The 52,749-nt window shown below is 47.6% G+C and overlaps 1 protein-coding gene across 2 annotated transcripts; it reads left to right on the forward strand.

Moving 5' to 3' along the window:
- Positions 1-5,348: 5,348 nt before the first annotated feature.
- IMMT (inner membrane mitochondrial protein) lies at positions 5,349-48,064 on the forward strand. 2 transcript variants are annotated; one of them, XM_066572986.1, is made up of 15 exons: positions 5,349-5,529; positions 20,353-20,423; positions 31,046-31,235; positions 32,038-32,152; positions 33,161-33,295; positions 33,778-33,891; positions 35,217-35,353; positions 35,449-35,552; positions 35,798-35,933; positions 37,403-37,532; positions 41,693-41,707; positions 44,159-44,382; positions 45,666-45,797; positions 45,879-46,008; positions 47,140-48,064. In XM_066572986.1, exons 1-15 carry the CDS (start codon positions 5,485-5,487, stop codon positions 47,745-47,747), a joined length of 2,286 nt encoding a protein of 761 aa, XP_066429083.1. In that variant the 5' UTR covers positions 5,349-5,484; the 3' UTR covers positions 47,748-48,064. The 2 variants fall into 2 exon arrangements, with proteins under 2 accessions (XP_066429083.1, XP_066429084.1); XM_066572987.1 differs by lacking the exon at positions 41,693-41,707.
- The last annotated feature ends 4,685 nt before the right edge of the window (positions 48,065-52,749 follow it).

Below are 52,749 nucleotides of genomic sequence, written 5' to 3' on the forward strand. Positions count from 1 at the left end.
TGAGAGAGAGGAGGAGGATCAAATCAAAGAAGAGATTCATTGCGAAATGAGTGTGGATTCAGCTGGTTCATTCTCCTGCTTCGCTTCTGGTGGTGCTCCCCTCTCCCTGGCGAGGGTCTCTGCGGCGGCGTCTGGATCTTTAAGATGACGGTTGTCAGGTGTTCCTGGGGGGCATCACGGGGAGAGCACTCAGCACCGGCCAGTCTGGGAGTCGGACCGGGGGGAGTTCGAGGGTGCCTAGAAAGTTTGGGAGGTCCCTCGAGCCTCTGAAAGTTACCGACTTGCCGTCCTTGGAGGCATGTAGCTGGAAAGGGAAGCCCCAGCGATAGGGCATCTCTCTTTCCTGTAAGAGTGTCAACAAGGGCCTCAGGGCTCTACGCAGCTGTAGGGTTTGGCGCAAGAGGTCTGGCAAGATCTGGATAGGAGCTCCTTTGAAGGAAGGGTCTTTTATAGAGCGTATTCTTTGTAGGATCAAGTCCTTGTCTTTGTAAAAATGTATTCTGCAGACCACATCCCTGGGTCTGCCGGGGTCAGATGATTTCGGGCCTAGAGATCTATGCATTCTGTCAATTTCCAATGTGCATGCCTCAGGTCTTTTTAGCATGTTGTTGAAAAAGGACTGGGCCCAGATTTCTAGCTTTGATGGTTCGACTTCCTCTGAGAGGCCTCTGATTCGCAGGTTATTTCTTCGATGGTGATTTTCCAAGTCATCTATGTGGGTATATAACTCCACGATCTGTTGGCAGTGTAAGTGTAGTTCTTGGTTGTGAGATTCGAGAGTTTCAGTGACCTTCTCTTGGGCCTCCTCTACAGCCTCTACTCTCTGGCCTATTTGTCGGATCTCGTGTTGAAGGGACGCCACGTCTTTCTTGCATGTGGTTTCAAGCTGCTGGAATAGTGCGTCAATGTGGCTCTGGGTCGGCATTGCCTTGAGATGTTTCTTCCAATCCCAGCTATCTTCGTCCTCGTGCGTGGGGAGAGGACTACGGGATGGATACTGGATGGGTCGTCTGGTTTCCAGCGATTGTCTCTCGTTGTTGCTGGTGTTTTCAGGGCTGCTTGCCTGCTGGTTTGGCTCGTTGGGGTGAGGATTAGGGTCCTTGGGTTTTGCTGCAGCCTGGAGGGCGGTCTGTCTTGGCCTCCTCGGGCTGCTTCTTTGCGGCAATTGTGGCCAATGTTGTAGCTGGGGTGCTAGGGAGTCCAGCTTGTTGGAGCGGGGGCTATTTAATGGGCCCTGGGGGGAGCCTCCATTTTTTGGGTGTACTTCTGGAGGGCTGTGTGGTAGTGAGGAGTGGGAGCCGGACTGGAGAGTTTCATTCTGTGAGGGTTCTCCTTCTTTCCCTGTGGGTTGCGGCTGCCCTGGGCTTATGTGATCTCTTGTGCGGGGCTTATTATTGGCGAAGACCGCCTCCGTCTCCCTCTGGGTCGGCGGGGTCCCGTTTGGCAGGAGAGACAGTAGTGGGCCTCCATCTCTATGGGCTGCGCACTCAGTCCCACGTCCCTCTGGGGAGATCTGTGAGGTATTATGTGGGGGAAGGGGGGCTTCTTGGGCTCCCGGGGTCTCAGTCTCGGGTTTGTGCATGTTGCCCCTCTACCCTGGATCCAGCCGTCCAGCTGAACTCACCACTCCCGCTGCCACGGGTGTTGTGTCTCAGCCCCTGCTTGCCTCTCTCCTTTTCCTTCCCTCCATACGGCCGTCGCTGTGTTCCGGTGACTCGCTCCTCGCAGACGCCTCTCCACTGTCTCTGCTGCAGTGTCGGCTGTTGGGACCGGGGTCCAGAGTGTGGCTGCTGTTGTCTCCTGCTCCGCTTTGTGTCCTTACTCTGGGCAGCTGCTCGCGGTCCGAGTCGGAGCTTGTCTGCTGTGCCGGGCACCATCTTGGGTGCGGCCGCGCGGGACTCCGCTCCCACTGATCTTCTCAAGAATGCAGCTATGCTTCTCCTGGAGTCGTCCGGAGAATCCCTCGCTGCTCCTCTCTTCGTCCCCCTCGTCATAGCTGTGAGTAGCAGGGTCTGGGTCATCCACGGGCTGGATAAATTGGGTCGGTCGCGGGAGCCGAGCTGAGGTGCGTATTACTCCTCCATTAGCGGGCCACGCCCCACAAATGTCGTTTGTTTTTTTTCATTTTTCTTCACTTTGAATTTTTTAAAAGTTTTTCAGTACATTATATAGTACTTTAAATAGCACCATTGAAAAATACAACTCGTCCCGCAAAAAACAAGCCCTCATATAGCGACGTTGATGGATAAATAAAGGAGTTACGATTTTTTTGAAGGGGGGAGGAAAAAATGAAAATGGAAAAAGAAAAAGGGGCCGCGTCATTAAGGGGTTAATTAACTAAAGAAATGTAATACAGTCCCAGATAATTGTAGTAACGGACCAACACACCATAGTAAAAAAAAAAAACAATGAGGTAGAAGCCAATTTTCCCCCTTTAACCCCTTTGTGACCAGCCTATAGTTTTTATTTTTTCTTAATGTCCTGGCTGTCTGGTCACTGGGTTTAATCCTCAGTGCTGTAAGAACAAATTCGCCCTGGGAATTAAAGCTACGTGGTCTGTGGACGTTACAGCTCCCTGCTATCGGCTACCGGAAGTAGCTGACAGTCTGGAGCTGTAAGGGAGGAGCCGCGATGTGCAACCCCTGTTAACGCGATCGCCATTATCCAATGGATAACGGCAATCATATAAAAGTAAACAAAAAGTGAAATAAAGTTAAAGTTTCATCTCCCCTCATGGATCTGATCCATGAGGGGAGCTGAAAGTACTCACCTCTGTCCTCCATGATGTCCCACGATGTTCTTGTACTTCCAGGACCCGATGCCATCTTTTGTGCATGCGCGCCAGAAGTAAAATGTGGGGTGCATGTGCAGAAGGCCTGGGAGATTTAAAATATCCCTGCTCCTGGCTAGCATGAGTAGCCGAGAGCAGGGAGATGTCACCAGGGACCGCTGTATGAGGTTCCCGGTCACATTATCGACGTTATTCAATGGATAATGGTGGTCATGTAAAGTAAAAAAAAGTGTAAAAGAAAAAAAATTAAAACATTTAGGTTTCATCTCCCCTCATGACTCATAAACCAAATTTATCCGCGAACCTTATCCCGGCTTCTGTGCACACGCCCATTGCCAAAATGGCGGACTAATGCGCAGAGCTGCGGCTTGCCGAGATAATTTAAAATCTCCCTACTACTGCCTATAAAACATAGCCGAGAGCCTGGAAAATTCACCCTGGGCTGAGGTATGGGTAACGGTGATCATGTAAAAGTAAAAAAAAGTTAAAGGGGTTGTCTCGCGAAAGCAAGTGGGGTTAAGTACTTCTGTATGGCCATATTAATGCACTTTGTAATATACATCATGCATTAAATATGAGCCATACAGAAGTTATTCACTTACCTGCTCCGTTGCTGGCGTCCCCGTCTCCATGGCTCCATCTAATTTCGGTGGCTTTTTTAGACGCGCTTGCGCAGATGGGTCTTCTCCCTTCGGCTTGGCTCGGCAGTACCGGCGTTTTGGCTCCGCCCCTTGTACGCATCATCGTGTAGCTCCGCCCCCGTCACATGTGCCGATTCCAGCCTCCTGAATTTGTATCCTGGTTTTCCTAGGGGGCTTACTCTTATTCATACGTTATACAACAGCACTATATGCTGGCTAAAGCCAGTACTGTATGAGATGACACATTGGATAGGCTCCGACAGCAGAGAGGCTGGCAATCTACAGTAAGAGAACCCCGACGGACGTCTTCCAACATCGGAGCTGTACAGACTTAAATCATAATGTCTTCAGAGGTCAGACAGTGGATTGGAAAGAGTTAAAGCTTGGTTTGGGCCCTGTTGTGCATACGGACATAAGATTAGGGCCACAATGGGTATCCATTTTGGAGTGAAAGTCTTCATTTATATGTGTGCTGTACAAAAAAACAGTTTTTAAAATGACACAATTGTCCAAAAAATGAAAGTTGTAATTTTTTCCCTCTGCTTTGCTTAGATTCATTCAAAAACTGAGGGGTCAAAATACGCAGTACACCACTAGAAATATATATCTGATCAAAGATTTGTGCAGCATGTTTGCACATATTTGACATACTGTAGTTGAAAATGTGAAAAAAATGTTGACACTTTTAATAAATATACACAAATTCTATCGGTCTATTTTTACCACCAAGATGAAGTACAATATGTGGTTTAAAAACACTGTCAGAATTACTTGGATATGCAAAACCTTTACAGAGTTATTTTATGTTAAAGTGACACGTCAGATTTCCAAAATTTGGCCTGGGCGAGGGCACCCGCACGGAAGATACGCAATTTAAGTCCCCCATAGGGAAGCATGGGCGTCTGGACTGAATTAAAGCATGCAGATTTGTTTTGTGGACCTTTTGGTACGGAAAACAGTCGAAGCATGTTCCATTTCAGTGCGGATTCTGTGGCGTTTGAGTCAGGACAGCCATGATCAGACCGGGTCACACCTTCGTATTCCGGACCCAAAACAGCGTCTGAATTATGGCAGGGGTTCATGTTTGAGAAAGATCCACGATTCATCTGAAAGGTCACTTGAGGCTTTCTGATGGATGAAGGGCGGTTTCACCTCTGCGCTGGTGATTCCGCTTTGCTGCTCTCTTCAGGGAGCAGGAAACCGAACAGGGCCAGACGGACCCCATTGACTATAATGGGGTCCGCCTGCTTTATGCCCAGCTCACGGCTTCTTCTTGCGGTATGTTCAGACGCATTCGTGACGGAACCTCCAGCGCAGGTGTGAAACCGGCCTACCACATATATTTCACATTATCAGGCCGTATTAAACATATTGACTTGCGCTGCATGGAACACAGACACCGCATACGAGTTCTGTGTGACGTGCCGAATACCGCACATTGGCAAGTATTATTCTCACGCAAAAATAAGACATACTGCGATTTTTCCATCTTGCAGCACCTGGGAGAAAAATTTTCCCATTACATACAAGTTTTGAGAGTCTCGTAACACACAAAACGAGCGCGAAAATATCGGCCATGTTAATGCGGCCTTGTATAGAGGCATCAGTACTGTGAGGAGACACCAATGACATGGCTTAACATAGAAAGGCTGTGGCTATGTATAGCTTGGCACTAGACGTATTGTATGAATTACTGTGTACACAGTTACCGGCAAATAATTTATTTTCTTTTGCGCAACTTTCAAAAATCTATTTTTTTTTTATTGAAAATTATATATTTTTCAGAAAGCCATCAATGTCATTTTGTTAGTTGTCATACTGTATTGATAAAGTTGTTTAATTTAAAAAAAATAGATCTAAATGTCAAATATATAATAAAGTTGTTGAAAAAAAAAAAGCAGCACGCTGCTGCCTAGAGGGGGTGTGGTCGGAGCAGGAGGCGTGGGCGGTGTCAGTCCGGGCTGCGCGGTCACTGTTCTCATTCATCCCGTACCGGGACATGTTGTGTTGAGTCGGATACCGGATTGATTAATCCCCGTTACAACAGGGAATATGCTTCGGGTGTGCAGGAAGGTCCGTGCGGCGGCGCAAGCTAAGGTAATACCGCAATAAAGCGTGTTTTATTTACTCTGGGTGTCCAACCGCACTGGGTGGTGGGTGTTGTGGTAGCCTCCGCGCATCTACCAACCTGGGCGGTGGTTAAAGAAGTATCTGTTGGAAGTGTGTATAGAGTTTTACACCGGGCGCTCCGGCCTGCCACCGCATATTGCTTTTGCCTCCAGCCAATCGGCTGTCAGAATAATTACCGCATCAACCAATGACATTGCGCCTTTCTTGCTAATCCAGCCAATCACAGGACGTTTTAATGACCTTTCAACTGGTTACGTAGAAGGGCGGGCGTACCCGTGAGTGACAACTTCACTAACCAATAAGACTTAGTATTTTTCATAGCGGACGTGTTGCTCGTCCAATAGGAAAGCTCGGTTTTGCTAGGTCATACATAGAGTAAGTCCTGAGGACAAATGCTGGAATAGCGGCATGTCAGTGTCAGGACGGAGCTCAGTGACGGGGTGGGGGCCGAGTACTGCAGCTGACTCACCACCAACTGCGGGGGGTTTATAGGGTGGCTGCAGGTAGCCCCAGGAGGACGTGACCTTGTGGCTGTCACTCCCAGTCTCAGGGCCTCAGTGAGTCACTGGGCTCCACACCAGTCCCAGACTGTCTGAGGAATGCCCTCTAAGAGGTGTAGGCCTGCTGCCACCAGCAGGTTGTAATTGTACTGAGGGGAACTGGAGGCTGTAAAGAAGTTTGCAAAACTCTTGCAGTAACGGGGTACCTCGCCGGCGTGCATTGTGGGATGTGACCTTATGGGGACAGCGATCGGGAAATTCCTGCACTCTGTGATATCTGTAACCATCAGGGAAGAAGTGGAATAGCTGTCGGCGTGCGTCCACACCTGGAGGGTCTGATGAAGGGCTTCACACGCATTTGGCACAGATTAACAGCAGTTTTTATCCCGTGACTGAAGAAGCAAAAATGGTGTAAATTTGCTGCTTTTTTTTTTTTTAAGTCTGGGAAATCGGCCACAAATCCACCACATGTAGACGCACCTTTAACGGTGAAATAAGTCTTTAATATACCATATATACTCCAGTATAAGCCTAGTTTCTAAGCACATTTTTTTTTTATGCTTAAAAAGCCCCCCTTGGCTTAGGCCTCATGTCCACGGGCAAAAGAAGAATTAAAATCCGCAGCGGATTTTAACTCTTCTTCTGCCCGCGGATCCGCATCCCATAGGGATGCATTGACCTCCTGCGGGTAGATAAATACCCGCGGATGGTCAATAAAAGTGATTTTTTTTTTTTTTTTAAAAATGGAGCATGAAAAAATCTGGACCATGCTCCATTTTCGTGCGGGTCTCCCGCGGGCTTCTATTGAAGCCTATGGAAGCCGCCCGGATCCGCGGGAGACCAAAATCGGAATTTACTCACCCGCTCCGGATCTTCCCTTCGCCGCGGCTTCATCTTCTCTCCGTCGCGGCCGGATCTTTTTTCTTCGAGCCGGCGCATGCGCGGGGCACGTCACCGACGTGCCCTGCGCATCCGCCGGGCCGACGAAAGAAGATCCGGCCGCGACGCAGAGAAGATGAAGCCGCGGCGAAGGGAAGATCCGGAGCGTGCGAGAGGTAAGTTTATTCTTATTTTTATGCCTCATGTCTGCGGGGCAGGAGGGACCCGCTACGGATTCTCCTTGGAGAATCCGTAGCGGGCCTGATTTTCCCCGTGGACATGAGGCCTTCTACTCGAGTGAGGTAAAAAAAAAAACAAAAACAAAAAAAAAACGCAATACTCACCTCCCAGCGTGCATCTGTGTCCCCGGCGTGATGGTCTTCCTGGCGGAGCGGCAAGCTGCTCGAGAATTCTCCCCGCTGTCATCCCCCTGCTCAGCTTTGAATTATACCGCCATCAGCACTGTGTAGGAAAGCGTGTGATTGGATCGAGCGCCAGCCAATCACAGCCGGCGCTTGATCATTCACAGAATGGCTGTGATTAGTTTATCGAGCGCTGGCTGTGATTGGCTGGCGCTCGATCTAATCACAGCGCTTACTTACACAGCACTGACAACGGGAGAATTGAAAACAGAGCAGAGAGATGACAGCGGGGAGAAGTCTGAAGCAGCTTGCTGCACTGCCGGGCGACCATCGCGCCGGGGACACAGGCTGGGAGGTGAGGATTGCATTTTTTTCTTTACCTAATATATACTCGAGTCTAGCTCGGCTTATACTCAAGTCAATAAGTTTTACCAGTTTTATGTGGTAAAACCTATTGACTCGGCTAATACTCGAGTATATACAGTACTTGCATTTAAGTTTTTTTCCCCAAGGAAATACTATTGAGGCCTATCCTGAGGCTATCTCATCAATGGTTGATCAGCTGGGGTCCACCGCTCGGGTGCCTCGCCAATCTACGGACTGGGTGCCCTCTGTCACTATACACGGGTATGTAGTGTAAGCCGCTGTCTGACCTCTAACTGCAGGTCCAGCTCTCATTAAAATCAATGGGAGCTGCAGTTACAAGTGACGACCACTTAACGGGTCGGAGCAGCAGTTTCTGCTCTGACCGAGTGTGCAGCGGTGCTGTTCGCCCAATGAGCTGGGTCCCAAGTGACAGACCCCAGCCGATTAGCTGTTGACCCATCCTGAGGATAGGTCATCAGTAGTATTTCCCTGGAAACTCCCTTTAAAACTACCCTCCGATCCTGGGACTAGAGGAGGGGAAGCAATATTACCAGGCGGTCTCCTATTTCACAGTTCTGGTAGCTCCCAGCCAACAGTTAAGTCTCCAAGAAAACCTTTACTAAAAGGTGAAACTCCAAAATGGTACCAAAATAAAACTACAGGACGTACTGCAATAAAAATAGCCCTCACATTACTATGTAGACAATAATCAATAGTTAGCGCTCCAGACGGTGGGTATCTTAAAGGTTGGTAAATTGATGGAAAAAAGAAAGCCTTACCAGACGTCGCCGGATAGCCCCTGAGGGGTACCGATACGTCAAAATTCAGAATAGCGCGTATCCCTAGTGGAACCCAGGGAAACTCGAGATGGTCAGAATCCAATACAGGAGAGCGTCATGGTGTGGTTCCAGGCATGTACAGATACCGGAGAATGTGAATCAAGTAGTAAAGATTACCAGCGGGTAATATCGCAGACGTGGCAAGAGGGTAAATTTAGCAATGTATTGATCCAAATGCAATACATTTTGGCTCTAAAATAGTCCTTTCTCAAGCCTTAGAGCCGAAACGCGTTGCATTTGGATCAATGAATTGCTTTATTTACCCTCTTGCCACGTCCGCTATATTACCCGCTGTCTGGGATTCAGGGGTGCCAAGGACAAGGCAGTAAGTTCTTCTTACACCCTTTTTTTTTCTCTAAGCATACACCGAGCGCTGGTCATTTTTACTAATATTTATTACTATGTAGACGGAAGAATAGAAAAGATACGGCGCCCAGACCATTGCAGAAAATTTACTCTTTAAAAGTAGTACAGCAAAAGTAAAACTACATAAACTTCAGAATCTCACATTCCCACAGAATCAGTTATCACGTCAATGTTGCTGTAATGTGCAAGTTGTAGAAACAAATCGCAGCATGCTCCATTTTACCGCGGCTCACACCCGGATGCCCTCCATTCATCTCTCTGGCAGCTTACGATCCGCAGTGCAAGCGCAAATACATTTGTGGATTCAGTGCGGATTTGAAGGTTAAAATCAATGAGGGAGGTGGGGAAAAGGTTGGGAGGGGAAGTTGCGGATTTTTGAATCACAGCGCAATCCATGTGAGAAAAGAAACACGATCTGCTACAAGCAATAAAATAAAAAAAATCAATTTAAAGGGGTTGTCTCGCGCCGAAACGGGGTTTTTTTTTTTTCAATAGGCCCCCCGTTCGGCGCGAGACAAGCCCAAAGAATGGGTTAAAAAAAAAAAGATATATTACTTACCCGAATCCCCGCTCTGCGACGACTTCTTTCTTCCTTCTCCAAGATGGCCGCCGGGATCTTCACCCACGATGCACCGCGGGTCTTCTCCCATGGTGCACCGTGGGCTCTGTGCGGTCCATTGTCGATTCCAGCCTCCTGATTGGCTGGAATCGGCACATGGGGCGGAGCTACGATGACGACGCAGGACCAGCTCTCCGGCACGAGCGGCCCCATTCACCAGGCAGAAGACCGGACTGCGCAAGCGTGTCTAAAAACGCCAGAAGACAGCGAATTTAGATGGATCCATGGCGACGGGGATGCTAGCAACGGAGCAGGTAAGTGAATAACTTCTGTATGGCTCATATTTAATGCACAATGTACATTACAAAGTGCATTAATATGGCCATACAGAAGTGTATAACCCCACTTGCTGCCGCGAGACAACCCCTTTAATAATGACTCTCAGTGCATCTGCTGTGGAAATGAGGCCTTGGGCCCGTAACTACAATGGAAATCCCTTAACGCCTGTGGTGCTGTGACATCTAATGAATATAGGTGCGATGGTGCTGTGACATCTAATGAGTATAGGTGCGATGGTGCTGTCAGGAGACATTTGACATATCACAAGTTTTGATTGCTGGAGTTTGGCTGCTGAGACCCACAGCAGTTGCTTAATGGAAGCTGTTTCGTTCTAGCTATTCCTGGGGATCTCGGCACCTGGGCCTCCAAGGATGCAAACTTTAGACATGTCAAAAGCTTTATGAAAGTGCAGTCACAGTTTGAATGGACAGAATCTGTGATCTGGACTTCTGTAGCGCTGTGTGAGCCATACTCTTAAGGCCCATTCAGATGGCTATATATGTGGCCCTATAAAAGCCTATGAAGCTATCCCCATGCACCTTTTTTTTTTTTTTTAACAGACTGAGCTGTGCAGGAAAAAAAATCATTGCATGTCCTAATATCGCCTGCTTTCACGCACGAGAATAGCACATGCAATGTGTGCAGTATGTGAATATTGGCCAGTACACAGGCAGGTGTCTGTGTGCCATCTGATGCAAGTGGCACAATTTGCATACAATGTTCTGCATAAAGCCTTACAAGCATGTGGAGCAATGGGTTAAAGCGCAGTTCACACTGGCACTGATCTCTCTCTCTCAAACCCGCTCCCCTCCGTGCCCACCCCCTCCCCCCCCCCCCCCCCCCCCCCCCGAGTCTTCAGGGACGAGCCAGCAGTTACTCGAAAAAGGCGATGCTCTCTCGAGTAAATCGCCTTAACGAGTATGCTCCCTCGTCTCTAGACACAACGGTGCTGGATATTCTTGAAATCCTGTTTGTGTCTAAGAAGTGCCGGCCCTGTCTAGTTTTCCCAGTACAGCCCTTTTTTCCTAGGTGGATGCATATGAGCTGCACAGATCCCGGGCACGATGCTTCTGCCATGGAACACTTGAGTCACCATGGAAAACCACAGTGTATTTCAGTGAGATTGTGACTATTTCGCCAGCTCCTGCCTGCAGTCCTGTTGTTTAATTGCACACTTCTTTTCATCACATTGCACTTTTTATTTGCATTGATCCCCGTGTCCACATCGTGGTACTGCTGTTCAGACTACGCTGGCAAAGAACAAAGACCCAGACAATAGTTGACAGCTCGCTCTTTCCAGCTGATTGCCTATGTCTGTGGATACAAGAATACAAATACTGCAAAATGTCCTACAACCTGGCAAGATTATTTCTATGTGTTTTATGTTCACCCCTCTCCTATCAAGTTTCAGAATACTTCTTTGAGCAGTAGAGACAATTTCCATCTCTGGCATAGGGGTCTGAACATTTTTTTCGTTACATAGCATCAGGTCTCCCTGCCTGTTTTCACACAGCTGTTGTAGCCACTAATATGGAAGCTCGCTATATACAGATTTAACCCCCCTACAGATTAGGAAGAGCTGATAAATGGCTGTAGCTCTGGTTCTATCAGTGCTACCACATGCTATTTGTAAGCAAAGAGTATTGGCTTTAAACTGATACCAGAAGCTTGTCTGCAGCACTGATGGCATCAGAGCTACAGCTGTTTGAAGTGGGGTTGGGAATACTGAATTTACAGCTGTCGTTTCAGTGTGTGTGGAGGTTGGCAGCGGACAAGTGGACAGTAGAGAAGATCTGTGATTCTCCTGTCCTTTCCCCTGTCTGAGTGGAGGGTAGTTCATGTAATCTCCCCCATTACCAATTGGAGAACATACTTGTTCTGTCACATATGGGGGTCTTTTTTTCTCGACTACAAAAAAGTGAGAAGATGAGCACTTGCTTGTTTAATCAATCCTCTTTGCTGTCTAACCCTGTAAATGTCACTGTTGCTGCTGCCTACAGAATCTAAATATCTTTACCGAAAAATGTAATAGCTTTTTTTCCTCCTTAGGCCTAATGCACACAACCATATTGGCACCGTGGGAACCGGAGCTCCGGATCCCACAGCAAACACAGCCCCATAGCACATGCATTGAAAAATGCATTTCAATGCCCACGAGGGGAAATCAACTGATATTCCGCTCGCAGGGTGGAAATCACGGCATGTCCTATTTCAATGAGCATGTGTAGCTGTGCGCCAGCCGGCACATCCGCAGCGCAGAGTGAAGAGGGCTGGACAGGTAAGCCGGAGGTCCCTGCAGAGGCATAGGGTCGCATCCCGCTGCGAGAATCGCAGTCGGAATCTGACCTGCCCGTCTGCATTCGGCCTTATACAGTGTTAAATACTGAAGAAATAAAAAAAACACAAAATAACTACACATAATTGGTATCGCCATATCTGTAACTTCCTGGCCTATAAAATATTACATTTCTTTATGCAGCATGGTAAATTCAGTAAATAGGAAGAAGCCAAAATAGTAGTTTTGTGCTCATTTCACTTCCCCAAAACAGGAATAAAAAGTAACCAAAAAGATACATAAATGTCAAAATGGTACCAATAATTCCAAGTCATCCTGCGAAAAAGGGCTTGTACATCTGTCAATGACAAAATAAAATAGCTTTGGTCCTGGACTGGGGTGACACACGAGAAGTCTATTTGTGTTAAGACACTTTTTTTCTTTTATATTGTGCAAAAGTAATAAAACCTCTATAAATTTGGTGTTGTCATAATCGTGATGACCCGTAGTATAAAGATAAAATATGTATACCACATGGTGAACGCCCTAATTATAAATCCCAAAAAACAATGGTGGAATTGCTTTTTTTCCATTGCTCTGCAGAAAAAAATACTTCTTGAATACATTATATGTACCTGAAAATGGTTCCTATAGAAACTAGAACTTGTCTTGTACAGCTACAGGGACCAAAAAAAATTAAATGTTGTGAACGCCAGAGCACAAAAAGGAAAACTATTCATTGGTTTTTAGCCACTTAAGGACATTTTTTTTCCTTCCATTTCGGTTTTCCGCCCCCATTGTATAAAAGAAAATCGTAACTCCTTTATTTATCGACATCCCTGTCTGAGGGCCTGTTTTTTGCCATAAATATACTAAAAAACTTCTAAGTAGAGTAAAATAAAAGAAAAAACCCCCCACTAAATTCTGCCATCATCCGGTGCATCTTGTTTCTATGGCGCACAAACTGCAACAAAAATGAAAACCTAAATCTGTGGGTCAGTACAATTATTACAATACCAAACTGATTTTTCTTTTTTACTGTACTGCTATGATGGAATGCCATAGCGTTACATCATACTGCGATCAGGCAGGCATTGTATCAAGCCACGCCATGGGGGGAGCTGTACGGGACTGCCGAACATCATTTGGGGGACTTAAATGCCGCTGTCAGAATTGACCACGGCATTTAAAGGGTTAACGGCTCAGCCACACGGCTTATTGGAGGTGTTGCTGCCAGGTGTTGGCTGTAGCAAACAGCCGGTGCCTGCGTTGTACGGAGGAGGGAGATCGCCCCATAAATGTGTGTTCTATAGCGTTAAGGGGTTAAACCGAAATTGGTGTTCACTGAGGGGTTAAAAATGGACATGTCAGGACTGAGACATAAATTCAAAATCTATAATTAAAAATTAAATTTTTTGTGAGGGTCTTTCCAATTTTCTTGTGTTAAAGGGGTTGTCCCGCGCCGAAACGTTTTTTTGTTTTTTTTTCAATAGGCCCCCCGTTCGGCGCGAGGCAAACCCGATGCAGGGGTAAAAAAAAAAAACGGATAGTACTTACCCGAATCCCCGCGCTGCGGCGACTTCTTACTTACCTTGCTAAGATGGCCGCCGGGATCTTCACCCACGGTGGACCGCAGGTCTTCTCCCATGGTGCACTGTGGGCTCTGTGCGTTCCATTGCCGATTCCAGCCTCCTGATTGGCTGGAATCGGCACACGTGACGGGGCGGAGCTACGAGGAGCAGCTCTCTGGCACGAGCGGCCCCATTCAGAAGGGAGAAGACCGGACTGCGCAAGCGCGTCTAATCGGGTGATTAGACGCTGAAATTAGACGGCACCATGGAGACGAGGACGCTAGCAACGGAACAGGTAAGTGAATAACTTCTGTATGGCTCATAATTAATGCACGATGTATATTACAAAGTGCATTAATATGGCCATACAGAAGTGTATAGACCCACTTGCTTTCGCGGGACAACCCCTTTAAGGCTCCCTCACATGGGCCTATGTTTAGTTATTATGCACGTATTTGTTACATGCATAGAATGCAGTGAATAGACAGTAATGTGTATTTACTGCATATTATATGCACCCATGGGCTATGATGGTGCATATTAAGCACCAATATAGGACCTGCTGCTTTTCTTTCATGTCCGTGAGAAACGCAGTTCTGAGTGGCCTAATGTAAATCAGTGCACATAATACACAGCCAAAATACCCTCATGTGATTGAGCCCCTAGGGGGTATGGGATCTGGCTAAGATGTCCATTCAGTAGTTTTTCTACACCGCGCCCCTCCCGGCCGCCTACAACACAGATCCATTCCCGTGGATGTCTTTGAACATTGAGTCTTCAACAGCTTTTCTGTAGAAGAAAAATCCAGCAATCGAACTCCTACTGATTAGGAAGTGATTCTACGGGCTTATTCAGACCTCCTCTGCAGGAGGGACAGAGCGGGAGCAGTGCAATGAGCTCCTGCCCCCGCTCTGCCCTATCTCCACCTCCTCTCTGACCCTCCCCACTGTTAGCAATGGGAGGGTTGGGACGGGGGTGGAGCTAAGTGCTGCCCGCCGCACCCTCTCCCATTGCAAATAGTGGAGAGGAGTGGGAGCTCAGTGTACTGCTTCTGTCCCGCCTCCTCCCCCTGCAGAGATAGACGCCGTATATCGGCCGGGCGTGAAAACCCAGCCGATACATGAATGTCTGAATAAGCCCTACTACGGTAGCGGGGAAAATGCTTTTATGTTTTTAAGTGGGGCTTGTATAAATCCAGATCGAGCAAATATCCCCAATAATGATCGTCTGATTGCTATGATAATACATTGAATCCAACGGGTAGTAATCAACTTCTGCGCCTGATACAATGATCTCTGAATCCCCAAAAGAGTCTGCCCACCAACAATATCCAAAAGTCATGCAATCCCAGACCGTACGCATTAAATCTGCACCAGCCATGTGTTCCTTTTTTCCTCCTTTCATCCCTCTCTCATACCGTTATAGGGGGGCTACAATGTGACATTTTAGAAACCAATCTACCATTTAACCCCACTAGAGATGAGCGAGCATACCGCTAAGGACAAATACTTGAGCAAGTATCTGCCTGGTCGTCCGCAAAGAATTGGGTGCCGACGGGGGTGAGCGGTGGGTTGCGGGAGTGAGCGGGGGAAGATAGAGAGATATCCCCCCCCCCCCCCCCCCCCCGTCACCCGCTGGCACCCAAATCTTTGCAGATGAGTAGGCAGATGCTCGAAAAGGACGATACTCGCTCGAGTATTTGTCCTTAAGAAGTATGCTCGCTCATCTCTTTACCCCACTACATTGCTTTCTCCCCACCCTTTCAACTGATTCAATTGAGACACCAAAAACATATCCGAACATTTGGATTTGCCAGACTGTTTATCCTTTTTGAAGGATCGCCAGTTTAATTCTAGCAAAGGAAAGGAAAATGGTGGTATAAACACAAAAGATTAAAAAAAAAATTATATATATATATATATATATATATATATATACACAGGTACAAATTGCAATGAACAAAAAATGAACGGTTCTCGCATAAGGAGGAATCTATTATGAGAATATCCACTGGGAGGTGGAGAGCAGCAGACCCCAAAACAAACACACCAGATACACTAAACAGGGATTGGGGAGAAAAAAGACAAAGAACCAATGAAAAAGCAAGTTTATAGCGGGACTGCGCTCCTTACGCAATCATGTGTAAATAAACCGCCTTGCCTCCGACATTAAGGCCCCCTGTCCACAGGTGTTGCGGTATCCCGCGGCGGATCTCAGACGCAGGAGCCGGCAGACAGGCTGACCTATGGAGATCTATCTGACATATGGGGGCGATTCGCAGCATGCTGCGAATTGACGGCCGCGAGCGGAGAATCACAATGCTTCTCTGCTTGTGGACAGGGGGCCGGCGCTTTCCATAGCAACGCTACGGAAAGCTTCAGCCTGCGTGATTCGCCAGCGATTTACCGACGGCGAATTCACGGTCGTGGACAGGGGGCCTAAATAGAGCAGTTTTACCCTCACCACACATTTCTCACTGAAGCCCATCCTATGAAGAACGACCCACAAATAATTCCTCTCAACACTGTCAAAAGCTTTGGCAGCGCCGAGTGAAAAACCAGCCCTGCTCCCGCAAACTCGATGATTCGCCTGACGATTCAGATCCAACCTCCTTAAACTAATAGCCGTTGATTTGTTTTGGCATGAGGCCAGACTGATCCTCATGTATTAAATGCGTCTTTACTGAAAGAAACCTATTCGTAAGTACCTTTGCCAAGATTTTACCATCAGTGGTCAACAGAGATGGGAATCGGGAAGAGACAAATCCTTTCCCGGTATAGGAATGAAGACCATCATAGCATCTCTCATTGATGGTGGAAGGATGCCGCCCTGCAATGATTCACCCAACGCCAGCCGTCATGCAATGATTCACCCAACGCCAGCCGTCATGCAATGATTCACCCAACGCCAGCCGTCATGCAGTGATTCACCCAACGCCAGCCGTCATGCAGTGATTCACCCAACGCCAGCCGTCATGCAGTGATTCACCCAACGCCAGCCGTCATGCAGTGATTCACCCAACGCCAGCCGTCATGCAGTGATTCACCCAACGCCAGCCGTCATGCAGTGATTCACCCAACGCCAGCCGTCATGCAGTGATTCACCCAACGCCAGCCGTCATGCAGTGATTCACCCAACGCCAGCCGTCATGCAGTGATTCACCCAACGCCAGCCGTCATGCAGTGATTCACCCAACGCCAGCCGTCATGCAGTGATTCACCCAACGCCAGCCGTCATGCAGTGATTCACCCAACGCCAGCCGTCATGCAGTGATTCACCCAACGCCAGCCGTCATGCAGTGATTCACCCAACGCCAGCCGTCATGCAGTGATTCACCCAACGCCAGCCGTCATGCAGTGATTCACCCAACGCCAGCCGTCATGCAGTGATTCACCCAACGCCAGCCGTCATGCAGTGATTCACCCAACGCCAGCCGTCATGCAGTGATTCACCCAACGCCAGCCGTCATGCAGTGATTCACCCAACGCCAGCCGTCATGCAGTGATTCACCCAACGCCAGCCGTCATGCAGTGATTCACCCAACGCCAGCCGTCATGCAGTGATTCACCCAACGCCAGCCGTCATGCAGTGATTCACCCAACGCCAGCCGTCATGCAGTGATTCACCCAACGCCAGCCGTCATGCAGTGATTCACCCAACGCCAGCCGTCATGCAGTGATTCACCCAACGCCAGCCGTCATGCAGTGATTCACCCAACGCCAGCCGTCATGCAGTGATTCACCCAACGCCAGCCGTCATGCAGTGATTCACCCAACGCCAGCCGTCATGCAGTGATTCACCCAACGCCAGCCGTCATGCAGTGATTCACCCAACGCCAGCCGTCATGCAGTGATTCACCCAACGCCAGCCGTCATGCAGTGATTCACCCAACGCCAGCCGTCATGCAGTGATTCACCCAACGCCAGCCGTCATGCAGTGATTCACCCAACGCCAGCCGTCATGCAGTGATTCACCCAACGCCAGCCGTCATGCAGTGATTCACCCAACGCCAGCCGTCATGCAGTGATTCACCCAACGCCAGCCGTCATGCAGTGATTCACCCAACGCCAGCCGTCATGCAGTGATTCACCCAACGCCAGCCGTCATGCAGTGATTCACCCAACGCCAGCCGTCATGCAGTGATTCACCCAACGCCAGCCGTCATGCAGTGATTCACCCAACGCCAGCCGTCATGCAGTGATTCACCCAACGCCAGCCGTCATGCAGTGATTCACCCAACGCCAGCCGTCATGCAGTGATTCACCCAACGCCAGCCGTCATGCAGTGATTCACCCAACGCCAGCCGTCATGCAGTGATTCACCCAACGCCAGCCGTCATGCAGTGATTCACCCAACGCCAGCCGTCATGCAGTGATTCACCCAACGCCAGCCGTCATGCAGTGATTCACCCAACGCCAGCCGTCATGCAGTGATTCACCCAACGCCAGCCGTCATGCAGTGATTCACCCAACGCCAGCCGTCATGCAGTGATTCACCCAACGCCAGCCGTCATGCAGTGATTCACCCAACGCCAGCCGTCATGCAGTGATTCACCCAACGCCAGCCGTCATGCAGTGATTCACCCAACGCCAGCCGTCATGCAGTGATTCACCCAACGCCAGCCGTCATGCAGTGATTCACCCAACGCCAGCCGTCGTCCTGCAGTGATTCACCCAACGCCAGCCGTCGTCCTGCAGTGATTCACCCAACGCCAGCCGTCGTCCTGCAGTGATTCACCCAACGCCAGCCGTCGTCCTGCAGTGATTCACCCAACGCCAGCCGCCGTCCTGCAGTGATTCACCCAACGCCAGCCGCCGTCCTGCAGTGATTCACCCAACGCCAGCCGCCGTCCTGCAGTGATTCACCCAACGCCAGCCGCCGTCCTGCAGTGATTCACCCAACGCCAGCCGCCGTCCTGCAGTGATTCACCCAACGCCAGCCGCCGTCCTGCAGTGATTCACCCAACGCCAGCCGCCGTCCTGCAGTGATTCACCCAACGCCAGCCGCCGTCCTGCAGTGATTCACCCAACGCCAGCCGCCGTCCTGCAGTGATTCACCCAACGCCAGCCGCCGTCCTGCAGTGATTCACCCAACGCCAGCCGCCGTCCTGCAGTGATTCACCCAACGCCAGCCGCCGTCCTGCAGTGATTCACCCAACGCCAGCCGCCGTCCTGCAGTGATTCACCCAACGCCAGCCGCCGTCCTGCAGTGATTCACCCAACGCCAGCCGCCGTCCTGCAGTGATTCACCCAACGCCAGCCGCCGTCCTGCAGTGATTCACCCAACGCCAGCCGCCGTCCTGCAGTGATTCACCCAACGCCAGCCGCCGTCCTGCAGTGATTCACCCAACGCCAGCCGCCGTCCTGCAGTGATTCACCCAACGCCAGCATATCCTGGTAGCGCCTAAATTCATCTGGAAGAACATCCAACCCAGGCGACTCTTCATTAGGAAGTGTTCCTACCACATCCCTCAACTCGCTCAATGTCAAAGGAGCCTCTAAGATCACTCTCTGATCATCAAAGTTGGCAACTGCACCCAAACCAAATATAAGGATCTTCACAATCCACACAACTTAGAAGCATACAGGTTTTTAAAATACAGAAAAGTGTCTTCAAAATGTAATCCTTTTTTTATAGCCATGAGACCTTCCCAATGCTGCCACATACGATGATGATTACTGTGCCTTAATAATAGACCCCCTGCGCCCCCTTCATAAAAAGGTGCTTATTTTTTGCAACAATTTTCAGATGATCCGCAAGTTGAGTATTACCAATTGATGTCTGCCTGGTTAGTTATGTATACATTCATATACACACACGCTTGCTCTGCATCCAAAGCTCATCGCTGAAGGACTCTATTGACCTCCCGAGACTCAGACGTATGTGAGCTAATCTTCTGTATATAACGACCCCTTTCAAGTTGGAAAGTATTCGCAGTAGTGTATGCAGATACCTGAGCGCCATCATGAAGCGCACGTGTGCTGCGGCTTCTTTCCTCCTCATCGCAACTTGGTTACACAATAAACCAGCCTCAGCTATCACTGCTCCTCTGCGGTTGTGCTCCCCCACGACAAGAGCCATAGTACAGCACAACCAAAGGCCCAGGAACCAGCAAGGCAGCCAGGACAGCAGAGTTAAAAGCGCTGCCTCAGGGGAAAAAAACCAAGCTAGCATAACAGATGAGAGCTCTCCTGGTGTGTCTCCACTGCTTACATCACTCCTAGGCTGCACCCATCTGTCGCGGCACGCTCCAGGCCGCACGCATCTGTCGCGGCACGCTCCTAGGCGGCGCCCATCTGTCGCGGCACGCTCCTAGGCGGCGCCCATCTGTCGCGGCACGCTCCTAGGCCGCACGCATCTGTCGCGGCACGCTCCTAGGCCGCACGCATCTGTCGCGGCACGCTCCTAGGCCGCACGCATCTGCTACCACAAAATCCACCACAAATCTGCTTCATGTAAACGCACCCTTAGACCCTGAGGAAAGATTTGGCGGTTCTAGTATCTCCTTCCAAAGTGCAGTCTGTCCCTTGGAGGGGGATCTGTGATATTTGTCCCCTTTATTACTATTTACTGGCTTCATTTTGACTGTTGCTTCAGGTTTTAGCGCTGACGTGCAGCAATTTTCACAACTTTCCTCCTGCCAACACTTAATGTATTGCTAAAATAATACGTTGATAATAGCTTTTACGCCATCAGCTTTGGTTGTTTTGACACCTTTTTCTCCTCTTTTGCAGGAATGCCTGTGTGCAAAGACGTCCCTTAATCCCCTTCGTGCAACGAGGGCTTACTCTACAGAATCCTCTGGGTATGGTGTTTGCTATACTGGTTTTTACATTTCTTGCATGCAGCCTGGGCGTTCTGCGGGGGCGGGCTGATCTTTAGGGCTGTGCCAAGGCAGGACTCTTCTAGGGTTCTCCATGGGTAACTTATGGAAGGTATGGAGGTCTGACCTCCGGGACAGAACAGAATGCCCAGTAGCACTACTCTGTGTGGCTGTGTCTGATATATAGTTCAGCCCCAGTGACCGTTAGCACATGCACAGTGTTTTGAGGCACTGCAGGGGAAGGCTTTGCTGCTTAGAGCGTATTGTGAAGTCCTCCAGGATGATCCATGGGCAGTGCCGTGGTTGGTATTGTCTTGCAACGCTGGGGTCCTTCTTTTCAATCTGACTGAGGGCAACACCTGCATGGAGTTTGTATATATGTTCTTCCTGTTATTGCATGAGTTTCCCCCAGGTATTCCAGTCGCCTCCAACAAGCCAAAAATCTACTGTTGGGTTATTTGGCCCTAGTGTGTGAGAGAAACTAGGAAATTAGTTAGTGGGCGTCATTAGGGACGGGCTGATGGAAAGAGGTGCCAATTTTCTTAAGGTGCTATATAAGCAACAGAAATAATCTTTAGCATCCTGTTGTAAGGATAAAAACCTGCAGCGCTTGTAAGTCTATAAACGCTGCTCAGCGCAACAGGTTGACCCAGCTGGTCCTATGGGAACAAATCCAATGTGCTTTATCCCTGCTCCCAAGAAAATTGTCAGCCGACTGCAGGAAATGCGAAAAAATGGCTGCTGCCTTGCAACCTGCGAGCTGCCCAACTTAGAATACAGAAGGATGGGTTGTACAGAGCGTGAGACTGGAGGGAGGGGGTCGGGGCGTGAGACTGGAGGGAGGGGGTCGGGGCGTGAGACTGGAGGGAGGGGGTCGGGGCGTGAGACTGGAGGGAGGGGGTCGGGGCGTGGGGCTGGAGGGAGGGGGGTCGGGGCGTGGGGCTGGAGGGAGGGGGGTCGGGGCGTGGGGCTGGAGGGAGGGGGGTCGGGGCGTGGGGCTGGAGGGAGGGGGGTCGGGGCGTGGGGCTGGAGGGAGGGGGGTCGGGGCGTGGGGCTGGAGGGAGGGGGTCGGGGCGTGGGGCTGGAGGGAGGGGGGTCGGGGCGTGGGGCTGGAGGGAGGGGGGTCGGGGCGTGGGGCTGGAGGGAGGGGGTCGGGGCGTGGGGCTGGAGGGAGGGGGGTCGGGGCGTGAGGCTGGAGGGAGGGGGGTCGGGGCGTGAGGCTGGAGGGAGGGGGGTCGGGGCGTGATACCTAAGGGCTTAGGGCTCATTCACACAGGCGTATTTGTGCTGAGTATTACGCATTGGTTTACATTGGTTCGTTCAGACCTGCGTTTTCTATGCACATATGTTGGGGCAGGCTCACGAGTCTAATTTAACAGCACGTGATGGAGTCCATGAAAGTACATGAATTTTCATTGATCCGCTCACAGTTGCTAGTGATAGAACCCTATTGTTCTCTATGGGCACGTAATAAACGCTGTACATACACAACGTCGCTAAGCAACAGAGCAGGAAATAAAAAAGTAACAAAAAAAAAAAGAGGCAGACTGCGCCTGATGGCACTCGTGAGATATGCTATCATGCGCAAACAAAAATCACTGCGATACGCCGGCACGAACATCGTTTTACCGCCTGCTCGTATGAGCTCGGCCTTACACACGTGTGGGGGGAAAAATGCAGCTTGTCATATTTTGGTGTATATTACGCAACAAAATATCCCATTAATCAATGGGGTCGGTTAAGTGAGCAGCGAGACACTCTTGTGTTTTCTTGGTTTATTTTTATTTTTTTTTGCTGCGTGTAAATGCGTCCGCAAAAAAGCCAGCATTATGCAGGGAATATACATGGTCCGGTCACATAAATATACTGTCCCAGAACAAGATACCAATACGCTCGTATAAGTGGGCCCTAACTGCTGGTTCCTGGCAGCCTGAAGAGGATTCGGATTGCGTTGTTAGACTCCTCCCCTGCCTGAAGCCACACCTTCTCTCGGGTCTCGGGCGGCACAAACCGCACTAACTACCTTCTAGGATGGGTTTTCACAGGCTGCATGGACAGAGGCAATATTTTTCCCTTCCTGAAGAAACTCTTTAAAGAAACGCTCATGTTTTGGTCCCGGTCCGGTTGGGGTATATTACCTGTCGTTGGTCTTCTCTGCCGTTTTTGCCAGTTCAGGGTGCCCAAGATAGCTGCCACCATCTTCTAACTACCTAATACACAGTGTGCACTGCTTGTGATCCGCGCCGGGCAGTCGGAGGGCAGATATTGTGCATTAGTAGTCTAACATTACCAATACACTGTTGGTCATTAGGTAGTCTAAGGCTGGGTTCACACTTGGCGTATTCCCGTCGGAAATCTCGCGGTTTGGCCGCAGCAAAAAATGTGAGATTTCCGCCGGGAGAACCGCCGCGGTTCAAGCCGCGGCGGCTTTGAAGCGGCCCGGCCGCTTGCTTTTCCGTTGCGGCTGGCTCTCCCATAGAGGAGAGCGCGGCCGTGACATAAATAAACAAAAAAGAAAAGATAAACAGACATGCTCAATCTTTGGAAACCGCGGCCTCCGCAGCCGCAGTTTCAACCGGATTTACCGCTGCAGATTAGCCGTCCCGTGTGGACGAGATTTCTGAGAAATCTCATCCACACGGCTGGCTAATCCCGAGATTAGCGGCCGCGGGCGGTTTTGCCGCGGGCGGATCTGCTGTGGCAAAACCGCGGCAAATCCGCCCTGTGTGAACCCGGGCTAAAGGTTGTGTCAGCCATCTTGGGTGGTCAAAAAAGGGGCACCGAATAGACAGTACAGAGAGACAGCAGAGACCATCAACTACTGGTAATATACTGAATTGTCCTGAAACCAGAGGGGCTGTAAGGTGTTCATATGATTGGGGCAGATGTGATGTTAATGAAGGAGCAGTCACATGGGAGTTCACATTGCAGATGAGGTTGGGGGGGGGGGGGGGGCATGGCGTCCACTGTCAAATACATGTGATTTTAATATTTTTTTATTGAAATCTATGGAGTGGCATCATATGTCGAAACAGACAGGAGTCAGTTTGCCAAATTTTTTTAAGGCTTTTTTCTTAGATCTGTATCGCCGTAGGGTCCCATCGGGCTGTGCTGTTGGCGTGTGTTTTAGGAGAGTATAAGTAGTTGCGATGCGTTGTGTAGGTCCCGTATAGATTACCGCATCCTGCAGGTCTGGAGACGCCGCGTCCTTGATGGCCTCTCACCATATAGGTAGCATGAACCCTCGGCACGTAATGTACACGCCAGCGCCAACCACAGAGGTTTCCATTACAGCAGCGAGTACTCCGCTCACTCCCGTCTTCTGAGCAGAGGGATAGTTCCACTGAATGAAGGGTAATGCCACCAGTTCTAGTCTACATAGTGGCTACAGGTCCGCAGTGCAGATACCCCCAGCACTAACTCCATGCAGGATAGGTTAGAGAGGGGAAGACCAGTTAGTAGTCCGTTCCTGTAATCAAGCAGAGAGTGGGTCAGGGCAACAATAAGAGTTTTAATAGGTAAAGACGGAATCTGGAGATGTTTTTTGAGATATGGGTGACCTGAGCGTGCAAGTGACTGACCATAAGGAGCAAAACAGAGGTCTGAGTAAAATTTGACCCCCCCCCCCCCCTCCCCCCCCAAGCCAGCGGATGTGCTGCTGAGGAGTCATAGCAGTGCCGCTCATGGAGATTGAGATATTAGGATTAGGTATGTTAGAGGGCAGGAACACAAGAAGTTTGGTCTGGTGTGATCTGTCAAGGAGAAGTATATAATTGGGTGTCATCCTTGTAGAGATGGCATTCAAAGCCAAATACTGCTAAGTTTGTCCTATCAGGACTGTGTGGATGAGGAAAAAAGGGCAGAGTAGTAAATTCCGAGCGTAATCTTATAATGGACAAAGTTTGCTAACATCTGCGATTTCCTGCACAGGTGTTCAGCGCATCTAGAACATTGCTAAAGGAAACAAGTTTTAAGGGGACATGATGGAAACCTTTATATATGTTACAGGAAGGGAGAGGGGTGACATGATAGAAACCTTTATACATAGAATCATAGAGTTGGAAGGGTCCTCCAGGGTCATCGGGTCCAACCCCCTGCTCACTGCAGGATTCACTAAATCATCCCAGACAGATATTTGTCCTGCATTTGTTTGAACACTTCCTTTGAAGGAGAACTCACCACCTTTTGTGGTAACCGGTTCCACTCATTGATCACCCTCACTGTCAGAAGGTTTTTTTTCTATTATCTAATCTGTGTCTCCTCCCTTTCAGTCTCATCCCATTGCTTCTGGTCTTTCGTTGTACAAATGAGAATAGGGCTGATCCCTCTGCACTGTGACAGCCCTTCAGATATTTGTAGACTGCTATTAAGTCTCCTCTCAGCCTTCTTTTTTGCAAGCTAAACATTCCCAGCTCCTTTAACCGTTCCTCATAGGACATGATTTGCAGACCGCTCACCATCTTGGTAACTCTTCTCTGAACTTGCTGCAGTTTGTCGATGTCTTTTTTTTTTTTTTTTTTTTTTTTTTTTAAAGTGTGGTGCCCAGAACTGGACACAGTATTCCAGATGAGGTCTGACTAAGGAAGAGTAGAGGGGGATAATGACCTCACGTGATCTAGACTCTATGCTTCTCTTAATACATCCCAGAATTGTGTTTGCTTTTTGGCTGCTGCATCACATTGTTGACTTATGTTCAGTCTATGATCTATTAGTATACCCAAGTCTTTTTCACATGTGTTGCTTAGCCAATCTCCTTGTTAAATAACATTCTGCTAGTCGCCGCCCACTGTTCAAGCTTTTCTAGATCTTTTTGAATACTCTCCCTTTCGTCGCTAGTGTTAGCTATCGCTCCTAGCTTTGTGTCGTTGGCAAATTTGATCAGTTTCCCATCAATTCCCTTCTCCAGATCATCTATAAAAATGTTAAACAACACTGGGCCTAGGACAGAGCCTTGTGGTGCCCCACTTGATACATTCTTCCACTAGGATGTAATTCATTTATACTTTGAGACTTGAATTCATTTAAGTTAGGTAAGCGCTGCGGAAGATGTTGGCACTATACAAATAAAGATTATTATATTATTATTATTAGTGTCCCCTCACCCTCTCTCTGCTTATAGATAGCCTGCATTCTTTTATTCCCCCAATAGCATAGAGAAGATCAGTTGATGTTCCGTCTACTTTCTGAGAGAAAACGGATAAAAAATAGGAATTTAAAAGTTCGACCTTCTCAGCATCATTCTTAACCAATTTACTATTTTCATCCTGTAAGCATACAAGAGCATCTTTGACTTTTCTTTTGATATACCCCCAAAATCCATGTTTATTGCTTTTGGCCTCCGTTGCAAATTCAATTCATTATTAGCTTTAGCTTTTCTGACACTTGCCCCTACAGTTTCTGCAGACTGCATTATATTCTTCTTTAGATATTCCACCCTCTTTCCATTTGATGCACACTTTAAAAACAAAGAAAAAATTGTTTACATTCTGGGTTCACCCATCCTGGTCTCTTTAAATGCTTCCCATTCTTCCTTCTTTTAGGCCGCCTGCAGACGAGCGGGTCGGATCCGGCGGCGAGAATTCTCGCCGCGGGACCCGACCTGAGCACCTGCAGAGACGAGCGCGTACTCACCCGCACCCGGCGGCCCTGGCTCTTTCATGTGCCGGCTGCCGGGCAGCCGGCGCATGCGCAGACCGGAGCCGGCGGCCGGGCGAGGGACGTTTCTGTGCGAGGCTCTGCGAGCCCCGCACAAAATTAGGTCATGCCGCGGTTTGTTTGCCGCGCGATATTTCGTGCGGCCAAACCGCGGCCGTCTGCATAGGAGTGCGTATTGTAATGCACTCCTATGCAGGCTTTGAGCGGCGGAAATCCCGCCGCGGGATTTCCACACGGGTGCAGGCGGCCTTAGGGATTGTTAACGATTGTGCTTTGAGAATCTAATTTCTCAATATTTCGCAACCTTCTTGGACATTTCTGTGCTTAAGAACATCCAGCCATTGGATTCTTCCTACCCTTTTGCTGAGTTATATGTTCCAGAAGGAGAGAAGGGAGAGGGGGACGTGATGGAAACCTTTATATATGTTACAGGGGGAGAGAAGGGAGAGGAGGACATGATGGAAACTTTTATATATGTTACAGGGGGAGAGAAGGGAGAGGAGGACATGATGGAGACCTTTATATATGTTACACGAGGAGAGAAGGGAGAGGAGGACATGATGAAAACCTTTATATATGTTACAGGAGGAGAGAATAGAGAGGAGGACATGATGGAAACCTTTATATATGTTACAGGAGAGAAGGGAGAGGAGGACATGATGGAAACCTTTATATATGTTACAGGGGGAGAGAAGGGAGAGGAGGACATGATGGAAACTTTTATATATGTTACAGGGGGAGAGAAGGGAGAGGAGGACATGATGGAAACTTTTATATATGTTACAGGGGGAGAGAAGGGAGAGGAGGACATGATGGAGACCTTTATATATGTTACACGAGGAGAGAAGGGAGAGGAGGACATGATGAAAACCTTTATATATGTTACAGGAGGAGAGAATAGAGAGGAGGACATGATGGAAACCTTTATATATGTTACAGGAGAGAAGGGAGAGGAGGACATGATGGAAACCTTTATATATGTTACAGGGGGAGAGAAGGGAGAGGAGGACATGATGGAAACTTTTATATATGTTACAGGGGGAGAGAAGGGAGAGGAGGACATGATGAAAACCTTTATATATGTTAGAGGAGGAGAGAAGGAAGAGGAGGACATGATGGAAACCTTTATATATATATTACAGGAGGAACGAAGGGAGAGGGGGATATAATGGAAACCTTTATATGTTACTGGAGTAGAGGGGGGACCTGATGGAAACCTTTTATATATGTTACATGAGGGGAGAAGTGAGAGGAGGACATGATGGAAACCTTTATATATGGTACAGGAGGGGAGAAGGGAGAGGGGTACATGATGGAAACCTTTATATATGTTACAGGAGGAGAGAAGGGAGAGAGGGAGGACATGATGGGAACCTTTATATATGTTACAGGATGAGAGAAGGGAGAGAGGGAGGACATGATGGAAACCTTTATATATGTTACATGAGTAGAGAAGAGAGAGTAGGACATGATGGAAACCTTTATATATGTTACAGGAGGAGAGAAGGGAAGAGGGAGGACATGATGGAAACCTTTATATATGTTAAGGAGGAGAGGTGGGAGAGGGGGACATGATGGAAACCTTTTATATATGTTACAGGAGGAGAGAAGGGAGAGGGAGGACATGATTGAAACCTTTATATATGTTACAGGAGGAGAGGGGGACATGATTGAAACCTTTATATGTTACTGGAGTAGAGGGGAAACCTGATGGAAACCTTTTATATATGTTACATGAGGGGAGAAGTGAGAGGAGGACATGATGGAAACCTGTATATATGTTACATGAGGGGAGAAGTGAGAGGAGGACATGATGGAAACCTTTATATATGTTACAGGAGGAGAGGAGGGAGAGGAGGACATGATGGAAACCTTTATATATGTTACAGGAGGAGAGAAGGGAGAGGAGGACATGATGGAAACCTTTATATATGTTACAGGAGGAGAGAAGGGAGAGGGAGGACATGATTGAAACCTTTATATGTTACTGGAGTAGAGGGGAAACCTGATGGAAACCTTTTATATATGTTACATGAGGGGAGAAGGGTACATGATGGAAACCTTTATATATGGTACAGGAGGGGAGAAGGGAGAGGGGTACATGATGGAAACCTTTATATATGGTACAGGAGGGGAGAAGGGAGAGGGGTACATGATGGAAACCTTTATATATGTTACAGGATGAGAGAAGGCAGAGGGGGACATAATTGAAACCTTTATATGTTACTGGAGGAGAGAAGGCAGAGGGGGACATGATGGAAACCTTTATATATGTTACAGGTGGAAAGAAGGGAGAGGAGGACATGTTGGAAACCTTTATATATGTTACAGGAGGGGAGAAGGGAGAGGACATGATGGAAACCTTTATATATGTTACATGAGGGGAGAAGGGAGAGGGGAGGACATGATGGAAACCTTTTATATATGTTACAGGAGGAGAGAAGGGAGAGGTGGACATGATGGAAACCTTTATATATGTTACAGGAGGAAAGAAGGAAGAGGAGGACATGACGGAAACCTTTTATATATGTTACAGGAGGAGAAAAGGGAGAGGGGGACATGATGGAGACCTTTATATACGTTACATGAGGGGAGAAGGGAGAGGGGGACATGATGGAAACCTTTTATATATGTTACAGGATGAGAGAAGGGAGAGGAGGACATGATGGAAACCATTATATATGTTACAGTATGAGGGTTAAAATTCTAAGTACAGCACCAATCCGGCCCACCCCACTTGCCCCGTTGCCGGCCGTAAGAATAGACACCACACAGAGGTCTGGTATAGTTTCTCACACGGGAGAAAAAACTGCGCACTTTATTACAGATTACATGAGATCTTATACCCTCTGCCCTCTCACCACTAGGGGGTGATGGGCTCATAACCATATATGGGCAGTCCGGTTTTGCGGACTGAGACAGTGAAAAACATATAACAGTCATGTACATTTGAACATCTTGATATCTTGTTCCAGCGCTTCTGGGAAATTGGCCAAGTACATGCGGCCTTGTCTGGTTCCGTATCTTCTCTGAATTTCTTAGAACATCTCTCTCAGCCTTGGCATATCTGATGTAAGGCGAAGTATTAAAGTTTTTTCTCATTTGGAATTGAATAAAACTTGCATATAGGTATAAAAGCATAAAAAACACATATGGCAATATATATATATACCCTCACAACAGGAGGAGAGAAGGGAGAGGTGGACATGATGGAAACCTTTATATATGTTACAGGAGGAGAGAAGGGAGAGGTGGACATGATGGAAACCTTTATATATGTTACAGGAGGAGAGAAGGGAGAGGAGGACATGATGGAAACCATTATATATGTTACAGGAGGAGAGAAGGGAGAGGTGGACATGATGGAAACCTTTATATATGTTACAGGAGGAGAGAAGGGAGAGGTGGACATGATGGAAACCTTTATATATGTTACAGGAGGAGAGAAGGGAGAGGAGGACATGATGGAAACCTTTATATATGTTACAGGAGGAGAGAAGGGAGAGGTGGACATGATGGAAACCTTTTATATATGTTACAGGATGAGAGAAGGGAGAGCGGGACATGATGGAAACCATTATATATGTTACAGGAGGAGAGAAGGGAGAGGTGGACATGATGGAAACCTTTATATATGTTACAGGAGGAGAGAAGAGAGAGGAGGGACATGATGGAAACCTGTATATATGTTACAGGAGGAGAGAAGGGAGAGGAGGACATAATGGAAACCTTTATATGTGTTACAGGAGGAGAAAAAGGAGAGGGGGGACATGATGGAAACCTTTATATATGTTACAGGAGGAGAGAAGGGAGAGGTGGACATGATGGAAACCTTTATATGTGTTACAGGAGGAGAGAAGGGAGAGGAGGACATGATGGAAACCTTTATATGTGTTACAGGAGGAGAAAAGGGAGAGGGGGGACATGATGGAAACCTTTATATATGTTACAGGAGGAGAGAAGGGAGAGGTGGACATGATGGAAACCTTTATATGTGTTACTGGAGGAGAGAAGGGAGAGGAGGACATGATGGAAACCTTTATATGTGTTACAGGAGGAGAAAAGGGAGAGGGGGGACATGATGGAAACCTTTATATATGTTACAGGAGGAGAGAAGGGAGAGGTGGACATGATGGAAACCTTTATATGTGTTACTGGAGGAGAGAAGGGAGAGGGGGGACATGATGGAAACCTTTATATATGTTACAGGAGGAGAGAAGGGAGAGGGGGACATGATGGAGACCTTTATATACGTTACATGAGGGGAGAAGGGAGAGGGGACATGATGGAAACCTTTTATATATGTTACAGGATGAGAGAAGGGAGAGCGGGACATGATGGAAACCATTATATATGTTACAGGAGGAGAGAAGGGAGAGGAGGACATGATGGAAACCTTTATATGTGTTACAGGAGGAGAAAAGGGAGAGGGGGGACATGATGGAAACCTTTATATATGTTAAAGGTATTAAGAAGGTTCTGGAGGAAAGAAATTTAAACATCAGTTGGGTGGAGATCAGAAAGACTGGCGGAAAATATTATTTTAAAGAAAGAGAGTAGTAAATGCCAGGAACAAACCTCCAGCAGATGTGATTGGAAAATCACCAATAAATGAATTCAAGCTGCTGGGATATCCTCTGTTTATCCTAAGGGACATGATTAGGTAATAGTGCGGAGTAGATGGACCATGTGGGCTTTTTCTGCCATCGATTTTCTCTGTTTGTGTTTTCTCTGAAGTCTTATGTTGTAATGTTTTTCTAGGGTTTTCTTACTTCATTTATTTATTTTATACAATGTCTGTGTGACATTGGGTGTACTCTTTGCCGCATTTTCTTTTTCTAGATCAACATGTATTTGAATGGTGCGGCACTAGAAGAGGCTAGTATAGACTTTGAAATGACTTGTACCACTGATATTTGCAGTAAGTATGTTTCTTTGTTTTTTTTTAGGCCCTCTGCCGGTAAGATCGTTGCTGCAGGGCTCCTCTTCGCAGGTGGCGGTGTCGGGGGCACTGTACTGTATGCCAGCTGGGACCCAAAGTTCCGTGAAAATGTGGAGAAGTCTGTTCCTTATTCTGACAAACTTTTTGAGCTAGCCTTAGGACCCGCACCATACAGCGCATCACTGCCAAAGAAACCAGTAAGTAGCGTTGTCTCCACATCTTTTCATCTTTTTGGCTCGTTTGCTTGGCTGATCATTCAGTTTCATCAAGCATAGAAATGCTGTCTGATCAGCTGTACATCTTGTATGAGCTAGCTTATGCACATGAACAACTGTAATTATCATCGTTCCTCGTCATTGGTCGATTCTTACCCATTGTAAAAGGGAAATTAAAGTAGTGCTGATCGACATGCGTTTTGATTGGCGTTGGTTAGACTGGACCGAGAACTCAGCCCGCCTAAAAGGACCTTTTTACTTAAAATGAATTGCTCCTTAAAATAGGCCATCATTATGTCATTATTGGGAATCTGATTTCTGGGACCTATATTGGTCAGCAGGAAGGAGTGCTGTTCCACCCATGGCAGCATCCCGGCCCCGCTGCCTGCAGTGCCTGACAAAGTGTCCGCCATGTGCATGCGTTTGTTTGCACAGCTGGGCAACCAAGGGGCCACGGTGCGGAATCAGCGCTGCTGCTCATTCATCCTTAGGATTGATTGGGGCCCCAGAGGTCGGACCCCACACCTATAATAAAATGAGAGCATATGCTATCGATCCGTTTGAGATGGGAATACCCGTTAAAGCTTATGTAAACCACACATTGCAAACCGCTACATGTATCGCTAGTATTACAGTCTCATGAAAATGCTGAATTAGCATACGGTAGAAGCCTATACGTCTCTCCGTTGCTGACCTCAAATAGGCTTGTATTGTGTGATTTCTGCTAGACTTAGTCCAGTGGAACAAGTCAAGTATGGCTTTTTATCTCTGATTTGTGTCCCAGGTGAAGACTTCTGGTCCACTAAAGATTTCTTCAGTATCCGAAGTGATGAAGGATTCCAAACTACCTAAGAAAGAAAGTCTGGAGGCGGCCCCTGCACCTGGTGAAACAGTAATAGGTACATTTTGTGTGTGTTTATAAGTACCATGACGGTCATGTACATTAAAGGACGTCTGTCAGGTTAGTTTAGCACTTATAAGGTGGTTCTCACAAGAATCTAATTGCGTCAGACCCGCAGCCAAACGCAATTAACATTGTATTTACCGCAATAACGCAGGTACCCAAAGAGAAGAAAAAAACCTGTACTGCGCATGACTGTCTGCGAGCCGCCGCAATCATTTGCAATACAGTTACAGGAGATCACAGCCGGAATACACTGCGGGCCTCCTGCATGCGGAATCAGACCCGTTCGTGTGAGCCCGGACTAAACCCTATAGACTGTAATATGTGGCACTGCAGGATTAAGAAAATGGTACCTTTTTATTTCTCCCTCCTCCCATTTGGAGATACAGCCTTCTAAGCGCTGTATGCTAATTGTCAGTGGACCGTGTTCCGGCCGGTTCATCTCACACTGCAATGTAGGCTCTCTTCCTCCAAAAAAAAGGCCCCGTTATTGCTGATTGACGTCTCCAGCTGCCATTGCGATCCATCCACAGCGCGCCTGACTGCACGGAGGGAGCGGGTGCATGTGCTGTGGCTTCCGCTCGTGTGGAATGACTTCATTCACATGTGCTATCCTCAGTGCTATCCACATTAGGTGGAATGCATGACGTCTCCAGCAGCCCAATGCTAGGGATATCAATCCGCCATGAAGAGGGTGTTTTTTTGGAGAAAGAAAGAGCGTCTGAACTGCAGCTAGAGGTGAACTGCTCACCAGACGGTTCACCGTAAATCTGCATACAGTGCGGGAAGCGCTTAGAGGGCTATATCTCTAGATCGTGCCTTCGAGGGAGGAAATTAAGGCACCGCTTTATTCATTATGCAGTGCCACGTAGTGCCGTCTATAGACTTATAAAACCGCCTGACAGACTTCCTTTTAAACTTGAATTTTTTGAGTGTTTTTCCCTTTTTTATTCCAGTTATGTTTTACGTTAGCTGTAATGATTTTTTTTTGCCCCTTTTCTAGCTCCGTCACATGTAGCGCAGATCATTTCTGCCACCGGTGATGCAGTTTCAGTCCCAGCAGCTGTGGTGCATGAAGAACATGTTCCCACAGTAGCTGAAACAGGAGAGCATAAACCAAAACACCCAGCAAGTACAGGTAAATGCAAAAAAAGTGGACTATTCACAACAGTTTACATAGTCTTAATAAACACTGCAAAATTATAAATTTAGAATGGGCTTCATTATAATGCCTGCAGCAGTCTTGTCACTCAATTGTCCTGTTCGTAGAAAAGCCTAAGGAACAGTAACATGCTCACTAGTGCATCAGTCTAAGGACACTACACTACTCACTGGCTAATCTTATACAATGCACAATGTGTGTCTGGCAGTCGGTGAAGCCTTTGGCCATCTTAGTTTGTCCAGGATCGGATGGTTGTTTCAAGGCTTGTACTATAGAGGAAGCTCATAACCCTTCTATGAGGTCCATGAGGAAAGGAGGACCCGGTTCAGTCTAGTCTTGGCCTCCTGAGTTTTTTTTTTTTTGTGCTCCCACACAGGACTTTTAATATTCAAAATGTGAAGTGTGTATAATGTATAATTGTAGCGTTCTAAATCCATTCTCTCCCTCCACACAAACAGAACACTGTAAGGAGTGTGAGCATGAGGAGTCTCCCCACCTGAAGGAACGTCCCGCGGAGGAGGTGGCTGCACGCCTCGTACAGCAGGAGAAAGAAGAAAAAGAAAAAATTGAATGTAGGTCATGATTGATGCAAGCTGTAAGGGTTGTTTTCGGCTGAGTCTACACTGTCTTTTGTCATTCCACAGAAGAGAACTGTCTGTACGAGAAGTTGCCAACCGTTTTTGTGTGCAGTTGTCAATTTTTTTTTTAACACCTGTGCATCTGAACATCAGTATACGTCTTTTAACCCCTTCTCACACTTCACCATACATGCATGTTATGGTGATCACCCAGGTCACTGAAGCTGCGCCTGCACAATCTTCCAGTGGAAGACTGCTGATCAGCAGGGGTCCAGCCAACAGACCTTTGCTGATTTAACATTGATGGCCCATCTTGAGAATAGGCCATCAATACTTTAACTGGATAACCCCTTTAAGGTCAAAATTGGCTACTACACAAAACTAGGAAGGATATCTAACACTAGAGAAGAGAGAGGATTCAAAACGATCTAGACAAGCTCGAACAGTGGGCGGTGACTAATAGAATAGTATTTAATGGGAAAATGTAAAGTCCTACATCTGGGCAAGAAAAATGAAGAAAGCATATACAGAATGGGAGGAATTGGGCTAAGCAGCAGCACATGGGAAAAAGACTTGGGTATACTGATAGATCATAGACTGAACATGAGTCAACAATATGATGCAGCAGCCAAAAAGGCAAACACAATTCTGGGATGTATTAAGAGAAGCATAGAGTCTAGATCACGTGAAGTAATTATCCGCCTCTACTCTTAGTCAGACCTCATCTGGAATACTGTGTCCAGTTCTGGGCACCCCACTTTAAAAAGACATAGACAAACTGGAGCAAGTTCAGAGAAGAGTTACCAAGATGGTGAGCGGTCTGCAAATCATGTCCTATGAGGAACGGTTAAAGGATATGGGAATGTTTAGCTTGCAAAAAAGAAGGCTGAGAGGAGACTTAATAGCTGTCTACAAATATCTGAAGGGCTGTCACAGTGCAGAGGGAACAGCCCTATTCTCATTTGTACAAGGAAAGACTAGAAGCAATGGGATGAAACTGAAAGGGAGGAGACAGATTAGATATTAGAAAAAACTTTCTGACAGTGAGGGTGATCAATGAGTGGAGCAGGTTACTACGGGAGGTGGTGAGTTCTCCTTCACTGGAAGTCTTCAAACAAAGGCTGGACAAATATCTGTCTGGGATGAGTTAGAGATCCTGCATTGAGCAGGGGGTTGGACCAGATGACCCTGGAGGTCCACATGCCTACTGGCAGCTGTAGCCTTTACCACATGCCTACTAATGCCTTTCCTTGTATTTTTAATGTATTTATCTGTTGGAGGAGTGTGTTATATTTATGCAAGATTTCTTCTTTCCTTAGCTATAGCTGTTTTACTAGAGGAAGCTCTGAGCAATACCGCCCGCATCACCCTCCATTCCATCACGTTACAGGAGTCTGCTGTACAAGCCGTCAACTTCCATGCGCAGAAGCTGCGTGAAGCAATGGATGACACCCAGGTGAGTAGATACCAGTTCCTGTCTGACTTGCATAAATTTAATTGGTTGTAAGTTCCTAGTTTGTTTCTAAGTGGCGATCGCAACCTCCTTCTTAGGTCGCAGCTGATCAGAAGTCCTTGCAGTGGAGGGATTTGGAAGATGCCTTGAAGGTGCGCAGCAAAGCTGTGGATGAGGCAGCTGATGCTCTACTCAAAGCAAAGTTCGTATGAGCCTGTTCTATATAAGCCTATTGCTTCCAGCCACCCTACGCAGTAGTAAATTATAACCATGTTTTCTGCATGACACTTCTTGGACTATGTAGTACCCACGCTACAACGATCTGTTTGCACAATACAAAATATTGGGTGGTGGGATTGTAAATGTGCATCGTCATCTTAAGAACCATTGATTTCTTAAGCATGCCCTCTGCTCGCTTGTCAATGACTTATCGCGATTCTGTTTCAGGGAGGATCTGGAGAGGATGCATGGTGTTATTGATGAAACCAAGAAGAAAGCCATCAATGGCGCCAAACCTCATATTATTTCAGCTGAGGAAAACCTGCATCGTATGATCGTGGACCTGGATAACGTTGTTAAAAAGGTAAAGTGTGTGAGAAGCTAGACTTGAGGACTAATATATAATGTACTGAATCAAAGGGGTTGTCGCGCAATAATTCGGCATATCCTACACATCTGTAGCACTCGTTTATATTGAAGACGTTCTCACTCAGACCAGTTTGCACTTTCTACTCCCTGATGGCTGAAAAGAGAAAAGTTGAGTCTTCAATTGCTGGTGCTTTTTAATGATCAACTGTAAATCTCTTTGGTGGCCGGCCGTTCAAGCTACCCCCGTGTGTCTGCCAAGCAGAGGTGGGCATGGGGCTATGTGGGTCATGGCAGTGCTTTCTCCCTCCACAACATGGCAAGTCAAGTAGTGCAGGCAGCAGTCTTACCAATATATCAGCTGCATGAACATTTCTCATTCTCTGAGCACAGCCCATTGTTTGTGTTATGCATTCTCATCACACCTATCACCTAGGATATCCTAGAATAGAAGATGATGCATACTATAAAAAGTAAGGGCTTTGGTCTATGAATATACATACATTTAGCAGATACTGTGAATGGCTGAGGTACGTAACACAGAAGACATTGTAGGATGAAATGTAGTGCAGGGCAGCATTCTCATGTCTTATTCATGTTGGGTAAGAACACACGGCCGGAGCCATCCTAATGCTGGTCCTGCTCTCTGGCAGCTCATGGCTCAGATCTCGCACAGTGATCAGAGCTGCATATCATCTTGCAGCTCTACACATTGTGCACGTAACCTATGCATTGGCAGTTAGTCACCTGTCTGTTTCAGACATCTCCTTTGAAAATGTCCAACTAGGGTGGTAGATTGGAGTTAATACAGAAGGAACACCCCAGATCACCTGGGAAACCGGTCAGACTGGACCATCAACACGGCCAGCCTCTGCGCCATCAACACGGCCAGCCTCTGCGCCATCAACACGGCCAGCCTCTGCGCCATCAACACGGCCAGCCTCTGCGCCATCAACACGGCCAGCCTCTGCGCCATCAACACGGCCAGCCTCTGGGCCATCAACACGGCCAGCCTCTGGGCCATCAACACGGCCAGCCTCTGGGCCATCAACACGGCCAGCCTCTGGGCCATCAACACGGCCAGCCTCTGGGCCATCAACACGGCCAGCCTCTGGGCCATCAACACGGCCAGCCTCTGGGCCATCAACACGGCCCGCCTCTGGGCCATCAACACGGCCCGCCTCTGGGCCATCAACACGGCCCGCCTCTGGGCCATCAACACGGCCCGCCTCTGGGCCATCAACACGGCCCGCCTCTGGGCCATCAACACGGCCCGCCTCTGGGCCATCAACACGGCCCGCCTCTGCGCCCCAACAATACCTCTCTGACTTTATTTTGTGTATGGGCAACTGTAGACCCAGTTGTGTATAAATCCAGACAATGACAGCATTTTTTCTACACTTTGTATACACACGCTATATTGGTAATGCTTAGGTTGATGATCTGACCCTTGTGCTCTTATTGTAGGTACAATCTGCTCAGTCGGAAGCGAAGATTGTGGCTCAGTACCATGAACTAGTGGCCGTCGCCCGAGAAGATTTCCAAAAAGAGCTGGACAGCATCACACCGGAGGTGCAGCCTGGCTGGAAGGGGTTGAGTAAGTGTCTGCTGTCCTATATACAACCACCCAGCAGAGTACAGCCCAGACCTGTTGTACAATTCATTAGACTTCACCTTTATTTTCTCCTGGTCTTATGGTGAAATGTAATGCTTGCACCAGATTAGTGCCGAATACTTTGCTAAAACTTTTGTTTCTGTAATCGAAAAGACTCCTTTTATCCATCCATTCGTGAATATACTAAATTGTGTGTCTGCATCGTAGAAATGCATGACACGGAGCCAGAAACTGTTCTAGGACGTGATGATACATCGGTGGCTACGGTGGATTGCCACAACTAGGCGAAAGGACTCATTAAAGGAGTTGTCCAAGGTTAGAAAATAATGGCTACTTCTAAACACAGTGCCACCATTGGCCATTGGTTGTGTCTGGTATTGCAACTCAGCACTTATTCACTTCAATGGAGCTGAGCTGCAGTACTACACACAACCTTATGGGAAAGGGTTTGGATAATACAGTATTTAGATTATATTTCAGGGGATATAATCTATGGGTATTATTTGCTTTTGGCAATTAGAATTGTATTTTATATAACCCGAAGTATTCCTATATTTCATAAAATATTCCTGTGTTTGGAAGAAGGCAGCCATTTTTTTTCTAACCCTGGACAATCCCTTTAAAGGAGTTTTCCCTGAATCTGCATTTATCAGCTATCCACAGGATAAGTGACAGGTGTCTGCTCTATGGGGGCCGGGGGATTTAAACAACCTGCATGCGCTGCTATACAGAGTCCGTCATGTGCTTGAAGTTTATACTGCGTGATTCCTCAATAGGTTAAATATTGATTTTTTTCCTTCCCTTCCATATCATACTTCTGAATTTCTGTGATGCCTCCTGTCACATCTGATCATGCTTAGAGTACCTGCACTTTCACCTTCAGAGCGCTTCTGCTCCATCGGCTGTTTTCGACTTTCAGGAGCTGAAGACAACCCCATGTAGCTCCTTTCAGCTCCTCATTGTGGTCAGAAGTACGATAGAAGACATCACTCCCATTGACTTCTGACTACCGATGTGGACCTATTGGTTGTGTTGCACTGACATTGGCCTAGAAGAGCAGCTGATCGATGGGGATTCCATGTGGCGGATGCCTGCCGATCAACTGAGGTCTGGAAGCTGTTGGCGTAGTGGCTTTAAGCCTCAGCTGGCCTGCGGCACCGTTGTAAATATCTGCAAGGGTCCGCTGATAACCTAATTTTTGTGAGTTGTTTGCCAGATAATTTCACGATGCCTGCTGCTGGGAGACCACCCGGATCAAGCAGGGGAAGCCCACTGATCCTAAAGCCATTGCTTTATAAGATGGGGATACCCTCTTAATCAAGGAGTTGGGGATGAATGGAGCCGATCCTCTGACACTGATCTGATCACATTTCTCTTCTCCACCTGCCGGGGCTCCTTGCTATTTAACTTGCTATATATTGATCACTCCATTACAGCCTCTGGTTATGTGAGGTGTCTGTGGATGAGGCTTGGACAGCTTTCTTCCCTGACTTGCAGCCTTGTCTTGTTCCCTCGGATGTGACACAATTTGCTGGATTATAATCGTATCCAGTGTAGAGGAAAGGGCCGATCACACCCAGGGCGATGGGAATGGAGCCTTCCATACCTAGTAGATTAGTAGAAGTGCTCTGAAAAGGAGGCAGTTATAGCAAGGACTTGTCTTTAAGATGTCCCATCTGTATCCAGCAGTATCTAGTCTGCCTGTACACAGAGCTGGGGCTGCAAAACTTAGCATGAGTGCAGTTCTCTGTTCCACCATGTGGTGGCACCACATTCCCAGTAATCTGATGTGTCAACCAGTACAGTACAAGTGAAAATGAGAGGTATATCATGTGGCTTGGAACACATCAAAGACTTGTTCTAATCTCTGGGTTTTTTACTGTTTTTCTCTTTTCTGCATGGCCTGTGTTACTAGATCCCATAACTGCATGCTGCATGTCTTGTACAATCTCTCTTTGCATTCACTGCTGTGCAACTTGTGACCACGATGGGTGCAAATAGATGTTAGTACATCCTGCGAAGGGAGTAGTGGTGGGGCTTGGGGTTGTTTGGGGGTAGTCAGGGATTTTGTTGACTTTTCGTAATCTCGTAATAGTAACTTCTCATTTATGTGTCCTGTATGTGGTGATCACCTCAGTACTAAGGCATCACGCTGCAGTACTAAGGTGTCAGTGGTAAGAGTTACCGCAAATGGCCTTAAGGCTCATTCACACAGGCATATGCGTACAAAGCTGCAAGTACCACACAGAGTTGTACACATCACAGCCTATTCGCTCTGCCGACAGACTACAGAGGGCTGCGATAGGCACTGACGTCACGGACATGTGCAATGTTTTTTTTTTTCAAATTCCTTACTCTATGCCGTTTTAAAGCGCTGCCCCTTTGCAATGCGCGCGAAGAAACAGCATTTCATACGCAGCCCTTCAGTGGGTAATAGGTGAATAGGAAATAGGCATTCGTAATACGCAGTGAGAATACGCCCGTGTGAATGAGCCCTAACTGTCGCAAATAAGCTGCAACTGTTGGAGAAATTTGACTTTGTTCGTCTTGCACTGGCCGCTTGCAACTTTTTTTTTTTTTTTACACCCCCATGGTGAAACCTTGAAAAGATTTTACTGAGACTCCTCATGAGCGTTGCTGTGAAGCCGTGGCCCTAAAGATGATCTGTTGCCTCTCCTGACGTGTCTGTTTTAGTACATACTTGTGTTCCCCATAAAATAACAATTTTGCAGCCAAATTCGTCCGTTGTCCTGGAAGTGTACGAAGAAACGGTCGTTACCCTTTCCTTGTTAAAGGGGTTGTCCAGGTGCGGACAAATTTTTAAAAATGGATCCAAATCTATTTGAACCGTAGAAGTTGTCGTACTCGCAGTTCGTTCCTGTGTCGCTGTGGCTCCCACTGTCTTCCCAGTCTTTGGCTGCAACGGTAAGGTGGTAGCCATTTGTAAACAATCAGTGGCTGCAGCGGTCACATGCCGTTCTCTTGGCTTCAGGGCTCCGAGCATCTGAGCTGTCATACCAGGCACATGACTGCTGCGGCTCTGATTGGCTGCAGTGGCCAGGTGGTAGCCATTCATGTACAAACACGGGGGGCTGCCGTGCTGGATAGATGGGTGAGCATGGCTACCTTCATTGTTTTGGAGCCCTCTTTTTATTTTTTTTATTTTTGGTTGTTGTCCACAGCCCCCTTTAATAAGCCCTGTCCATACACACTGTGTCACTGCCCTGTCCATACCAGGCTTTGTAGGGTTACACCCCATTGACAAGGAGAATGGTAATGCCACTTGGTTATACATTTCCAGGAGGAGCAACAGAGGAATGGTTTTAAGAAAAGATGCTCCAAAATGTTTTATGTAGCATACAAATGTTTATTAAAATGGACATTTCAGGAGGGCCAACAGATCCTGCTCACATTTACTGTATATGTTTCGTGTGACTGTATTATACGCTTAGACTGGGTTCACACGAGGCGGAAAACTCCCGGAATGACTGCAGTGGATCCACACGGAAATTCCGCAGGATTTCTGCAGCTGAGTTGCAGCTTTTGAAGCTGCTTGTCCGCCTGTATTCTGCTGCGGCCATCTCGCCCCATAGAGAGGAGAGAGCCGGCAGCGGAAACAGCGATACAATTGACATGTCACAGCTTTGAATTCCGCACCGCATGTCAGTTTCAGCGCTGCATGGCCGCAACGGATCGGCAGCAGCGTGTGGGCATGATTTTTGCAAATCTCGTCCACTTTGCTGCTTAATCCTGGGGTTAAAATTGCAGGTGGAACTTCCGTGCAGAAAGCCTTTGTGTGAACCCAGCCTTAGTGTTACATTTGTTTCCACCATCTTTTCTGGGGTTTTACACTTCCTGCTTGTGTCAGTGACTCTTACTATTGCGCTGCCCCTGCTCCGCTCCAGCATACCTCCCACTCTGCTCTCAGTCTTACATGAGGAGGCCAATATAATTTTAGGAGCCTGATGACCCTCTTGGATTGGGCGGGATCAGGGACAATCCTCCCTCTAAAGGGGATGAATGGGACGTATGCTGGGGTGTTATCTGCTGGGGTGGGGGCATGTCAGCTCTCCATGTAGAGTCTTGTAAGTTGCTTTGCACATTGGCAATAACTTCTCTAAACCTTCCTTTTTCTGTTTCAGAGATTTCCGATCTAGGTGAGTTCTGCTCCTGTCGCTCCTCTAACACTGACTCCTCCTGTACTCTGCATGTTGTCTGTCACCTGTATCTATGTACTAAAGTGCTGCTCGGATGAGTAAGTAATGGGGTATTGTGCAGATGCTCATGGGCCTGACCTGAGGCTGGTTTGTACTCATTTGTCTTAAAGGCCTTTTACACGGGACGATTATTGCGCAATAATTACATATTAATGCATCGTCTGCTATTAGTTTACAGTTCGTTGGTCGATCACTTTCAACCAGCATGAAAATCCTTGTTTGCTTCTCGCTGAGTGTAAATGTTCCCTGCTGAGTGAGTACCAGCTGTGATCTGCTTGTCTATAATCTATGCACTAACGCTAACAACCTAGCGGTGACGCCACCCGCTCGTGCAGTCATTTAGCCGACTGTCATCCCATCTAAATGAGACCTTATTCGCCCTGAAGGTGTCAGATCATCACCGAGCAAGTATATGACTAAACTGCTGACCAGTTTAGAAAACCCATTTTCCCCTAGTTGTCTCCACGACCGCATCACCTGGGATTGCCGCTCCTGATAGGACACGAAAAACGGGTTTAAAAGCTCCCCGCCCCCCTTCCCATCCCCCTCAGTGTTTTCCTGTCCTATCGGTAGGTAGGTAACCAGACAGTTGTTGGTTGCTGTAGGAGCTCCTGGCCAAGAAAAACTTTTTTCCCCCCTACTTTTAACTTTCCTGCGGATTGGAGGCAGCGTGGCCCGTTCTTGCTCCTAAGGCTCTGAAACATGGCAGACACTGCAAAGGCAGCTTTTCCCAATGGATTCCCTTCATGGCGGCCGAGGGTGGTCTACAGTGTGGGCCGGGGGTCCCCTGTTCAGGATCCTCATCTCTTGGCCAGAGTACAAGGTGGTTACATAGAGCGTCTTTCTCTCGGGAGGACCTGCCCTGTCCTGCATTACACAGACAACCCATTGATATAATTGGGCTCCGTGTAATACTTTGATTCTCCTGTGGTGTCGCTGGGGATTATTCCTTTTGGAGTCGGGAAGGAAGTTTTTTCCTAAAATGAGAAAAATTGGCTTCTACCTCATCTGGGTTTTTTTTGCCTTCGGCCTTATGTCCACTTGTACGCACAGATACCACTGCTGAATCCCGCAGTGGTATCTATGTGTGCCAGCGGCCATGGAGAGGAAAAGAATGTTTCTTACCTCTCTGGGTCTAGCGCGGGTCTTCTCGGAGCCGGACGGATCTTCTTTCTTCAGCACGGCGGGAGCGTCGGGTGACTTTTCTGTTTTTGAATCCCCTGCTTTCCTGCGGCTCCTTGGCACCTCCACAGTGACAGCTGCAGGTGTGCCACGGCAGGGACAACTTGCATTGACTTCAATGGTAACCATCGCTGCGGGACCCGCAGGATAATTGTGCATGCTGTGATTTCTTCCCATGCGTGCGATCTGCACGCTAGGAAAAAAAATATTGCATCCGCATGCTTTTACTTGCCGCGCAAATGCTAATGCATCCCTATGGGTGGCAAGAGGTGCGGATCTCCTGTGCAGGGGCCACACGCGGATTTTACTGACCCAGGAATCAGTTGATCGGTGGATCCCTGACAATTATCTGTTGATGACCTGTTGGTTGTCAATAGAGATGAGCGAGCATTGCCCTCAGCGAGTACCTGCCCGCTCGGAAGAAAAGGTTTGGCTGCCGGTGGAGAGCGGGGAGGAACGGAGGGCAGATCTCTCTCTTCCTCTCACCCCCGCTCCCACCTGCTCACTGCCGCAACTCACCTCTCACCTGCGCCGGCAGCCGAACCTTTTCTTCCGAGCGGCAGGTACTCCCTAAGGAGAATGCTCGATTGAGTAATTGTCCTTACCGAGTATGCTCACTCATCTCTAGTTGTCAATACAAAAAAGTTAACAAAGTCCCAGAATGCCTCTTTAACTTTATCTGGTACTTAGTGGCCTCTTATGTGGCTGCGCTTCCTTCTTGTTTCTGCACCCGACACTTATTTCTAAATATAAAATATAATGGCTCTAGTATAAATTCATGTAGAAAGGTTGAGGACGTTTTGTTAACTGCTTGGCTTGCATCAAATCCTATTCTCTGTGCACATCCAGAGCTGCATTCACACTTACTAGTTTTCCATTCACGTACAAGCTGGGTAATCTCCTATCTCCCTGTGTTTGTACTGGCGGTGTTAGCAGGCACCCCAGCATACAATAATGTGCTGTAGGAATAAACATGTCCTGCAGTGCATGAGTGAAAACGTGAAAATTCTGAATGCGGCTCTAGATGTTATTTAAAAGAAAAGTAAAGTATCTATAAAGTTCTTTGTGAAACCACGGAGGCAGTGGGGTGGTACGCTGGCCCACATGTAACCCATTGCCTATGGAAGAGTTTTGGAGTTTTTGTTCTCAGTGGAAAAACCCAACAGTAATTCAGTCTGTATATATTCTAACTGGCTTTCTCCTGTGCAGCTGGCAAGCTGAGCACTGAAGACCTGAACTCTCTGATTGCCCATGCCCACCGCCGCATCGACCAGTTACACAAGCAGCTTGCAGATTACCGAGTACGGGAACAGCAGCACATTGAAATTGCACTAGAAAAACAGAAACTGGAGGATAGCAAAGCTCTGGAAACGGCCGTGTCCAAAGCATTGGAGCATTACCGTGCCGAGATCCAACTGGAGCAGGACAAGAAGGTACTGGAAGTTGTCTTATAACACATACAAGGGAGTACGTAGGGTTAGAAAGGAGGGCAGTCGCTTGTATTCACAACCCAGAACCTACAGAGAATCATTCAGTAAGGAAGTCCCAGTTGTTGTGGTAGGAGGCTTTGTCTGCGGTTCCCAAATTTCATAATTTTATACTGGTATTTGCTGAACCAAATTTAGATGGTTCCTGTAGTTGGCACCTGCGTTTATGTATCCGCTATTAATAACGTAGCATGCAGTGCCGTACTGCAACCGAATACATGTTCAACATCACACTGCACTATGTACACTATCCTACCAAAAGTAATTGGACATCTGAACAAGAATCAATAGCAGTGTTTATTTCCATATGTTAGTACTTAGTGGGGCTTCTTTGGCCCTAATGGCATCAGATACTCTCTGTGGCATACTTTCTACTAATTGGTACTTTATTTGGTATTTCCCTGCATTCATCCTGCAAACATCTGGCAAGTTCTCTCATACTTCCTGACCTGACAATCCAGTTCATCCAAAAGATGTTCAGGTTGGGGCTCTGTGCAGCCCAGTCCAATCGTGAGACATCCATATTGTATAACCAATGTAAAACCTTGTTGGATTTGTAACGAGGCGCATTGTCTTGTTGGAAGTATAGCCGACCATTCCCAGAATATTGTCACATTGTTAGCAGCACATTATCTAGAATGTCAAGGTGAACCTCCGTGTTCATGGTTCTTACTACTACAACCAACGGACCGAGACAATAACAAAACCTCCATCATACGTAACTGTTGGCACAATACACTCAGGCAGAAGGCATTCCCCAGGCTCCTCCATACCCAGGTATGCTCATCGGAAGAAAGTTCTATAAAGTCATGAATCACACTACTCCATCTTGAAATCAATCGCTCAACTAGGAGACGTCTATGAGCTAATGCATCTTCTTTGAGATAACTCATCAGATGTTTGCAGGATGAATGGAGGGAAATACCAGCTGAAGTGTATCAGACTTAAGTAGAATGTATGCCACAGACAGTATCCATATGGAAATTACTACTACTTTTGATTCTTGCTCAGTCGTCCAATTACTTCTGATAAGCTGGTGTATACACAGATCAGCCATAACATTAGGAAGGACAGTTTGTAACCTGGAGTCAGGGTAATAGGTGCCCTGAGAAGTGAAGACCACCTCTCTGGTCTGATCCCACATAACAGCTACGACAAACTGGTGAAAAAGCTATTGCTGGCCATGATAGAAAGGAGAAATATTAAAGCCTAAACTTCATCTATTGCAGGTGGAAGAAGTGCGGGAGGTGATGGAGGCGGAGATGAGGACTCAGCTGCGCAGACAAGCCGCCGCACACACTGATCACCTGAGGGACGTCCTCGGTGTCCAGGAGCAGGAGCTGAAGGCTGAGTTCCAGCAGGTGAGCTCTGTGCTGGGTACTGGTCGGTGACTGGCCTGGGCTTTAGCAGGAGCTGGTTGACAATGTGCTTCTTATCCACAGAACCTGTCAGAGAAACTCTCAGACCAAGAGATGCAGTTCAGACGTCTCTCTCAGGAGCAGCTCGATGGCTTCACGCTGGATATCAACACTGCCTATGCCAGGCTGAAGGGTATTGAAGAGGCTGTGGAAGGTAAGATTTTGGAAGGTTTTTATCTGTAGAATTTAACTGAACTTTTTTTTTTTGAGGATTCACTGGAGGGCATAATGTTATCGCAATGAATTATAGACTTCCCTATATTATCTTCAATCCCCTATAGTGCCATAGAGTTCCTAATTTAGTGCATAAACAAAGTTAAAGAAGCAGTTTTGTCTGAAGCTGCCACTACGGAGAGATAGAAACTAAATGCATATTAGTCAGTTCAATGTGAGCTGTATACATTAAGCTCCCCCTAGTGGTGGCTGCAGTTAGCTAAAATTGTATTATTTAAAAGGATTCTCTGGAGAGTTACTTGGCCCAATCCAGTGCGGATTAAGTGGCTGCAGCACCTACCCTAGGTCTTGTGGTATGGACCCCCCCCGTCAGTAATGTCATTGCAGAGGGCTGGCTGACTGGTTCATTTTGAAGGTGGTGTTGGGGACCTTTTTAAATTCTATTATTGAACTCAATGGGAGTTGTGTCTGCAACACCAAACTGGGCTGCTGTGCTGCAATCAGCTCACTATGCTTCCTGCAGTTTCCTTCGTGGTAGTGGCACCAGTAATCAGATGATCAGCGGGAATATGATTGGCGTAGCCCTGCCAATTATCTAATGATGACCTGATCTGAGGACAGGGCATCAATAGAAGAAAAAAATCTAAGTCCCAGACAACCCCTTTAATGACTAAGCCACCTTCTCTGCCCCAGTTGATGCAGTAACAGAGAAGTGGACTGGTATAGCTAATAAAATGGGGCAGTCAGCCAGTCTTCTAGAACGTCAATGACAAATAGAGCTCCACATCACTTACCTTGATGTGTGAACCAGGCCAGACGTAGGTGGCGTTACCACTGGACCTGACTAGAATGGGGCAAGTATATCTCTATAGATAATTCCCGTAAAAAGGTTATCTAACAAGTGGTGATCCACAGATCACTTGATTGAAGGGGCTGCAGCATTTGTAGAAGGGCCACAGCCTCTTGCTTGTGTACTTCTGAGCAAGAACCCGTTCACACTCAGAACACCATATTTATAGCGGTCGTTCCGAGTACTACAAGCTTGTCCCATTCGCTTTAGTAGTACTCAGAATGGCTACAGCATTGACTCATTTTGAATGTCTTGGTGCAGGACACGCCGTTGCTGAAGAGGAGGCCAGAAAAGCCCATCACTTGTGGCTCTCCATTGAAGCTTTAAAATTTACCTTGAGATCCGCTTCAGGAGAGCAACCCACCGAAGCCCTGGAGAGCGCAGTCCAGGGAATAAGAGCAAGCTGTTCCAACAACGAATTCACAGAAGCTCTGAGCGCTGCCCTGCCCCAAGAGTCCCTGCAGCGCGGTGTATACAGCGAGGAGGCACTGAGAGCTCGATTTTATACCGTCCGTAATCTTGCCCGCCGGGTGGCACTGATTGATGAAACCAGAAACAGTCTCTACCAATATTTTCTCTCCTACATACAGTCCATGCTTATGTTTGAACCTAAACAACTCCGACCTCCCAGCGAGCTGACCTCCGAGGACCTGGACACGTTTAAACTGCTTTCTTATGCCTCCTATTGCATCGAACATGGAGACCTCGAGCTGGCGGCAAAATTTGTGAACCAGTTGAGAGGAGAGTCAAGACGGGTGGCTCATGACTGGTTAACTGAGGCCCGTCTCACCCTAGAAACGAAGCAAGTCATCGACATCTTATCCGCCTATGCTAGCGCTGTTGGTTTGGGTACAACACAAGTACAGTAACTTTAAAGGGAAGCGTGACATCCTTCTCCAATTGTTACAGAATTTGTTTCCCCGTCACACACTTTACCTAACTTCAGTTCTGGTTATTTGGCGTTATGTAAAATATACAGCTCACAGTAGAGTTTTGTTGCACTCTGACCTCCCTGAAGTGACGGCACTTTCCTTTTATCATGTCTGCAAGCTCCGGGAATGTCGCATCCTGTACCCTGTATCACCTTTTTAAGTATTCAGGTTTTACTGATTCAACCAAATTGAGAATAATTCTGATAATTTACTGTTTTTGCCTCCCAAACCATCTGAATAAATCAGAAATCGGATTCAGCGCAGTTTGTGTTCTTTATGTCAAGCATCAGTCCTATATCTTTCAGCACTTACTACCCACAATGCACCATGAAACGCATATATTACACCGCAGTGCACAAGTGGAGGGTGGCTACAAAGAGATTCCCTCCCTCTGGAGGACTCTGCCTGTCTGATCATTGATTTCAGTAGGCACTCCGTAATGCAACATTTCCCCTGTGCTGCGGCTGCAGAGGAACTAAACACTTGCTGTAGGATTTCTTAACTAATCCCAGCTCATTAGTTGGGATCAGAGCAGCAGGTAAGCTTATTGGTCAAATTGTCAGTGGATCCTACTAACAAGTAGTATCCAACGTGGACAGTGCATAAAAAAAAAAAAATGCCCCGGAAATAGACAGACAGCTTAAATACAGTGATCATATAAGCAGGTTCCCTTACGTCCTGCCAGCAGTACAATCGGGGGGGTATTTCTGCCCCTGTGTATTGGGAATGGAATTTTTTAATGAAACTTTATTAAACCAGCTTTGCCCCCCTACCTTACATAGGGCTGACTACCACTACCTATTTCTTTTCTATTCTGTGTGACTGATGGACAAGACACCTGTGTTTTTATCGTTTTCCTTCGTCTTTATTTTCTGCAGCATTTGTGAGGCAGCTTCTTGGAGCACCCACAATATATTCATCTACTACAATAGGTTAGATTTCTGGTTGTCAATCCTCTGGATGCTCTGTCCTGAACACTGGTCAGCAGGAATGCCCTCCCCATTAGGGAGCTTCTTGCTAATTCCCCATGGTTATGCTGCTGGTAGCATGTAAGGAAGTGTTGACTTCTAACCTCAAAAAGGGCCACTCTGACTTCTATTCATTCATTATGTAGCTAGCGCCCCAGTATATAGGTCAGCTAGTGTTACCTTAGTTAGTTATTTCTTTCTTACGTCTGTTTAGGAGTCAGGAATGACTTTACTTGTCCGTTTCTCAGTGTCTGATGCTGTTACATGGGTCTACCACAGAAACTGCCTACAGGGGGGCACAAACACTCCTGTCTTAGTTACTGATAACACAGCTCATGTCACACAGCCATTATGGAGGAGAGGAAGCTCGTCCTCCTGACTGTATACTTACAGCTTATTTAAGTGAATATGGGAGGTGCTCATAATTAATCTATCCTCCCTGCAAGCAAAAATGGTATCTCAGCTAATGCATCACGGGATTGATTAAAAGTTAAAGTAGCAAACCTCCCTCTTTTAGGCTGCCTGCACATGGCAGAGCCGGATTCCTGCAGCGGTTTTCGGCTCTAACCCCGGCCGGCAACCCTGCGTACTTGTACAGTTGGTGACCGCAGAAGCTCGCCGTTGGTCATGCGCAGTACAGATTTAAACGAGGGAAAAAAGTTTTTCCCATTGCCAGACAATGACGAGGGTGGCTGCAGCCTAGCCGCAATGTCAATTGCAGATGCTGTGCTGCAGGTTGGACGACTTCCATTGACTTCAATAGAAGCAATCCGCACCAAAATAGAGCAATTTTGTTTCAGCAAGTGTGAAGGAAAAAGTGAGTTTTACATAGCATGCTTTGAATGGTATTTGCCGCAGTTTCTCCGTGCGGATCCTGCAGCAGAAATCTGTTTGTGCGCAGCCGGCCTTAGATAATACCTGATAAGTATTAGACAGGTGGCTGCACTGCATCGAAGTGGCTGGAATATACAGAGACCACCTCCAGAATGTGATGAGCAGGGGGGACAGGGATAGAAAAATGTTTTCACGGAGTGGCCCTATAACTTCTTACTCCTAACAGCAGCACAAGCTTCCATCTGTGAGATTTTTTTTATAATTTGTATGACAGTAGGTGTTCAGCTGGAATTATAAACCTAATCTGTCCTACAGTAAACAGACAGGAATGCTCTGTGCTGTTAAGGGGAACAGAAAACCATTTATAGTCATTCAAGCGACTGCTGCAGCACCAGACAGGCCACAGATGAGTGTCGGGAAAAAGAAAAGCAGGCCCTGGTTTGTAATTTTGGCCAAACCCCCTTTTAAGGAGCTGTTCGAAATTTCAACTAAATGGCCACCATCCCTGCAGTCCTAGGACAGGTTCATTGCACATTGCATCTCTTGTGGTTCCACCGTCTGCTTCAGCGAGGGTGGATACAGCCTTGACAGCCTAAAACCCCTGTTGGACCGGGTAGGCTCTGCCCTGGTGGCATCCAGGTTCAACCGCAAGCTTCCGAACTTCGTGGCAAAGGATCCCAGAGCACGAGCTGTGGCCGCCCTGGTAACTCCATGGACGGAATTCCAGTTTCCGTATGCGTTTCCACCCTTCCCACTTATTCCCAGGGTCCTCAGGCGAATCAGGAGGGAAGAACTTCCAGTAATTCTCATAGCTCCGGACTGGCCCCGGCGGCTGTGGTACGCGAAACTCATCGTCTTACTGGCAGACGCCCCCTGCCCTCTTGCTCTGTGGGAGGACCTTCTCTTACAGGGACCCCTCTTCCACCACAATTTATCCACGCTACATTTGACGGTGTGGCAATGAGGCCGCGGTCCTGAGAGCTCAGGGATTTTTGGAACCTGTGATCCAGACCATGATCAAGGCCAGAAAACAGTCTTCTGCCAAGGTATATGATTGTGTGTGGAAAGGCTTCCTCCTATGCGTTTTTTGCTGGCGTGCCTTTTGTCCTTTCTTCAGGACAGACTGGAGATGGGGCTCAGCCTGAATTCTCTCAAGGGTCAAATCTCGGCATTGTCCATTCTCTTTCAGCGACCAATGGCGGCTAGGTCAGCAGTGCACACCTTACTACAGGGAGTCGCACACACTGCTCCACCTTACCGATCTCTGGTCCCGCCCTGGGACTTGAACCTGGTGCTCTATGCGCTGCAGTCCCAACCGTTCAAGCCACTAAGGGAAGTTTCGGCACTGGTACTGACCTGGAAGGTGGCTCTGCTTGTAGCGATTACCCCCATTCCCCGAGTATCAGAGATTGCTGCTTTGTCAGCAAAACCATTTCACAGTCTTCCATTAGTATAAGGTGGTATACTTCGTTTCTACCCAAGGTAATCTCGGATCTCCATCTCAACAAGGATATCATGCTTCCGTCGTTCTGCCCTTCCGCGGTTCACCCTAGAGCAAAGACTCTATACAGGTTGGACCTAGCAAGAGCCTTGCGAATCTACCTGGAGCAGACAGCGTCATTCCTGACGGCCCGAGACGTGGTCTGGCAGCCTCTAAGGTGGTCATATCCCGCTGTATACGCTTGGCAGTGGAGGCTTACTGCTCCAAGGACAAGACGCCACCATTCCGGGTGACGGCACTCTGCATGGGCAGTGGGAGCTTCATGGGCAATACACAATGGGGTGTCAGTTTCCCCAAGTGTGCAATGTGGCTATGTGGACGTCTTTACACACGTTTTAAAGATTTTATCGAGTGCATATCTTTGCCTCATCAGACATCTCTCTCGGTCAAAGAATCTTGCAGACAGCTATTAATTGACCGCATGGCTCATTTTCTCCCACCCCAAGAGGGACTGCTCTAGAACGTCCCACGGTCATGGCTGTGTCCCCCAATGACACAGGCAAGAAAAGAGGATTTTTAGTACTTACCGTAAAATCTCTTTCTCATCTTGTTCATTGGGGGACACAGCACCCACCCAGATACTTACAGGTTACATCCGGTTCAGATACTTGGTTCTTGTAAGTTGCCTGTTGTGTTCTTGTCCAGATCCTGCGTGGCTGCTCCTACTGCTGGCAGACAAACTGATTAGCCTCATGTTGACAGGAGGGAATATAGCCTCCAAGAGGAGTTAACACTTTTTTTGTGCTTAGTGTCATCTCCTAGTGGCAGTAGCTATACTAACGGGCTGGGCTATTGTCCCCCAATGAACAAGACGAGAAAGAGATTTTACAGTAAGTACTGCGCTTATCAGTACCGGCTCTTAGCGCTGCCCCGATCACATGACTGTGATGTCATCATAGGTCCTTTATCCTCGTGCAGTGAATGAGGGATTATGGGCAGACTACATTTCCCACAAACCCCTGTGGCCTTAGTTGCTATGGATACAATACTTAGGTGTGCAGAAACCAGGTATAAACTTCCAGACTGTGTGGAGACTCCAATAGATAGCATCTCACAAATGTACACACATATAGCTAGTGTGCTGCCTGGATTTGGGATTAGTCACATGGTCTCTGAGCTGAATGAGGGTTTATGGGTGGACTACAACCCCTCGTGGCCTGAGTCGTTATAGATACAGCAGTACTCAGTCTGACAGTCGGCAGCTGGACACCTGTGTGGAGACTCCCATAATTGACACCTCACAAATGTCCACATACATAACTGTTAGCGTATAGTGACCAACAACATTAAAGCATAGTTCTTCCCCACTATTTTCACATCTCCTGAATGTGATATCTCATCTCAAGTGCTAATGCCGCCAACACCAGTCCAGCCCTCATCTAATCATCAACCGTTGTCCAGTGTTGGAACTAATCGTCACTGTCGTTCAAACATGTCACTACAGAGGGTTCAATGCTGGCATGACGCTAATGCAGCTTACATGATACAGAGACAAGTCATGATTTCACCTCAACCACCAGCTGACATTTATAAATCACATGCAGCAGATATGTGAAAGCTATGAGCAAACATGTCTCCTCAGTGAACTGCTGAAGTTTGTAATTCATGTGCAACTCCTATGTGAAAGCAATGTAGC

Source organism: Eleutherodactylus coqui, chromosome 7 (assembly GCF_035609145.1).
Source record: "Eleutherodactylus coqui strain aEleCoq1 chromosome 7, aEleCoq1.hap1, whole genome shotgun sequence".
Lineage (NCBI taxonomy): Eukaryota > Metazoa > Chordata > Amphibia > Anura > Eleutherodactylidae > Eleutherodactylus > Eleutherodactylus coqui.

Bases quoted from the DNA above. Each gene is read 5' to 3' on its own strand.
- IMMT (XM_066572986.1), top strand. From the start codon at position 5,485: ATGCTTCGGGTGTGCAGGAAGGTCCGTGCGGCGGCGCAAGCTAAG. The intron at 31,236-32,037 runs GTAAGTAGCGTT...TTTGTGTCCCAG, and splicing joins CATCACTGCCAAAGAAACCA to GTGAAGACTTCTGGTCCACT. The intron at 32,153-33,160 runs GTACATTTTGTG...CCCCTTTTCTAG, and splicing joins ACCTGGTGAAACAGTAATAG to CTCCGTCACATGTAGCGCAG.